Source organism: Lathyrus oleraceus, chromosome 3 (assembly GCF_024323335.1).
Source record: "Lathyrus oleraceus cultivar Zhongwan6 chromosome 3, CAAS_Psat_ZW6_1.0, whole genome shotgun sequence".
Classification (NCBI taxonomy): domain Eukaryota; kingdom Viridiplantae; phylum Streptophyta; class Magnoliopsida; order Fabales; family Fabaceae; genus Lathyrus; species Lathyrus oleraceus.
In genome coordinates, this window is record NC_066581.1 from 162,980,420 (window position 1) to 163,052,508 (window position 72,089).

A 72,089-nucleotide genomic window follows, 5' to 3' on the forward strand; every position below is an offset into this window, starting at 1 on the left:
GTGTACTGGATATCATACTCTGTTAAAATCATCTGCCATCTTGCTATTCTTCCGGAGAGGGCAGGTTTCTCAAATATGTATTTGATGGGATCCATCTTAGAAATCAACAAAGTGGTATGATTCAACATATACTGTCTTAGTCGGCGAGCAGCCCAGGCCAGAGCACAGCAAGTTCTCTCGAGCAGTGAGTATCTTGTTTCACAGTCGGTAAACTTTTTGCTAAGGTAGTATATGGCATGCTCTTTTCGACCAGACTCGTCATGTTGCCCCAACACACACCCCATTGAATTTTCTAACACGGTCAAATACATAATTAGAGGTCTTCCCTCAACTGGTGGCATCAGAATTCGAGGTTCTTGGAGGTACTTCTTGATTTTGTCAAAAGCTTCTTGACATTCATCATTCCATATCATCTCTTGATTTTTCCTCAGTAACTTGAAGATGGGTTTGCAGGTAACGGTCAAATGGGAGATAAACCGGGCAATGTAATTCAAACGTCCCAAGAAACCTCTGACTTCTTTATCTGTACCGGGAACTGGCATTTCTTGAATAGCTCTCACCTTGGCCGGGTCAACCTCAATTCCTCTGCCACTGACAATAAATCCCAAGAGTTTACCGGATCTTACTCCAAAGGTGCATGTGTTCGGGTTCAATCTCAGCTTGTATTTCTTCAACCTCTCAAACAGTTTGTATAAATGATCGAGATGTTCTTCTTCAGTATGAGATCTGGCTATCATGTCATCCACATATACTTCTATTTCATGATGAATCATATCATGGAACAAAACCACCATAGCACGCTGGTATGTTGCCCCGGCGTTCTTTAAACCGAATGGCATTACTTTGTAACAGAAAGTGCCCCATTGCGTCACAAACGTAGTTTTCTCCATGTCTTCAGGTGCCATCTTAATCTGGTTATAACCCGAGAATCCATCCATGAAGGAGAATACTTTGTGTTGAGTGGTGTTATCTACCAGAACATCGATGTGCAGAAGTGGAAAGTCATCTTTGGGACTCGCTTTATTCAAATCTCTGTAATCGACACACATTCGCACCTTACCATCCTTTTTCGGCACCGGTACCACATTAGCAACCCATTGAGGATAAGAAGTAACGACTAGAAAACCGACATTAAACTGTTTCATCACCTCGGCTTTGATTTTTTCAGACATTTCAGGACGCATGCGACGAACCTTTTGTTTAATAGGACGGCAATCTTCCTTCATCGGCAAACGATGCACTACTATATCGGTATCCAGTCCTGGCATATCTTCGTACGACCAAGCAAAAATCTCAATATAATCATGTAACATCTGAATCAATCTTTCCTTGACACTGCTTCCCAAGCCTGCTCCTATTTTGACTTCTTTCTTGTCCACTTCAGTACCCAGATTTACAATTTCGATTGACTCTTCATGCGGCTGTATAGTCTTTTCTTCTTGCAGTACCAGTCTGGCAAGCTCTTCAGGTACTTCACAATCTTCCTCACTTCCATCCTCGGTTTGGTAGATCGGATTTTCGAAGTCATAATTAACAGTAGCAGAACTATTATCAACAGGATCCAGAGTGGGTGTGGATCTGCAATTCGTTACGTGAGTGTGTGTAAGAAAACATAGCTTGTTCGAAAGATGACAGGAAAGATAAAGAGCGCAATATTTGAATGCAAAAAGGTCCATTGATTTATTGAATATGAATATGCGTATGAAGATGACAAAACCCTTAACAAATTAGCTATTGTGCCCCGGGCACAGACACAATGCTTTCAAGAAGTTCAATTGTAAAAATTAAAAATTTACAAAAATAGGAAATAACAATTACTCCTGACTAAAGGAAATCGGGATAGTGTCTTCAGCCTTCCAATTATTGAGTCCGTCACTAATTGTTGTGAAAATCCAGCTATCCGAGTCACAATCGCTATCAGCATCTTCTACAGCATTAATTTGATCTTGGACCATCTTTTCAGAGTTAAACCCCAGACCATACTTGTCGGATTTATACGGTACGTTGATCAGTTGACCCCAACCAGTACGACCACCGTTTTCAACCACGGCTTGAGCATCTTTCAGAGAAATCATAGCAGGAGGGGCATGAATAACCTCGGGCACAAGGGAAGTTGGCTTAAGGACAGGACTGGTCGGGTGAACCATTTCAAATGACTGAGAGGGAGTCTCAAAGGATTCGCCATCCATCTCGACGTATCTGAAGGCCTGCACACTACTGACAATATACTCTTCTTCTCCACACACAGTGACAATCTTACCCTCTATTGGATACTTCAGCTTTTGATGGAGAGATGAAGCTACGGCACTTGCCCCATGAATCCAACGGCGTCCCAGCAAGCAGGAATAGGCAGGACGGATGTTCATCACGTGAAAGGTAGTGTTGAAGACTTGAGGTCCTATCTTGATAGGGAGAACCACTTCACCATGGACAACACTTTTCGCACCGTCGTACGCACGCACCACAGTATCACTAGGTTTCAATTCGATGCTCTTACAATCAAGTTTATCAAGCACAGCTGTCGGCAGCACATTCAAAGAAGAGCCATTGTCGATTAATACGTGAGATAAGGTGATCCCCTCACACTCAATGGAGATATGCAGAGCTCTATTGTGATTCTTTCCTGCTGGTGTCAGATCAGCATCGGAAAAGCCTAGGCCATTGTCAACAGCAAGGTTAGCAACATAGTTTTCGAACTGATCAACGGAGGTCTCCTGGGGTACATGAGCAGTCTTCAAGAATTTAATCAACACCTTGGCATGAGATTCAGAAGATAATAACAAGGATAACATCGAGATCTTAGACGGAGTATGCCCCAGCTGTTCTACCACATCGAAATCACTCTTACGGATGATTTTCAGCATTTCCTCCACTTCCTGCTTTGCGACATCTTCAGTAGTAACTTCGACCGGTGTCTTTGACCGAGAAGGTTTGATCGCTGGTTCCTTTCCTCGAGTTTCAGGGGCGGGAGGTGAGATTTCTGGAGAGAAGATCCTTCCACTTCGAGTAACTTTACTAGTCCCAACAATGTCATTAGGATTAGCAGAATTACCAACTTGCTTTATGCCATGGATGTAAACATCACCTCCATAATTCCAAGGAATGGCTTTGCTTGAGGAATACGGTACTGGGCCAGGTGCAGTAATGATTAGGGGAGCTACCTTGGGCTCAACAGTAATCTTCACAGGTACTCTAGTAGCGGTATTCTTCACTGGAACTTTGGACCTAGCAATCACAGATATTTCTTCAACAGGGTTCTCCACCTTAGGAATCTTTTCAAATAGAATTGTACGATCGTCCATCAGCCATTGAATACCATTCCTCAATTTCAGGCAATCATTGGGTCGGAGTACACAGAGATCGCAATTTTCAGCACAACCTGGAAATAAACCAGCTTGCAATAAATTCTTCTTGATGATCAGGAGAGGAGATGTTAAGTCCGCTACAGTAGTAATGTGAGAATTGTCATCCACAACATTAACAACCTTGTCATGATTAGGCATAGGTGCAGTGATGACATTGGGAGTCTCTGGAGGATCAAATTCAATTTCTCCAGCGTCGATCATATCCTGAATCTTATTCTTCAACAACCAGCAATCGTTTGTATCATGCCCGAGACTATCGGAGTGATATGCACACCTGGCGTTGGGATTATAACGAGGAGAAGTAGTGTTGAGATTTGCAGGAGGGCCTCTGAGAGTAATTAAATTTGCCTTTAGCATACCCTGCAGTGCTTGTGCTAAAGTCATATTGATCTTGGTAAACTGCCTTCTTGGCCTGTCTTGTCTGTGCTGGAAGTTTTGAGCTGGCGGTGCTGCAATTGTAACTGCTCCAATGGTATGGTCACGATTTTTCTTGTTATGACCCCTTTCACCGTACACAACATTTGATTCATTCTTTCCCTGATGGGTCTTTCTGGTGCTTGCGGAGGTAGCTGCCTGTATCTTTCCACTTCGAATACCGCTTTCAACACGTTCACCTGTCAATATCAGGTCAGTGAAACCCAATGAAGAACTTCCCAGTAGATGGCTGTAGAATGGACCAATCAGTGTACCCATGAACATGTCCACTAATTCTCGATCAGTCATAGGGGGTTTGACTCTGCCATCCAAATCTCTCCATTTTTGAGCATATTCTTTGAAGCTTTCTTTAGAGCCCATAGTCATATTCTGCAACTGTAGCTGAGTAGGCGCTAATTCAGAATTATACTGGTAATGCTTGTAGAAAGCTGTCGCTAAATCAATCCAGGTGTGGATGTTAGAGCTCTCGAGCTGATAATACCACTCCAACTGTGTGCCAGACAGACTCTCTTGGAAGAAATGGATCCATAGTTTCCTATCAGTGGTATACGGCTGAATCTTTCTCACGTAAGCTCTCAGATGCATCTGAGGACAAGATGCCCCATCGTATTTAGTGAACGTGGGGATCTTAAATTTGCGAGGAATGACCACATCAGAGACTAGACCCAAGCTTTCGAAATCCAGACCGGGCGTCTTCTGACCTTCCATAGCTAGCATACGTTCTTCTAGCAACTTGTACTTATCATCTTTTGGAGAGTACTGTTCATTCTCATAATTCTCATCTTCGTCCTCCTGGCTGAAAGGATCAGCATTCTCATCTTCTGAATCTGTCCCCTCTTCTTGATCCTTCGGCATTCTAATCTTGACTCCTGCAACCTGTCCTTTACGCCTTCTTCCCGGGTTAATGTAACTCACAGGTTTCTGGTCTTTCTTCTTCTCGAGCAAGAGAGCCTTCAGTTCCTCCTGTCCCTTGGATAAGCTCAGCATCATCTCCTAGAATTGAGCATTCTGAGCCTGGAGATCTTTGACAGTTTGTTCGAGAGCCATTTTTCTGTTTGCAACAGGAAGACCGTGAGAACATAGATCCTTTAGAATACCTGTTATGCAATGTTATGTCATGCTATGCAATGTATGAAATATTTTCAAGGACTTTTGGGATTTAACTTTGCGTAAACCACCAAGAAAGGAACTTTTATTAATAATTTGTTAATCAACGTTTATTACAAAAAATAATAAAATACAATAAAAGCTCAAGTCTCCCAGGGACGGCTTCTTTTCGGGCGAAGATATGCATTGAGTCTTCGTTCCTCATTAAGCTGGCTGGTGAGCTCTAACACTTTCTTCCTTTCAGCACAAAACTGAGCTTCAAAAGTATCCCTTTCCTCTCTCAACTGGATCCAGGATCTCTTCAACTCTTCAACATCGGTAGGCATATCTGGATAAGGAATGATCTGAGAAGTACCTCCTTCAACTTCTGGTTCAACAATCAGCGGTCCGACTGCAAGATATGGCATGCCAAGTTCACGAGCTCTTGCGCGTACCCATCTGAGATAAGGTTCCATAGGAATAGAGTTCTTCTGTCCTAAAACGCTTCTTTTCACCATGCCCCAAGCTCGTACAAATCTTTGATGGAGACCTTGGGAATCGTTGTCATAGTCGAACACAGTGCCTTGGATAATTATTTCATGTGGACCATCTCTTCGAGCACAACCAAACTGACGTAGGGCTAAAGCAGGATTATAAGTAATACCTCCCCTCATCCCCAGGAGTGGTACGTTAGAGAATTCTCCACAATGGTCAATGAGGATAACATTTTCTTCGAGATGAGGACACCAACGGATGTCTGAATGGGAGAGTGACATTATCCTTTGAGACCATTTCAAATTCTGCTCATTCTTCAAGACTGATTGAGGAAGGTGCGAAATAAACCACCTAGATAATAAAGGTATGCAACACATGAGAGTCCCTTGCCTTTTCATAGTACGGGTGTGAAGGGAATGCAAAATGTCTCCAAGCAAGGTAGGCACAGGGTTATGAGTGAGAAATATCTTAATAGCATTCATGTCTATGAATTGATTCGGGTTAGGAAATAGCACCAAACCATAGATTAGTAATGCTAGGACATCTTCGAAAGCATGGACGTTCATATCTTTTAGGAATTCTCGGGCCTTATTTACCAGAAATTTGGCAAGTAAACCCTTAATTCCACTTCTTGTTACCCAATTGGTTTCAATGTCGAACTTTGTCATGTGTAAAGCCGCGGCAACTTCTTCAGACTTCGGAATCTTTTCTAAACCACTGAAAGGTGTTTGATCAAGAATAGGTATCCCAAGCAGCCTGGAAAACTCTTCTAATGTGGGTACCAACTGATAATCTGGGAAAGTGAAGCAATGATGTTTAGGATCGAAGAACTGGAATAGAACTCTCATCATATCTTCTTTGAAACCAGTGGTAACCAAATTGAGGAGAGAACCATGTTTCTTGATGAATTGAGCCTGATCGGGCAGTTCTGACACTAAATCTTTGAGTTGAGGAGAGGTCGCTACAAAATTGATCCGGATGGTCTTCCTGGGAGCCATAGCCTTACAAAAGAGAGCAACGTTAAATCCCTAAGTCCTTGAAATGGTTAGTACAATGCCATGATGTTATGATGTTATGATGTTATGATGTTATGATGTTAAATAAGTAACAAGCACAAACAAGTCACACAACAATCATTCTTAGGTTTTAAGGCCTGCATGAGTTCCATAGGTAAGTACCCTCCCCACTAAAGTTTGGTTGGTTCCACCTGTCCTAGAATAGTAGCCAGGTTCTAGAAGGATCTCAAATCATTGACCTTCCTTTAAGTCCACTTCAGTGCAACACCAAGTGGTTGACCGAAGCTTCCCTAAAGTCCAATCTCAAAGAGTGTAGTATCGAGTCTCAACCAACCCCAGTCGGAACCGAAGTCAATTATCTCACTACTTTCTAATGGCTAGGATGAGTCAATTAGGGTTCTAAAGGTCTGGTTAATGCTTTGATGACACCACGCGGAAGCCAAATTTTTCCTCAAGTAAACATGAGGAACATCAGAACATCCAAAGTGTCACATTAACCGTAGCCATCATTTTGACCATTCCAGTATACGCCGGATAGTCGCGATGATCTTTTGCTACTTACCTAAGGTACACTAGATCCGAGTGTAGGATCTTTCACTCAAGCATAAAATACCCAAGCAGTCCCTTAAAAGTAAATAAGACAATTTAAATAAGTGATCTTGTTTTTAAGGTAACCTCTCTTTAAGTATCCCTAGCAGAGTCGCCAGTTCTGTCATACGGTGAACTGACTTTGGTGTGTTTTTGCTTTGGAAAGCAAATGTCGCGGATAGCAAGAGTCGCCACCGACTTTTCTTTTATCCAATAAGGAAAGGTGGAAAAGAACAGGAAAGACCTTAATTAGATTTTGGGTTCGGGGGGTACATTATACAAAGGGAAGGTGTTAGCATCCTTTGTATCCATGGTTATCCATGGGCTCTTAATTGCTTGATCACTTATGTTTGTCTGAAAAAAGTGTTTGTGAATTGCTTAAAAAAATGTTTTGAAAAGAGAGTTTAACTTTGTAATGATTCTTGTACGAATGTATACAAAGTATTTATCTCGTTTAATTTTGAAAGCGGTTTAGAAAAATATAACTTGGCAATGATTCTAGTACGAATGTATACCAAGTGATGATTTTCTAGTATTTGCAAAGTGTGAGGTATGAAAAATGTTTTAGGTTGTGAGCCAGCAATTAAGAGTTATACCTACCCAAGGTCTATATGGACATTTCCTATCCTTATGAGGGTAAAACTGTCCTTACTATTGAGAAGTAAGTAGTTTTATCCTTTGGATGTAAAAGGGTCATCGTAGGGTCATCGATTGGTCATGGAAGGCAACATTTGTAAGGATACCTTAGCATTCGAAGGGACGATCATCATTAACCGTAGGCTACAACGACGGGTCATCGAGGGACAAAATCATATATTTGCAAGCAACATCCGAGGGACAATGATTTATTTTATAGGGACATGATGATTTAATCGAAGGGTCTTTGCTAAGTGTATCCCCACATTCGTGGGACATGACTGTAATACCGTAATACCGTAAGGCAACAAAGAGAGGTCCAAGATCACATATTCAAAGGCAACATTTTACAATCAATTAGGTAGTTGTAATCAATTAGGTAATTAGGTCCACATTATAATCAATTAGGTAATTAGGGTGAATCTCCGGGAGTATGTGAACCCTTACAAAATTCAGCAAACAGGTCAGAATACCAAATCAGGGTGTAATCGAGAATTACACCACAAAAGAAACACAGCGGTAGGAATGTCAGGCAAAATAACGCATGGTTAGAATAAAACAGATCAGATAAGCATAGAACAGAACAGAAAAATCAGCGACTGTCACGTTCGCCCCTGCCTCGCCTAGCGAAGGCTTAGCGAATACTCGCTACATGCTCGCTTAGCGATGTGCTAGCGAGCGGCTACGGGTTCTGGTTTTGGTGACAGTACAATTCCAGAAAGCTCCAAACCCTATGGCATCCATTACAGAAATTACATGGTTAAACGTTCAAGATATTCATACATACTTAAATTCACATGCAAAAACTTAAGATATTTTTGTAGATTCAATCATAATGCCACATGCAAGTTAAGAACATAAAGCGGTAATAGTAATGCAAACCTGTTTGCAACTGAATTGCAACCTTGAATTGGCAAGTCACTCTTAGGGTTGGCGCCGGATTGAGTTGGGCGGAGGTAACCTTGGTGCAGATGAGTTTCCTTCAGGGTTTCCTTTAGGGTTGCTCTGAATTCTCTGGGTTAGCCTCCAGGGTTTGCCGTGTTGCTTCTGTTAGGGTTTCCTTGCTAGGGTTTCTGTCCGTCTGCCTCTGTCCCCTTTTTCTGAATGAAGTTCTGCTATTTATAATAATTTTTGTGACCTGATGGGCTCAGAATGAAGCCCAGAATTTTCTGGTATTCGCAAGCTTCGCTAGGCGAGTGGCGTAGCGAAGGGATCGCTAGGCGAAGGAGTTGCTCGCCTAGCGAGCATGCCAGTTTGGGCCATTTTCTGGATTTTGGCCACCTATGGGCTAGGTCTTTGTTCTTTTAAGATCAATGCCTTGAACAATGAGTTGGAGTGTCTTGAAAGATTAACGGGCAAATTTTGGGGTATGACAGCCTCATACCAATTATTGAGAGTATGCTAGAGGGACTCGTCTACCCATTATACATAATACTCTACAATTGATGTTCTCGATCTTATTGTATTGTAAAATCAATACTGGGTTATTTTATTTAACATTATAAGAAAGAAATGTAACAAGTTGAACCTATGATAAAAATTTGGTGTAAAAGGTTACAAGTTGAAACCATGATAAAAAAAACTTCGGGTAAAGGTTGCAAATACATCATGTGATAAAAGCTTGGTTGTTAGTAAAGAATCTCAAAATGCTTGATGACTTTTCGACAAGTATATTGATAATGTCGCAATAATAAATAGATCTAATCCACATGGACTGCCTCTAAGCAAGACAAAATGTGTGTAATGTATAAAAACAAGTAAAAGGGGGGGGGGGGGGAGGGTCGAGTTTTAGTGCAAAAAGTAAGTAAATGAGTAAACAAAATCACGAAAGCGATCATGTTTAGTTTTAGAATCCCTTAATCCTATATTATTGATGTTTGATATCTTGTATGAATGGTCTTATCACTATAACCCCATGCCAAATTAACAAAACTTTTATAGTCGATCCCTCACAAAATAACTCATTAACCATTACTCGAATCTTTTTATCCCTAATCTGTCACCGTAAGCATTGTTAGGCAATGTATAAAACATTAATTCTCTATGCTACTACTCGGGATCTTCTATTCCTATTCAACCAGCGTAAGTACAACAATTACCCTAGATCCAACACATAGACTAATGATCAGTATTCCCTACCTAAAATCAGATTAAAAGAGTATGTCACATAAAAACATTAAGAATCATAAACAATTGAATGACATTATAGATCAAAAGGTTCATACAAAGTCAAATCAACATAGAATCAAACAATATAGAAATAGGTTCATTATAACACAACCTAACCTGTAGTAGCTTATAATGTAATTAACAACACGACAATTGATAGATAAATATAAAATATGAAATCCTATGAAGTTATGGTCTCCAATGACTTCAAATGCTCTAAAAATCACCACTTGTGCTCTCAAAATCGTCTTTTACTCTCTCCAAATTGTAACCCTTATGAAAGTGAAAAAAATCCCTTTTATTGGCGTTAGAATGAACCAGGACGCGTCAGAAAAACCCATAAAAAGTGGCTATCATGTGCCTAATGACTTGTATCACGCATACGATGTAGCTATAAATACCATATCGTGTGCACGATGGTGCATGTGATTATTTATGAAGCTACATCCTTTTTGATCCTTTTCCCTCAAATTTTCACGAAGTCCGCAATTTTCACGCTTAGTTATTTTTTCCTTATTCTTTGGTCATTCTTATTCATTTTGGCTCAACTTTCACTTGTTTTGCTCCAATTCTTTGACTAAATATATGCAATAACGGACTGTCATCACAACCCCAAACTTGAATCGTTACTTGTCCTCAAGTAACTCACTTGCAACTACACATTTCAATAGAAAACAAGTCACACGATAAAAATCAAACTTCACCAAATTAAATATTTCCTTTACCTAACCATTGTATAACTTCCAACTTCTATCCGGCGAATTCGGAAAACTTCATCAACATCAACGAGTACTCAACCTGTCTCTCATATCACTTTAACTCACTTAATGGATACGGTGGTCTCTCAATCAACATGCAAAATCAATTATGCTTAGCTTGATCATGTTCTAAGAGAGTTCATCACATAAATCATAACATACACATTAGAGATCTTTTCAGGTTGTAACTTGACTTATGTTTGGGTAGTATATTTTGAGGAAAATAGGTTTAAACCTTTTGAGTTAGGTGCCTAGTTCTCCTTCTATCATCATACTTCTTTGTTCCTTATTGACGATACTAGAGATTTTTGGTCCTTCTTATAATATCTTTTTTTTTGAAGAAGTTTCTTTTTCCACTTCTTTTTTTCTCAATTTTTTTGAATTTTTGGACAATATTCTCTAGTACCCCAACCCCAAACTTAAAACTTTACTCACTTCCAAGAGAAACCCCAAAATTAATCTTTTTCATACACTTTAGGAACTATACTTCTATCTAACTCCAAAGAGAGTGTGGAAATAAAATATATTTCAAGTCATATGGCTAAGGAATTTAGGCTACATCACCGAAAGAAAGTCTAAGGCTCAAAGTGGTTAGCAATGGATATACATATTACTACATGATGGTTTAAAAAAGCTCAAAATTATAAATAAAAAACTGCCTTAGTGTATGTCAGTCAAACCAGATAACTTAATCGGAAATATATCAAACCAGATAAAAGAACAATGCATGGATACATTCATAAAGAAAGAAAAGTGAATAGTGGAAATTATTTGGCTATAACCTTACTATATGAGGTATCTACAGGTTGAATACAAGTTTGTTGATTCTTTTCCCGTCCCTCGCCTTCAAGTTGCTAGTTGCTATTGTGATTATCAAGTGTCTTTTGGATAATTTGTTCAATACTAAAGTGCTAAACTTAAAAAGATGAAAAAATAAACAACTACAAACTTGCTTATTAAAGACAACATAGATCTTCATGGAAGGGTTATGCTTGAGTAGCTAATTCCTTTTTTGGATGGTCATGAATAAAAACAAAGTAAATTCTGCAAAACAAAAATTGATTAAAAATGATGGGTTGCTTCCCATCCAACATTTCGTTTTTGTCATTAGACTGACGTCTCATGCTTAAAACACGTCAGGTGCAAGAGATACCCTCACATCAATGGAAACTCCTTTTTTCATTATTTTGTGTATTTCACTACCTTTTTCTTCGGATTGGTATCATGTCTCTAGATCCTCCATATATGGTGTCCACTCATATGCATTAAACACCACCTTTTCCTTATTGAACTTCAAAATCAATTCACTTGTCTCCACATCAATTTTTGCCTTCTCAGTTGCCAAGAATGGGCGCCCGAGAATCACTGACCCTTCTGAATCATTTTTCATGTCGATCACCACAAAGTCTGCAAGGAAGGTCAAATCATCAACATGAACTAACACATATCGTACAATACTAAACAGATTTGTCATAGATGAATCGGCTAATGTGAGTGTCATGTTGCTCAGTATGATCTCTTTTATCTTCAATTCCTTAAATTTGCTCAGCGGTATGTCATTGGTGATCGATCCTAAATCATATAAAGCATGTGGTATTTTCAACCCTACAAATGATGTTGAACTCCTCTGGATCCTTCATCTTTGGTGGCACTTCTGACGGTTATACCATTTCCTCTTTCTTTTTCATGTTGACCTATTTTTGAGTTAACTTATGCTTTTCACCTTTTAGCAACGCATGCATAAAGTTAGCAAACTTTGGAATTAATTCTAAAATTTCATGAAAAAATATACTTACTTGAAATTTTGTCAACACTTCTTTAAATTTTTCAAACATTCCAACCTCATTCCCAGGTACTAGTTTCTTCTTAATAATGGAATATGGTGTTTTTATGTAATCTGGTAAAGGTGGTTTGGTTCATTTAGGATTTGCTTCTATGTTCTCTTCCAAGGATAGTTTTTGTCTATAAGTTGATCAATGGTGACTTCTCTTTCCTCTTTATCATCTTGATTTCCACTCTCCTCCTTTTCAATTCCACCTAACTTTTTCTCAATGTCATCCTCTTTAACTCTTTCAGCTTCACCCTTTTTAGTAACTAACCCAATATCCATTTCCACAACCTTGCATGTTTCATTCTTAGGATTATCAATGGTGTTTACTTGTGAATCCTCTACTTGAGCTCGGCAAAACAATTATTTGTCTGGATAATTGACTAATATGTGTCTCTAAATTCTTGATTGACGCATCATGGTTTCTACTCATAATTTCAGGGTTCTTATTTACCTGATTAAATATACTTTTAATGACTTTAATGAAATTTTGTAAGGTCTCTTCCAACTATAACGACTTCCTTTTAAATAGAGCTTGATGGCTTTGTTGCATCCCTTGGTTAGCATTTGAACTTTGATTATTATTTCAATGGAAATTTGGGTGATCTTTCTAACCCGAATTGTATGTGTTTGAATACGGGTGTTCTTTTGAAAATTAGCAAATTGAGCCTCCTCGCTTGTCCCTTCCACGAGCAACTTCCATTCGCATGTTCTTCTCCATAGAAATCGCACCTAAGTGCTTGTACCTGACTCATGTTAGCCTTAACTAAGCTGCTTTTAGATATCTTTTTATTTAACAATTCAATCTGAGCTAAAAGATCAATATGGGTATCAATAGCTAACATACCTTTAGGCGTGCCTACCGTTTTAGTATTAACCGACCTTTCACTTTTTAAGCGGTACTCATTCATACACATATTCTCAGTGATATCTTTTAATTATGGTTCGATCATTTGGAGGATAATACCTCTCACAGAAGCATCCAATAACATGCGAGTTTTGTTAGATGATAGTTCGGAAAGCTCGGATATGCGCAGAGGTGTCAATCCAATAATAATAATCCATAAGTTAATCATCACCAATTAATCACAACTAGTTGAATACAACAACACCAATTAAGTCAATGTTTTGAACATTTAGTGTGCGATCAATAATGTTTGGAATTTTACATGGTGTTTGTTATTCTAGAAATCCAATCACAACCAAATGGTTTATGATCTACACAACAACATAGATTTCAAAATGCATTCAAAATTATGATCCAAACAATATTGATCAAATTATCAATGCAATCGACAATTTTCAAACCGAAAAACAAAAGAGAGGTAGAGAGAAAGAGTACACAATGATTTGTTTAGGCAATTCCCTAATCGACCTTGTTATGGGTACGTATGCCTTCAATTCAAATTCGAATTGAGATATTATATTATATCTTACTTGTAAAATGTGTGTGTATATAAGAGATGAAGAAATCGAACCCTACAAACCCTAGGTTTGATGTTGACTCTACCACCTCCAAAACCCTTGATCAAAGATCGATCTAGTAACCAACAATGTCGCTTCAATTCACCATCACAAGTTACTTCTTTGAACGAAACCCCTTGTTCTTCAAAGCTTTCACTAGGCCAAATTAATCCCAAGTGCACACTTTGTGAAACCCAAGATTTGTCAATACGATCCACCACCACATGCTACTACCTTGCAAGGCACCCCTAATCCCAAGGCTTTCACTCGATCGGATCCGAATTTCATAATCTTATCCAAAACCTTCAAACCCTAAGAGATCTTGAAGGAAAAACCCAACTCAATTTTCTGATTTGAATCCCTCAAAGTTCTAAACCCAATATACGGTATAACAAACCTAATTGGATGTTATCAACCCTACTCTAGATGGCACCCAATCAAAAAATTATCATGTGTAATTTGATTGTGTGTATGCATAAATGGAGTTGAAGATGATGAGAATGCTTTGAAATACTGGATTCGTGTAGGTTTTACTCACTCTATAAACCTTACTAGTAATGATGCATGTATCAAGTATATATATGGCTGCAAGTATGAAGCAAAAGGAATGCAAAAGGAATTGATAAGAATGAAAAAATTCAACATTTTAGGTCTATAGGTCGACCAGTCAAAGATAGGTGTCGACCTATAGAGGTCTTAGGTCGACCTATAAGAGGCGACACATGGATAAAGGCTACATGCTTTAATATCGAAGCATGTGTGCCGACCTATGCATTCTATGTGTCGACCTATGCTAAATAAAATCTTTTATAGGTTGACCTAAAGTCGTATGTTCCAACCTATAGAGTGTTTTTCACACAAACACTCAATTTTATATGCATAAAAATATTTTCTTGATGCATGGATCCTTTCTAGACCATTCCCAAACATGTTGACATGCTTCCTAATGCTGAAATGCATAATGCACACCTAAAATAAGCTGATACCATCCACTGTACAAAAATGCTAAAGTTTCTCCTATTTTTGACATCACGCAAAACATATCTAAATGGAAAGTTGCACTCACATACTCCCCCCTTTTGGTGATGGCAAAACCGGAGACAATGCATTTCTTGTCCATGAAAAGCTCCTCTTGAATGTGTGCATCATAATTTCATATCTCTCTCCCCCCTTTGACACCATCAAAAAGAGACAAAGTACATTATTAACAGTATTACCTATTCACTATACAATACAAAAGCAATTGAAAAGATAAGAAGTGCACTCACATATATTCATCATATATGAAAATACATGAGATTAATAAACACAACAATATTAAACCATAACCATAATCATTCAACACAACAACCATAGTACAACCATTGTCTTAAATTCAAACATAAAGATAATATTGGCAATACATATACCAAAAGCAACAACAAACAGAAATAAACTAAATATGTGTACTCACTCAAAGCATGATTCAACAAAATTCATGAAACATGAAACTAAAATACATAAACCAAGACAATATCATAACACTTCATGCAATTATCACTTCATCTCCTTCCACTTCCTCTTAGCATTGGTCTTTCTCCCATACACCAACCTTGCCCTTCATTGCAATAATGAGAATCCAAGAAATCACATATCTCTCAGTAGAACCTTTCATAAACACATGAATCTACTTCTTGGGTTGAGATCAAGTGATTAATCCTGGCCAAAACAACGATATGATTTTTGTTCATATTATTCCATAAGGACACCAGACTCTCAGTCATAAATGAAGAAAAAGCCTTAATGTTGGAACCCCGAGTTTACATGTGATGTTGTAATAGATGAAACTGTTTCATTTGTTCCGCCTCAAAAGCATCTCGCCATTTATAATCCTTTGCATTTTTCCCGTCTTGTCTCATCTGCATATTCTGCAGCATTGTCATGATAGAGGAAGCATCAGAAAAACCAATACCAAAACTGGTACCATGGTCATCTCCTTGAGGAATATCTTGCATTGTAGCATCTCCATCAAGAATATCATGATGAACTCCCATAGGATGCTCATCATCCATATGAGCCTCAGCTGCATCATCACCATATTCAACAAGATCATCAAAATTATAAACCTTTCTTCCATGCTTACCTAAGTGTATATAGTACGCTCAACGGTTGATATCCTAAAAGTAATTCATGTTGGTAAATGTTCGTTGAGAAAACTCTTGAGAATGGCCTGGAGATTTATATGTAATTGATGCGGTCAATAACTTGATGCGGTGTTCGCAAGTATACGAACGCGTCAGAGTAATATAAAAGATTGTCGAATCCACAGAGACCAAGTGTCAATCTATCGTTATCTATTGTTATGGTATTTATCAAAGGCAATCGAAATAGGTGTTTTTGTAGTGTGCAATAAAAAGTAAAGTTTCTGATATAATTAATAAAGACAGGGTCGAATGTAATTCACGTAATCAATCAATAATCCAAGTACATGGTAATAGAATTACTTATGGGCAATGTTTCCTACTTTGAAAAGAACTAATTTAACAAGAACTGTCGCTTTCGCGTATTCAGAACCGAGTTGTACTCCCTAATCAAACCCTCTTATTGTCACTTATAAAAAGGCGCGTATTGCGTTAGACTAGTAAACCTATTTTTAAGAAATATAGTATCTTGACTAAGTTGAAAAGTATTATAACCTGGATTTCTTAACCAAAAGAGGTTCTTACGAACCAGACTCTAAACTTATAACCGCGTCCGAAAATAGTTTTAAAATCTCTTTTCTTCTTAATGTTAAAATCTCCTAATGAACTAGACAAAGCACTTTCGCTGTTTTTGAAATAGTTAAAAACAATTAAGTTTAAAAAGACGTTGGACGGCTTTCGATCTTACCCAACGGAGTTGAAGTGCGGGAAAACTTAAGTTGAAAGTTAAAATAGCCCTTAAGCGTTTCTACGAACAATTGTACGGATTACTGGTTCAATTACGATCCTTACATTCTAACCTTATAAATTTAGCTAGACATGGTAAAGTAAAAGTGCATTAAAATAAATAAAATTAGTGCGAGTGCGGAAAATAAATAAAGTAAAGGCGAGTGCGGGAAATAAATAATTTAAAGCGAGTGCGGGAAATAAATAAAGTAAAGGCGAGTGCGGGAAATAAATAAAGTAAAGCGAGTGCGGGAAATAAATAATTTAAAGCGAGTGCGGGAAATAAATAAAGTAAAGCGAGTGCGGGAAATAAATAAAGTAAAGCGAGTGCGGAAAATAAATAATTTAAAGCGAGTGCGGGAAATAAATAAATTAAAGCGAGTGCGGGAAATAAATAAAGTAAAGCGAGTGCGGGAAATAAATAAGATAAAGACAAGTAATAAAAACCTGCTCCAATCGGAGGGCTGAGTAAATTGCAATGCGGAAAAGAAAATGGCGGCAGGATTAACTTCCTTCCAAAGTGCTCCAAACTCGATTACAGACTCTATCACAGACTCGATTACACAATTGTGGTAACACTCCAATGCGAAGCGATTACCACTTTATAAAACTGAATATATGTCTAAGTGAAACAAAGTTGCTTCTGAGTTTGCCTCTGCTCTAAGTTTGGATCTTCGTCTGCTCTAAGTTTGGATGATTGTAAAAGTGAGTTCGCGTTTCTATTTATAAGCAAGTAAAAAGATGGAAATGACTTGGATGCCCTTCAACCTGAAAATAGGAGGGAACCGTTTTTCCTCTTGTGGCGCCCGCCACAAGCACAATATGGGGCGCCTTAGTGGAAGTAGTGGGAAAATATGGGAGTTGATGGAAGTTGAATTTGACACGTCAGGGCAGGGTCTATGGCGCCAGCCATGGGGTAGGCCACAAGAACAAAATGCTGAATTTTAGGGTTTTTGGCTCTTTTTCGCTCCTTTTCTCGATCGGGGCTCCGATTAAAGTAAAAACCTGAAAACAAAGGAAAACATAGCAATAACACAACAAAATGATAATAAAACAACTAGAATGCATGTGAAATCGGAGTCGAAAATAAGGTAAATTCCAGTGTTATCAAACTCTCCCACAATTAAACCTTTGCTTGTTCTCAAGCAAAACATTAAGAAGCTCATAAAAGAAAAACTGGTGTAAACGAGTGCTTCAGGTAAAAATTCTAAGTTCAAGTCGGGATGCAGTGATAGGTACTAACTGAGTGAATAAGGGTATCGTGATGACACTAATCCGCAAATACGGGCATAAACTTCATTCCTATATTAACCAACCCATATTATCCCACAATACCTAGGCCTACCTCTTCATCTCTTTTTATATCCTTTTCATTCAGGCGCAGTCACATTAAGCCCGTTATCCGTACATGCTTCATAGTAGAGTAGCCTGTTAGTGATTATGATCAGAGCTTGGGGTTTCTGGCACATAAACATGTGTAAACCCTTTTATTGGACCCAACTGTAGTTGTGGGGGATCGGATCGTAATCCGCCCTACCGAGTTCAGTGCCAGATACCTCTGAACCCACTAGCAGTGGGTATTGCTTTTCTTTTTCTTTTTCTTTTTCTTTTTGTAGCAATTTTTTACAATTCTTTGGTTTAAATGACTTTGTGAGGGTCACTTATTTGCTTCTTCTTTTTTCTTTTTTCTGGATCATTCACTTATTTGCATCGGTCCCCTACGTAGAGGATGCGCAGGCCGGAGCTGACTGCTAAGATAAACTACTGAGGACTTATATGGAAATGATGATTAAGGCCATGGTATATGGGGTTTCGGGAATGATTCCTATATTTACGAAGCTTATGGTGCTAAAACAGATAATGATGTTTCGCAAAGTTCTCCCAAGTCACCGCATCCTTACTCAAAACATGTCCTTAAAACCTGAAAACTTTCGAAATAACACTATTTTCTTTTGCAAAGATTTTTGGTGGGGCTAAAGGTATGGGGAGGTAGGATTGTACTAAAGATCTACTATATTTGGTGACTCGTCAGACTCATGCATTATACTAAAAAGCAAAATAAACAACTAAAAGGAAATAACAATAAATAAATGATCTAAAAACAGCAAAGAAAAAGCGATAAACGAGAAAAGCAATAAAGAAAAGATGATAGAGTCTCCTCCCACACTTAAATCGAACATTGTCCCCAATGTTTCGAAGTAAGATAAGGGAAGAGTTACCTGGCAACCTATTGCTGACCACTAGTGCCCTCGCCATCCTGAGGTGGACGACGTGATCGGGTATGACGACGGTCTCTCTGATCCATCCTCGCCTGCAGGGCATCCTGAGCGGTCCTCACCTCTCGAAGGTTACCTAAAATGGTACCCTGAGTGTTTTCTATGAGAGCAATATGTTGACGGTGGTGGTGTTGCTGACGGGCTTGTGTATCTGTGATCACTTGCAGAGACTGTAGAACAGTGTCGTAGGACCTGTCTGTCCTCCGCTGTGATTCTTGCATGAAGTTCATATTATCCGTCATTTGTTGCTGGAGGGTAGAGAGTAGGTCGTCACGCCTTTGCTCTCTAGCCATGTGGTCACGCCACATCTCCTCTGTAATATAGAAGCCAGGAGTGGTACCTGCAGAAGAAGAAGATGGTGCGGTGTGTGATGGTGAAGGATGATGGGGGGCACATGGGGTACGGGAGATCGCTCTCTCCGATCATATTCATCATCGGTGTCATGTCCCGCCTCATCAGGAATGTTAGGAGGAAGAGGACCCAAAACAGGTGGAGCATCTAAATCGTAGGTCCAATTCCTCTCATCACGTATATCTGTACGTCTAGTGCAAGGTAGAATAATAGATGGGATGGCTACACCATGAACCATAAGTGTATAACCTCCTTCTCTCCTTGAGCGGCACAATTTCATGTCTCTCAGAAATTTTAAGTTAATTGTGCGAGGAGGTAAGGGGTCTAGGGTAGCCATCTTATTGTTCAGGTTAAGTGCCCGAGCAATAGACGTAATCAATCCACCAAAAGAAATCGGTCCCGCCTTATTCAGAGTTAAAATCATATGGGCGAGCATGAACGGAACTGAATTAATTCGCCTATTTGTGAGGCTTCCTTGCAAATATAGAAGCTCTCTAGCGTTAACCTTATTTGGATTCTCTTGGCCAAAAATAGTGCATGCCAACAGATATCTAAAAACTCTGATGACCGGGTTATGGATAGTGGAGGCAAGAACTCCTTCAAAAGAGTTTATGGAAGTGTTTGATAAACGCTCCCAGAAGGAAAATACCTCAACAGACCATTCGGAATCCAAAGGGGACTCACAAATAGCACCTTCCCCATGAGGGATCCCTAACAAGCTGGCTAGTTCATCGGTACTGAATTGGTATTCAACAGCAAACATTCTAAATTTGACAGTACCGACTGTGCTAGCAGTGTTAGGGTTAACAATATAAATTAAGGAACTCAAAAATTCGATTATCAACTGCTCATAGGTGGGTTCTTTGTTGGTAAAGAAATTATGTAAACCTAAGTTATCTAATAAATGGAAAATGCTATGATAGATACCTAAAGTGTAGAGACAGTTTTCGTCAACATACCTTGTCGGGAGGATTTCCCGATTTTGCAACCGTTCAATGATTTTTCTTTGCTGATCCCCCGGTTTTCCTCCTCGAAGAATGAATCCGTTAAACTCCATTTGAATGCTCTTGAAAAGTGAATGAAGAAGATGAAGTGGTTGGTGAAAAGGTTGGATTTTTACAAAATCCGACGGATGAAATTGAAAATGGAAAGTGGAATAATGATTTGTGTGGTGTGGTGGTTAGGAAAGTATGAGCTTTTTGTGGGTTCAAGGATGTTTTTCCAAGGTGAAAAAATGGGTTTGGGAGGTTGTAAGTTGCAAAAATGGTGAAGAAAAGGGGTCTGCCCCGACCATTTACAGACGCTGTGGCGGGCGCCACAAGGCAAAATCTGGCTGGGCCAGATTTTGGTCCTTTGGTTTGGGCTTCTCTTGTCTTTTGGCTTTGAGAGGTCTGGATAGCATTTGTCTTGTGATTCTCCTAGTTTCTTTGACTTGCATAATTTTATAAAAGTAAAAACGACAATAAAAAGTGAAACTGAAACAAAAACAAAAACAGAAATTAAATATAAATAAATAAATCACTGAAAAATTAAAATGCAAATAAAATAAATATAAAACATATATAGATAAAAATAGAAATACTAATGTATAGTAGTAGTTTATATAATATTCCAAATGTGATAAAAATGAGTAATGCAAATACGAGAAATATATAAAAGAGAAATAAAATGAAATGAAATGGTGAGATCAGGTAGTAGGGGTGTCGTCTGCCTGAGTGGATCCACGGAACACGGCTATCTCCTGCCTGAGCTCTGCGATCTCCTGATACAGACAATCGACTTCAGTAGCATGGGTGAGATCAAACACTCCCATCTGTAAAGTTAGGTCCGCCACTTCCTGTCTAAGCTCTGCAATCTCTCTACAGCACTCAGCAATCTGGGTGCGTATGTCGGGTGCCTCGACGGTCTCTCCCTGGACCTCTAGAGCATAACTCCAATTCACTGGATCATACACACTAGTCATCATAGGGTCTGGTAGTGTGAAATAATGGATAGCCTCACTGTCGACTAGCAATCGGAACTGACATGGGTGGAAAGAGTCTCTCCTCATCAATCCTCTGGTCAAACAGAAATCGATGTCCATCGTAGTGTATCCACAGTAGATCCGAAGATGTGACAGCTTGGGAGACAGACCTAAAGCGACAGCAATCTGTGTGATGATTCCACCAACATGGATGACTCCTTCGGTGGATCTGGAGATACCGCTGAGATTGTCTAATAAAAAGTTCCCACATGCTACTGGGCGAGACTGGGATGCACAAAATAATAGGAAGATCTCCTCTTCACTCAGTAGTGTCTCTGCATCCGGTCTTCCCAGGAAGGAATGTGCTAATATCATATGAAAATATCTGAAGGTTGGGTTATGTATGACATAAGATAGCTGCGTAGATGGATCCTGGCTTCCGCCACCTGATATATCACTCCAAAACTTCTCCACTTCCTTACCCAGTAAATATCCCATAGGTGTCTCCGGGATAGCATCAGGAGTGGTCTGGAAACCCAACAGGTCGCCGAACTCTTTCTGGCTGAAGGAGTACTCAACTCCAAAAAGCCTGAAAGCAGCATATCCATCTGGTCCAGAATATGGTTCATAGTCGAATGAACTCAGGAACTCCAAAGTCAGGTTCCTATATGTGTTACTCAAATCATCAGCAAACTCGTCCCAGTGAAGCTGGTGGCTAAGGAATCGGATACTAGGCTCGATACCCAGTGCCTCCATACAATGCTGATCAGGGTAACGTGTGGGTGCCATAGGGCGCTGATACAGGGCAATGTAGCGCTCCCTCTGAGCATTATCTCTATAGGCAACATGCATGTCATCGAAACCCTGCATCTTGTAAAAATTAAGAAAGTGATCCTGAAAATGCAAACCATTCAAACTTTTAGTCTCTATGCAAAATATGATAAAATAAAATTAAAATTAAATAAATGTGAAAAAGTAAAATGAAAGAAAAACCATGGGTTGCCTCCCATGCAGCGCTTGTTTAACGTCATTAGCTTGACGATTAGAATTTATACACCTGTAGTAGTAGGAATTGATGGATCAATCAGGGTGTGGCTTGAGTAGTATGCAGGAATGTCTCCTCCTTCGTAGAGCTTCAGTCTTTGTCCATTTACAATGAATGGAATACAAGTTTGGTTCTTGATTTCTACGGCTCCTGATCTCAGAATCTTGGATACTTCGAAAGGACCAGTCCATCTTGAACGTAGGTTTCCAGGGAAGAGTCGCAACCTAGTGTTGAAAAGGAGAACAGAATCGCCTATATTGAAGTTTTTCTTTACTATTCTTTTGTCGTGATAGGCTTTTGTCCTCTCTTTATATATTTTTGCATTCTCGTAGGCAGATTGCCTAAGTTCTTCTGATTTATGAATGTCTAGGGTACGCTTTTCTCCAGCGGCTAGGTAGTCTAAATTCAAAGTTTTAATGGCCTAATAGGCCTTATGCTCTAACTCGAACGGTAAGTGACAAGATTTTCCATAGACTAGTTGGTAAGGAGTAGTTCCTATAGGGGTTTTGAAAGCGGTTCTATAGGCCCATAATGCTTCTTGAAGCTTCTGAGACCAGTCTCTCCTAGAAATAGAAACAGTTTTCTCTAGGATTTGTTTTATCTCCCTATTAGATACTTCTACTTGGCCACTAGTCTGTGGGTGGTACGGTGTTGCTACTCTATGCCTAACTCCATATTTTCTTAAAAGTTTGTCAAATATTCTCGATATAAAGTGTGATCCTCCATCGCTTATGACTAAACATGGTGTTCCAAATCTAGGGAATATATAGTTTTTAAATAGTTTGATTACTACCCTAGTGTCGTTTGTGGGTGCAGCTATAGCTTCAATCCACTTAGACACATAGTCTACGGCTACTAAGATATACCTGTTTCCTAAGGATGGTGGAAAAGGTCCCATGAAATCTATACCCCATACGTCAAAGAGTTCTACTTCCTGAATGTTTCTTAAGGGCATTTCATCTCGTCTTGAAATGTTTCCAGTGCGTTGGCATCTATCACACTTGACAATGTAAGCATAGACATCACGCCACATGGTAGGCCAGAATAAGCCAGCTTGAAGAATCTTGGCGTATGTCTTAGAGGTGCTCACATGTCCACCATAAGGTGCAGAATGACAATGCTCGATAATACTATTTACCTTTTCTTCTGGAACGCAACGACGAAAAATGCCATCTTTACCCCTCTTGAAAAGGAGTGGTTCGTCCCAATAGAAGTTTCTCACATCGTGGAAGAATTTCTTCTTGTGGTGGTAGTCAAGATCAGGGGGTACTATATCAGCAGCTAGGTAATTAACGAAATCTGCATACCAGGGTACGTTACTTATTGCTAAGGAATTTTGGGGGTGCTCATAAGGATCTGGGTTATCATCTTCAATGGTTTCTACTCTAGCTATCAGTCTATCATAGGCGAAATCATCATTTATGGGTATTAGTTCAGGTTTTAGATGTTCTAGCCTAGAAAGGTGATCGGCTACTACATTTTCAGTGCCTTTTTTATCTCTTATGTCTAAATCAAACTCTTGTAGTAATAGAATCCATCGGAGTAACCTGGGCTTGGCATCTTTTTTACTTAATAGGTAACGAATGGCAGCATGATCGGTGTAAACAATAATTTTTGCTCCTACTAGATAAGATCTAAATTTGTCTATAGCGAAAACTACAGCGAGTAATTCTTTTTCAGTTGTTGCGTAGTTAAGTTGGGCAGCATCTAGGGTTCTACTGGCATAATAAATGGCATGTAATTTTTTATCTTTCCTTTTTCCTAGAACGACTTCAACTGCATAATCACTAGCATCGCACATTATCTCAAAAGGTTCCAACCAATCGGGAGGTTTCATAATGGGTGCAGATACTAATGCTTGCTTTAAAAGATTAAATGTGTCATTATATTTTTCGTCGAAAATGAATTCAGCATCTTTCATTAAAAGTCCGGTTAACGGTTTGGTTATTTTGGAGAAGTCCTTAATAAAATGCCGGTAGAATCCAGCGTGTCCAAGAAAGCTTCGGACTTCTCTGATGGTTTTTGGTGGTTTTAGGTTTTCTATAACTTCTATTTTAGCTTTATCTACCTCTATACCTTTTTCGGAAACTATATGTCCTAAAACTATTCCTCCGGTTACCATGAAATGACATTTTTCCCAGTTTAGCACGAGGTTCACCTCCACGCATCTCTCCAGGATTTTCTCAAGGTTAGCAAGGCAATCGTGGAAATCAAATCCGCAAACCGAGAAATCGTCCATAAACACTTCCATGATACCATCTAGGTAATCTGTAAAGATTGACATCATGCAGCGTTGGAAAGTAGCTGGAGCATTACAGAGGCCGAAAGGCATTCGTCTGTAGGCAAAAGTTCCATAGGGGCATGTAAAGGTAGTTTTTTCTAGATCTGCGGGGTGGATAGGTATTTGGAAGAATCCAGAGTATCCATCTAGATAGCAGAAGTAAGAGTGTCTGGCTAGATGTTCCAACATCTGGTCTATAAATGGTAAAGGGAAATGGTCCTTCCTAGTTGCTTTATTTAATTTTCTATAATCTATACACATCCGCCATCCTCCTTCTAAACGTTTTGCTACATGTTTGCCTTTATCGTTTTGCACGACTGTGATGCCTCCCTTTTTAGGTACTACATGCACAGGGCTCACCCACTTACTATCTGAGATCTGGTAGATAATACCTGCCTCAAGTAACTTAAGAACTTCCTTTTTAACAACATCACTCATTATAGGGTTTATTCCTTTCTGATGTTCCCTTGAGGGTTTTGAATCTTCTTCGAGCGAAATCCGATGCATGCATACGGATGGGCTTATACCTTTCAGGTCAGAGATATTATATCCTAAGGCTGAGGGATATCTTCGTAAAACATCCAACTAAAGTTGGTTCGTTTCCTCTTGGCTCAAGGTAGCACTAACATATAACTGGACGGTTCATCTTTTCATCGAAGAACTCATATCTCAGGTTCTTAGGCAGTTCCTTAAGTTCTAAGGTTGGTTTCTTAGGGCATGGCATAGGATCTGGGGTAAGGGATAAACATTCGTAAAGGTTATCATCGATGTAAGGTTCTTTAAAGTCATCATCTTCCTTTATGGGGGTTGATGGTAACTTAATTGTTTTTATAATTTCTTTTTGTTCTAATTCTCTAACACATTCATCAATGATATATAAGGCATAACACGAGTCTCCCATCACAGGTTCCATAAGAAATTTCGAAAGTATAAATTCTATTTTCTCGTCACCTACCTCAAATGTCAACTTTCCTTTCTTGACATCTATTATGGCTCCTGCAGTCGATAAGAATGGTCTACCTAGAAGGATTGGTATATCACTGTCCTCTTTGATGTCCATGACAACAAAATCAGTAGGGATAAATAACTGACATATCCTAACAGGAACATCTTCTAAAATGCCTATCGGATATTTAACAGATCTATCGGCTAACTGAAGTGACATCTTAGTGGGTTATAATTCTCCTAAGTTTAATCTCTCACAAACTGCTAGAGGCATTAAACTCACACTAGCTCCTAAGTCTAGAAAAGCTTTTTCGATGACATGATTACCCAAAAGGCAAGGAATGGAGAAATTTCCAGGATCTTTATCTTTCTTTGCTAATTTGTCCTCGGAAATAGCATTACATTCCAAAGGCTTCGGATCGTCAAGTCTACGTTTGTTGGTAAGGATGTCTTTCAGAAACTTTGCATAAGAAGGTATTTGGGTGATGGCTTCTGTGAAAGGGATTTCTACATGAAGTTTTTCTATAACTTTAATAAATTTTTGATACTGTTTATTGATCTAGGTTTGTTTGAGTCTTTGCGGATATGGTATAGGTGGTTTATATGGCTGGGGTGGTACGTAAATTTTATCTTTAGGTTCTTCTCCTTTTTCTCGACCTTCCTGGTTTTCAGATTCCTCTGGTTCCTTTACTTCGTCTGTGGGTTTGGTACATTCCTTAGAAGTTTCGGGTTCACTCAATCTAGGGTTTGGTGGCTCATCGTAAGCGTTCCTACTTCGTAGGATAATGGCATTGGCTTGTCCTCTCGGATTTTGTTGAGGTTGTCCAGGGAATTGTTCTCCAGGTGTAGTCTGAGCGGCTTGGTTTAAAGCTACCTGAGAAATCTGGGTTTCAAGCATCTTGGTATGAGTAACTATTTGGTCAACCTTGGTTCCTAACTGAGTAATCAATTCGTTAACATGAATGTTTTAGTTCATGAACTCCTTGTTTTGTTGGGTTTGAGCGGTGATAAAATTTTCCATAATTTTCTCAAGGCTCGGCTTTGGTGGTACAGGTTGCATAGGTTGATTTGATCTAGGGGCTTGATAACTAGGTTTCAGAGGTGCATTATTTTGGATAGGGTTATTGTTTTTATAGGAGAAGTTCGGGTGATTCCTCCATCCAGGGTTATAGGTATTCGAGTATGGGTTTCCTTGGGTGTAGTTCACTTGCTCGGAGTGGGTTTCGTTTAATAGACTGCATTCTGCAAATTGGTGTCCTTGGGTTCCACATATCTCACAATCCGACGAAACTGCGGCTACAGTATTCGGGTTTATGCACATATGCTCGACCTTAAGGGCTAATACGTCCATCTTAGCTTGCATCATGTCTATAGAGCTTAGTTCATGCACTCCTCCTTGGGCTTCCTTCTTCTCAACTTTCGCTCGTTCGACTCCCCATGATTGATGGTTTTGAGCCATATCTTCGATGAGGGCACTAGCTTCAGGATAAGGTTTGTTCATCAGAGCACCGCCTGCGGCAGCGTCGATGGTCATCTTTGTGTTGTAATGAAGTCCATTATAGAAGGTTTGAATGATTAACCAATTTTCTAAGCCATGATGTGGGCATGCTCGTAACAACTCTTTATATCTCTCCCAAGCTTCGAACAACGATTCTCCTTGGTTTTGGGTAAATCTAGTTATATGGTTTCGAAGAACGGCGGTCTTACTCGGGGGAAAATATCTAGCAAGAAAAACTCTTCTAAGGTTATCCCAATTCGTAATGGAATTGGGTGGAAGGGAATCTAACCACGATAGGGCTTTATCTCTGAGGGAAAAAGGGAATAATCTTAAACGTATTGCCTCAGGAGAAGCTCCATTGGTTTTAAAAGTATCTGCTAATTGAAGAAATATTTTTAAATGTTGGTTTGGGTTCTCGGTAGCGAGACCCGCGAATTGTCTTTGTTGCACTAGTTGCAACAGGGATGGTTTAAGTTCAAAATTATTAGCTGGTATGGTTGGGTTTACTATACTAGAACTAGGTTCTTCGTTAGATGGTTGAGCGAAGTCCTTAAGAGGTCTTTGGTTTTGATCTTCGGTCATAGCTCTCTTAATTCTATGAAAGAATAAACGTGCGTGAGCGTAACGTTCAGGTTCCGCCAGAGGGTATACTAAGCTTAAACTTCCGGTACTGCGAGTTCTTCGCATTGACCGACGGGAAATAGCAAAAGTCTAAACGATATAACAACAGGAAAATGAAATTTGACGAAATTGGTCCCCGGCAACGGCGCCAAAAACTTGATGCGGTCAATAACTTGATGTGGTGTTCCCAAGTATACGAACGCGTCAGAGTAATATAAAAGATTGTCGAATCCACAGAGACCAAGTGTCAATCTATCGTTATCTATTGTTATGGTGTTTATCAAAGGCAATCGAAATAGGTGTTTTTGTAGTGTGCAATGAAAAGTAAAGTTTCGGATATAATTAATAAAGACAGGGTCGAATGTAATTCACGTAATCAATCAATAATCCAAGTACTTGCTAATAGAATTACTTATGGGCAATGTTTCCTACTTTGAAAAGAACTAATTTAACAGGAACTGTCGCTTTCGTGTATTCAGAACCGAGTTGTACTCCCTAATCAAACCCTCTTATTGTCACTTATAAAAAGGCGCGTATTGCGTTAGAGTAGTAAACCTATTTTTAAGAAATATAGTATCTTGACTAAGTTGAAAAGTATTATAACCTGGATTTCTTAACCAAAAGAGGTTCTTACGAACCAGACTCTAAACTTATAAACGCGTCCGAAAATAGTTTTAAAATCCCTTTTCTTCTTAATGTTAAAATCTCCTAATGAACTAGACAAAGCGCTTTCGCTGTTTTTGAAATAGATAAAAACAATTAAGTTTAAAAAGACGTTGGAAGGCTTTCGATCTTACCCAACGGAGTTGACGTGCGGGAAAACTTAAGTTGAAAGTTAAAATAGCCCTTAAGCGTTTCTACGAACAATTGTACGGATTACTGGTTCAATTACGATCCTTACATTCTAACCTTATAAATATAGCTAGACATGGTAAAGTAAAAGTGCATCAAAATAAATAAAATTAGTGTGAGTGCGGAAAATAAATAAAGTAAAGGCGAGTGCGGGAAATAAATAATTTAAAGCGAGTGCGGGAAATAAATAAAGTAAAGGCGAGTGCGAGAAATAAATAAAGTAAAGCGAGTGCGGGAAATAAATAAAGTAAAGCGAGTGCGGGAAATAAATAATTTAAAGCGAGTACGGGAAATAAATAAAGTAAAGCGAGTGCGGGAAATAAATAAAGTAAAGCGAGTGCGGAAAATAAATAATTTAAAGCGAGTGCGGGAAATAAATAAATTAAAGCGAGTGCGGGAAATAAATAAAGTAAAGCGAGTGCGGGAAATAAATAAGATAAAGACAAGTAATAAAAACCTTCTCCAATCGGAGGGCTGAGTAAATTGCAATGCGGAAAAGAAAATGGCGGCAGGATTAACTTCCTTCCAAAGTGCTCCAAACTCGATTACAGACTCTATCACAGACTCGATTACACAATTGTGGTAACACTCCAATGCGAAGCGATTACCACTTTATAAAACTGAATATATGTCTAAGTGAAACAAAGTTGCTTCTGAGTTTGCCTCTGCTCTAAGTTTGGATCTTCGTCTGCTCTAAGTTTGGATGATTGTAAAAGTGAATTCGCCTTTCTATTTATAAGCAAGTAAAAAGATGGAAATGACTTGGATGCCCTTCAACTTGAAAATAGGAGGGAACCGTTTTTCCTCTTGTGGCACCCTCTTAGTGGAAGTAGTGGGAAAACGTGGGAGTTGATGGAAGTTGAAGTTGACACGTCATGGCAGGGTCTATGGCGCCAACCATGGGGTAAGCCACAAGAACAAAATGTTGAGTTTTAGGGGTTTTGGCTCTTTTTCGCTCCTTTTCTCGATCGGGGCTCCGATTAAAGTAAAAACCTGAAAACAAAGGAAAATATAGCAATAACACAACAAAATGATAATAAAACAACTAGAATGCATGTGAAATCGGAGTCGAAATACGGTAAATTTCAGTGTTATCAGTAATATTCGTCATACCAATGTTGAAGTAGTTCGAAATCTTAACAATCATATAGACATAACACTGAAGGTTGAGAAAAATAAGAAATGGGGGTTTGAATTGTTTTTAACTGATAATAAAAACTTTTGAAAGTAAAACACACGCGAAAATAAAAGATATCAACACAGAATTTTTATCCTGGTTCGCTTGTGTCGCAGCCTAAAAAATATGTGCGAAAAAACAACCGGCGAGAAAGAAATGACAGAAGAGTCGCCACCGTGCGTTATTTATCCCAAAAGAGGGAGAGGAAACGCTCGAAGTAAACCTGGAGAAAGGAAAGGAAAAGACAAGGTATCGCAACCAAATCTTGGATTCGGGAGTCGATTATGCGAAGGGAGAGTATTAGCACCCCTACGCATCCGTAGTACTCTACGGGATCCACTCTTGTTGTTCTTGCTTAAAGGGTGTGTTTATCTAATGTACTATTTACTAAAAGAAAAGGGTCAAAATAAAATAACTCGCACGGATGTCGCATCCGCTGCATACGTATCTCATCTGAATATGAGAATTAGAGTCTTCGTAGCTCGGCTACCTATGGGTTAAAGAGATGTGTGCTCGCTAAGACATCGCGTCTTATGCCTATGTATCTCATCTGGAATGAGAGTCAGAGCAAAACGTAGTTCAGCTAACTACGGGAACAAGGGTCTCGATTGCAACTAGGGCAAGAGAAAGGGAAGGTCTCGATCACAACGAGGGCGAGAGAAAAGAATCGCAACAAAGGTGAAAGTAAGGATTAGTTGTTAGTTGAAAAGGAAGAACTTGGCAAGACATCGCATCTTGTGCCTACGTATCTCATCTGGAATGAGAATCAGAGTTGTCGTAGTTCGACTAACTACGGGTTGCCATCTGAACATGGACTTATAAAGGAGGACACCAGTTGTGTCAAAGGAGAGTGGGCAATGTGTTCACGTCCTAGCAGCAGGTGTCGCAGCTCGCTGAATCGAGTCTTAGGCAGTTACCTCTTTGCAATAGGACGGAGTAACATGCCACAGGATTGGAGATGCACGGAAGGTCTAAAAAATGGGGAAGCTCTACCCTAGAGTTGTCATGCAATATGGACCTATGAGTTAGGATTTACAAATGGGAACATCTACCTAATGCTAGCATGCAAAGAGTAAGGGAATTCTACCTATGTTATCATACAAAAGAATGAGGGAATTCTACCTATGTTATCATATAAAAGAATGAGGGAATTCTACCTATGTTATCATACAAAAGAATGAGGGAATTCTACCTATGTTATCATACAAAAGGGTTCTACCTAATGGGTGCTACCTAAACGGAACAAGAATCGACAGATGGGGCAAGGAGAGGAACCAGGGATAAAGGTAGATGGTGATGCCTGAGGCAATCGACTTACAAGGTTGATGGCGACGCATAAAGCAATCGACTTACAAGGTTGATGGCGATGCATGAAGCAATCGACTTACAAGATAGATGGATGAATACGTGCTAGTTCTGTTAAGTTTTGAAAAATGATTACTGGACGTTGAATCGAGGTTTTGATCTTATTTTGAAATGGTTATCGAATGTTCATTTTAATTCTTGTATTAACAAATGAATAAAGAATGAAAGAATAAATATTATACATTAAGGAAAGTAAAAAATATTTTTTGGTATATTTATGAACAAATAAATTATTTTATTAATTTAAAATGAAAACAGAAAAAATAAAAATGAATTAAAAAAAATAGAAAGAAAAGGAATTGGGCTTTGAATATGGGGGGGCGAATAGCATCCAGTGCTAAGCCCAGGCCCATGCAGATCACTTAAATGTGACATAATAAAATAAAATTAGAAAAAATAAAAAGGAAAATAAAAAATACATGGCCAGGATTCGAAGTGAGGGCAACATCTAGTGGCCACGAGAGTGCCACGCATGTACTCTCCATGCAACGTGAAAGAAAAAAAAAAGAAAACAGCAACATGCAGCAAGGTAGTTTCGCGAAAATACAACACATCACATCCGTTTTCCAGCCAACATAACTCGAGCTACAGTGCTCCAATCGAGATGATATAAAAAGCAAACTTCGAGTACAAGATAAGAGGAACATCATGGTATTTTATTTCATGAAAAATAATGACTTTATCATGGAGAAATATGGACAGCAAGGTAGGCTCATGCACCAAAACGTGAGAAATGCAGCATATTTTCCCAAACTTCAAATCCCCATATCTCACAACTCAAAGCTCCAAATGGGATGATATAAAAATCAAAATTCAAGTTTGAAACATGTAGAATACAGTGGTGTCTTATTTCATTAAAAAAATGCCTCTAGCATAGAGAAAAATGAACAGCAAGGGAGGCTCATGCAAGGATTTTTGGCAAAAATTCAATGTTTCAAAATTAAAGTTTAATGAACATGCTTCAATGAAGGGTCCATAAGGCAATCATAGCATAATATTAACATGTAAAATAAGCACGAAAAAAAAAGCATGGCAATAAATGAACAATACATGAAGTATGGATGGATAGCATGAAATGAACATGGAAGATATGATGAACAAGCAAAGCATTCATGGCCATGGAAGGTTGGAATAAAAAAACTACCTAGTGGAGAAAGTCCACTGCTTCTTGTTGGGATGAGAGGAATGGAGGGAAATGGGATGCTCTTCAATGGTGCTTCAATGTTGGTGAAGAGGAATGCAACATGAAATAAACAACCAAACTTGCCTTGCCCTAAAGTTCTGCATCCACCACCCTTTTAGCTAGGGTTTAGAAGCTCTTAAATATGTAGGGTTTGAAGTGTGTAAATGGGCTGAAATGTGACTTGGATTCATGAGCAAAAAGTGCAAAAAAGTGGGGTGGTATTAGGAAATCCAATTGTGGCAAAGCTTAAGTGAGTTGACAACAAAAGCACATAAAGCAAATGGCCAAATGAGGAAATGCAAGGGCTGGTTGGTTTATGCAGCAAAACATGAAAATAAGTCCAACATGGTGACTTTAAGGCATTGTAACTTGATGAATAAATGTCCAAATGGCAAGACAATGCAAACAGTAGAAAGAGGGCATGGAACTTAACATTTTTCATGTTGAACACATCTTGAAATTGTGAGTGGAAATGGGTGGGAAATGGCCATAAAGTTCAGGTTTCATGGCTGCAAAATGGTTGGGCCAGTTTGGCCTAAATGCTGTCAAAAAAATTCAGCCTATGATACCAACTTTAGATGAGTGTATCTTCCAAACCAATGATCCAAATGGCAAGGCAATGCAAACAGTAGAAAGAGGGCATGGAACTTAACAGTTTTCATGTTGAACACATCTTTAAATGGTGAGTGGAAAGGGGTGGAAAATGGCCATAAAGTTCAGGTTTCATGGCTGCAAAATGGTTGGGTCAGTTTGGCCTAAATGCTGTTAAAAAAATTCAGCCTATGATACCAACTTTTGATGAGTGTATCTTCCAAACCAATGATTCAAATGGGGTGGTTCTAAAAAGGTGTGAAAAAGGACATATCAAGGTACAACTGTCATGAAGAAAGTGTTTTCAAAAGATGCCTTGAAGTGCAAGAAATCTGGCCCATAAGTCTTGACAAATTTTGCAAATTTTGGACTTGGAAAAATTTCTAAGTGTTCTAAAATAATATCTTACTTTGACCAAGCCTAACTTTCTCACTTTTAATCCAAATGAAACAAACTTTATATCTCTAGAAAGCTTGAAACAAGAGGAACAACTTTCATGTTGAAGAAATTTCCAAATGGGGCTTGCATCTTGATGGAATATAGGCTTAAAGTGGGTGCAAAAACCATAAAAACTTGCCTTAAATGGAAAGTCAACTATTTCCAAATTTGGTAACTTTTCCAACTCCTAATTAAATGATGAATCCATGATCCAACCTTGATCAAATTTCACATGTGGACTTCCTTAGGCATGAATTTTGAGATTCCACCTTCAAAATGTCAGGAGTTGACTTTTCTGGCCCCACAGTTGACTTTTCCCAAACCGTCTGATTCCCGATTCCATTGATCAATTGAGGCACCTATGGCTCAAATAAAGAGCTGATTTTTTGCATGTAGATCCTTGTAGACACGTGGAGGGCCATGGAAATGAGTTTCACTCAGGGAATCAGAAATAAACCGATTTTATACCAAACCCTAGTTTTAGGGCAAAAATGACTAGGAACTGATTGCACTGATTGCCAATGGATCTTTCTGTGATAATTGTGGATCTTCTTAGGCAAAGATGCCTCTCTAATCATGACATGAATGAGCCCCCTTTCTTCCCATCAAACATTTCCTGTTGCAGATAGCCATGAAACCCTGAGTTTTGATCAAATGCAGATGCACACTCTGAGAGCTCTGACTCTTCCACTGACGAACTGCAGACCATCATGAGATACCTGGACCACTTTGAGACCCTTGAGGCTTGCATATTTGGAAAATGAAGTCTAATTCTCAGACTTGCTTTGTGTGGGCTCCTTCTGGTAAGGAGTGATCAATCAAAACCCTGATTTCCCAAGTCACTGATGCAGTATGCAATGAGTATGACCTAGTATGATGCTAATGCAATGTGAAACACAATCCCATGCTTCCAAAAAAAATGAAGGGTAAATTTTGGGGTGTTACAGCTGCCCCTATTCAATCAACTGGAGACCCGAAAGGAAGATAGCAACGGCTTTCGCACTCTCGAGGTATCAAGGGATTGAATACAATAAAACCCGGAAATTTACACTGAAGTGAAGTGAAGTAACAATGCCTGTCAGAATCGGCAAAGAGGTGGTCTCGAACAAAAATTCGTCTGGTATGGTGAGAATCGGTCTGAGCACCGAAAGAGAATGTAAGTCTGAATACCAAAATACATGGTCACAGAGAAATAACCCATGGCCTGAATGCCGCACATCAGTTTGAATACTGGAAATGACTTCGATCTGAGCATCGAAAGATATGAGATTATTAACATCGGTCTGAACATCGGTAAATTGGCATGAATCCCACTTCGGTCTGAATACCGGGAGATTGGCCTGAATGCCACAAGTCGCATCGACCTGAATGTCGGAAACTTCTTCGATCTGAACATCGGGAGGTTGGCCTGAATGCCACTTCGGTCTGGATACCGGAAAATTGGTCTGAATGCCACAAGTTGCACCGACCTGAACGTCGGAAACTTCTTCGATCTGAATATAGGAAAATTAGCCTGAATGCCACTTCGGTCTGAATACCGGAAAATTTTCATGCCTGTCAGCATCGGCAGAAATAAGGAAAATGATAATTGAGGCGGCACGTGGGCCAACAACCTATGATGGGGATAATAAGTCATGAACAACCTTCAGTCTGAATACTGGAAGCAACTTCTGGCTTATCACTGGGGATACCGAGAATGTCTTATGCTTTTCATGCATATGTTTGAATTTTTCGATGGCGTAATGCCCCATGAAAATGGAAATGCTACGCGATTGGGAGGATGCAATACAATATGATTCTACAGCAAGGATGTGAAATGCTAAGTTATAGAGAATGCCAAGCCAAGGCAAGGAAATCTGTTGGGGAAATGATCACAATCTTCTGGACCTTGGCAATGTTGTTGGTGATACACAACACAATGAACTCTGTGGGGAAATGACCGGCCACGCGGTGTTCTGACAGTAACAAAATACCGAGACTCTGACAGGGGAGAGACCGGCACTGAAAGCTTGTTGCTGAGGAAAATGACAGCGGTTTTGGCAACCAAAATATGCGAGAGAAATGGCTCAGCAGGGGAAGCAAACACCGATACGGTACCGAGATTCTGCTTCAAGGAAAGAGACCACTGATCTGGCGTCGGGATCATCGATCTGGCATCGAGCTCTAAGGAGCAGCTACTTCTGCTGGGAAGATACGGTCTGGCACTGTCAACTCCGCTGGGGATATACAGTCTGGCACTGTCAACTCTACTGGGGATATACAGTCTGGCACTGTCAACTCTATTGGGGAGTGTAGTAATGAGAACATGCTGGGGATTGAAGAATCCAATGTTCGGACCAGCTCTGCCGGGATAAGATACCAAACTCCAACTGTTGAAGCAAAACATCCGCAATCGTCTGCTGGGAACCTTAAAGGAATGTCCCGAGTGTGTCTGTTCTGAATAGACAATCCATAGCACTTAAAATTTACAGCAATTTTAAATGTTTATTAAGCATGTACCTGTAAAGCTCTTATGTTTCATGATGCAATGTTTATCAAAAACTCGGATGTCATTTTTGCAAACAAAATAGTAAAATGAAAATGAATACAGAGGTATACTGAATAACATGATTTCATTGATTGAATGGCCTCTGAATAGGCATTTACATCAAGAAGCAATCCCTAGAAAGAGGTAATCGCACAAAAGATAAAAACAGAAATTAATCTAATGGCAATGTGAAATGGATTTCTATCGGGTTCCAATTCTGCTATGACTCGCTCGTCTTCAAGATTCTCCAGATGATCGACTTTCTGAAAAGGGTGATTGGAATGTTTCCTACCTTTCGAAAGTTTCCAGTTATCGACATGAGATGAGATTCAGAACTACTCAGAACGCAGTCATTCGCTTAATCCCTAACTTTTGCCTGGATCGCCCTTTCGGGTTTTCAATCCACCGGGATACCCATTTTTGCCTAAGTTGCCCTTTCAGGTTTTCAACTTAACGGGTGTACAATCTTTTCATTTTTAATCCCTAATTTTTTCCCGAACCTTTTTCCTTTTCTTGGTTCGTCGGGATACCCACTTTTGCCTGGACTATTCTTTTTATTGTCCAGCGGGTCTGTTTTATGCGAAGTATTTTTTAACTGCGTCTGAGTTCACAGGGGAAGTGAAGTCTTCACCATCCATAGTTGCAAGCATTAAGGCCCCACCATCAAAAATCTTGGTGACAATATACGGTCCCTCATAGTTAGGAGTTCACTTGCCCCTGTGATCTGTCTGAGGAGGAAGGATCCTTTTCAACACCAAATCTCCAACTTGGAAACACCGAGGACGCACTTTCCGATCAAAGGCTTTCTTCATCCGACTCTGATACAACTGCCCATGACAAACGGCCGACATCCTCTTCTCTTCGATAAGACTCAACTCATTGAACCTTGTTCGAATCCATTCAGCCTCGTCTAGCTTGACATCCAACATGACCCTTAGAGAAGGAATCTCCACCTCAACAGGTAGGACTGCCTCCATACCGTACACAAGGGAGTAAGGGGTTGCCCCGGTCGACGTACGTATTGAAGTACGGTACCCATACAAGGCGAAGGGTAGCATCTCATGCCAATCTTTGTACGTAACGACCATCTTCTGCACAATCTTCTTTATGTTCTTATTTGCTGCCTCAACAGCACCGTTCATCTTAGGACGATAAGGGGAAGAATTGTGATGCTGAATGTTAAAGTTCTGACACAACTCCTTCATCATTTTGTTGTTGAGATTAGAACCATTATCAGTAATGATTCTTTCGGGAATCCCATAATGACAAATGATTTCTCTCTTAATGAATCAGGCAACCACATGTCTAGTGACCTTCGCAAATGATGCTGCTTCGACCCACTTGGTGAAATAGTCGATGGCAACAAGGATGAAGCGATGCCCATTGGAAGCAGTCGGCTCAATCTTTCCAATCATATCAATGCCCCACATAGCAAACGGTCACGGCGAAGACATCACATTCAAGGGATTTGGCGGCACATGCACCTTATCAGCATAAATCTGGCATTTATGACACTTTCGAGCGTATTTGAAACAATCAGATTCCATGGTCATTCAGTAATAACCCGCTCTCAACAATTTCTTAGCCATTGCATGTCTGCCGGCATGAGTACCGAAGGAGCCTTCATGAACTTCCTGCATTAACATGTCCGCTTCATGTCTATCCACGCATCTGAGCAAGACCATGTCGAAGTTCCTCTATACAGCACATCGTCTTTGTTCAAGAAGAAACTGCCTGCCAATCTTCTCAAAGTCTTTATGTCATTGTTGGATGCCCCTGCAGGGTACTCTTGATTCTTCAGAAAGCATTTGATGTCGTGATACCAGGGCTTGTCATCGACTACCAGTTCAGCAGCAAACACATACGCGGCCCTGTCAAGGCGCATCATATCAATTCTGGGAGCATGGTTCCAACGAATCACCTTGATCATGGAGGATAGAGTAGCAAGAGCGTCTGCCATCTGGTTCTCATTACGAGGTATATGATACAACTTTACTGTTGTGAAGAAAGTCAACAGTCTTCTCGTGTAATCTCTGTAGGGGACCATAGTAGGCTGGAGAGTGTTCCAATCACCATTCACTTGATTGATCACTAGAGCTGAATCTCCGAAGATGTCCAAAGTCTTGATTCTCAAATCAATGGCTTGCTCAATACCCAAGATGCAGGCCTCATACTCAGCTTCATTATTGGTGCACTCGAAAGTCAGACGAGTGGTGAAAGGCATGTGGGCACCTTTCAGAGTGGTAATGACAGCACCAATTCCATTTCCTTTGGCATTGACGGCCCCATCAAACATTAAAGTCCACTTTTCATCTGGATCAGGTCCCTCCTCAACAATTGGCTCTTCGCAGTCTTTCATTCTGAGGAACATGATGTCTTCATCTGGAAAATCAAACTTCATCGGCTCATAGTCTTCAATCGGTTGTTGAGCAAGATAGTCTGACAGAATACTCCCCTTGATGGCTTTCTAGGATGTATACTGGATGTCGTACTCTGTCAGTACCATTTGCCAACGAGCAACCCTTCCGGTGAGAGTTGGCTTCTCAAATATGTACTTGACTGGATCCATCTTGGAGATCAGTAAGGTTGTGTGAGTCAGCATGTATTGTCTCAATCGCTTAGCGGCCCATGCAAGTGCACAACATGTCTTCTCAAGCATTGAGTATCTCGACTCGCAGTCTGTGAATTTCTTACTCAAGTAGTAGATGGCATGCTCTTTCCTACCTGTCTCGTCGTGTTGACCGAAAACACAACCCATGAAATTGTCGAGTACTGTCAAGTACATAATCAGTGGTCTCCCTGGGACTGGAGGCATAAAGATAGGAGGATTCTTCAAATACTCTTTTATATTTTCAAAAGCCCTTTGACAATCGTCATTCCACCTGATAGCCTGATCTTTTCTCAACAACTTGAATATTGGCCCACACGTGGCTGTTAGGTGAGAGATGAACCGTGCAATGTAGTTCAACCTTCCTAAGAAACCACGGACTTGTTTCTCTATTCTTGGCTCAGGCATTTCTTGTATTGCTTTCACTTTTTCAGGATCCACCTCAATCCCTTTTTCACTGACGATAAAAACCAGCAGCTTTCCAGATCTCACCCCGAAAGTGCACTTGTTCGGATTAAGCCTCAGCTTGAATTTCCTCAACCGCTCGAACAGTTTCTGCAGATTCACCAAATGTTCCTCTTCTGTCTGAGATTTGGCAATCATATTATCAACATAAACCTCGATTTCATGATGAATCATATCATGGAAAAGAGTTACCATAGCTCGTTGATATGTTGCCCCAGCATTCTTCAGGCCAAACGACATCAACTTGTAGCAGAAAGTGCCCCATGGGGTTATGAAAGTTGTCTTCTCCATGTCTTCTGGTGCCATCTTGATTTGATTATAGCCAGAAAAGCCATCCATGAAGGAGAATACCGAGAACTGAGTTGTGTTATCCACCAAAACATCGATGTGAGGTAATGGGAAATCATCTTTAGGGCTAGCTCTGTTTAGATCCCGGTAGTCAACACACATCCGTACCTTTCCATCCTTCTTAGGTACTGGAACGATATTTGCAACCCATGGCGGATAATTGGTAACCGCTAGAAACCCTGCATCCAACTGTTTTTGCACTTCTTCCTTTATCTTGACAACCATCTCTAGTCTTGTTCTTCTGAGCTTCTGCTTGACCGGAGGACAATCCTCTTTGAGAGGCAAACGGTGTACCACAATGTCTGTGTCAAGCCCTGGCATGTCCTGATAAGACCAAGCGAAGACGTCAACATACTCTTGCAGCAATTCAATCAACCCCTTCTTCACATCATCTTCCAAAGCAGCCCCTATCTTGATTTCTCTCTTGGCGTCCTCGGTGCCGAGATTAATCACTTCAGTAGACTCTTGATACGGTTGAATGACCCTTTCCTCCTGTTTTAAGAACCTTGCAAGTTCTTCAGGGAGCTCACAGTCTTCATCACCCTCTTCTTTAGCTTGAAAGATTGGATTTTCAAAGTCGAAGCGAGCCATAGCAGAACCGTTATCAATAGGATCCAGTGATGTGCATCTCATTGATTGATGGTATGTGCTTATGAGTGTGAACAGTGAGTGAAAACTAAACAAAACATTGCCAAATATTTTTATTCTTTTGAAATTTTGAAAACTGCAAAAATAGAAAGACAGTGAACAAAATATTTGAATGCAAAAGACGTCCTTCATTTATGATAAACAATGCAGATATTCACATAGATGAGCCCTACAATGAGTCATTACGCCCTGGGCGGAACGTAAGACTTGGACATGCATGAATAAACAAAGAAAAATTACTACTCTAGAAGAGTGACTTGGACAATTTCCTCGGAAGACCAATTGTTGATGACTTCACCCGGGATCCTCGGACGCACCCAGTTGTCGATGTCGCAATCACTATCCCCATCTTCATCGTTGATCACAGAGATCTGGCCATATTGGATGACGCCAGCGCTGGAGAAAGTAATCGGCCCCTGACGAGTCTAAAGTGTTGAAGTTGTAGAAGTCAGAGCTGGCTGATACCCAATCCCAAACCTGTCGTCTTTCATTGGTAACTCCAACAGACATCCCCAACCGGGAGCAACACCTGAATCCACCAAGGCCTGTGCCTGCTTGAAGGATGAGATAGAGGCACCCGCTTTCACCTCTTCCACCGGAGATGCATCCTTGATCTGAACCGCCTCAAAGTCCTGGCATAGGGTCTCATGAAATTCACCCTCTACCTCTACATACTTGAATGTAGACAGGTTACTGACCAGAATGTCCTCCTCACCACAGACAGTGATAATTCTTCCATTGACTGGGAATTTGATCTTCTGATGTAGAGTTGAGGAGACTGCCCCAGCATTGTGGATCCAGGGATGACCCAACAAGCAACTATACGAGGGGTTGATATCCATCACATAGAAGACAGTGTTGAAGGTTTGTGATCCAATCAGAATTGGCAATTCTACCTCTCCAAACACCAACCTCTTAGAACCATCGAAGGCTCTCACTACGAGATTAGAAGGCTTCAAGACCAAACCTTCTACTTCTAACCTTGACAGGGCTCTCTTGGGTAGCACATTGAGAGAGGAACCTGTATCCACCAGAACATGTGATAACACGGTATCTCTGCATTCCATCGAGATGTGCAGAGCCTTGTTATGATTGCGTCCAGCTGGTGTTAAGTCAGAATCAGTAAAACCCAACCCATTGCTTGCATGAACATTGGCAACGATCCCTTCTAGTTGGTTTACCGAGATTTTCTGAGGCACATATGCAGCATTAAGAACCTTCAGCAGTGCCTCCCTGTGTGCCTCCGAACACAGCAGGAGTGAGAGAATGGATATCTTGGACGGAGTCTGAATCAACTGGTCAACCACCTTGTAGTCGCTCTTTTTTATGATCCTCAGAAGTTCGTCCACATCCTTCGCAAAAGTAGGCTCAGAACCAGCCTGGAGTGCAGAGGTACCTTCATTCACAACTTGTTTGCCTTTGGTCCTCGTCGCGGCGTCAGCATCATCAGTTTGGGTGACGGATGGTGAGAACAGTCTACCACTCCTGGTGAATCGCTCGATTCCACCAACATTGTCCATCGCGGGATCTACTATTTCCACTTCAGATTCAGACTTCTCCTCTATTTTCAGTGGCTGCTCCACTCCATGATCGTGCGTGTACACACTCCCCCCATAATGCCAAGGAATGGCCCTTTCACTGGTGAAAGGTAAAGGACCAGGGGTTGTGATGGTTATAGTGGATGGTCGCACTGGTTGCACTGGTTGCGCTTCTGGCACACTGATCTGAGCAGTTGGATAGAAAATGGTGATAGTAGCAACATCACAGTCGTACTCAGAAATCTCATTCATTGAAACATAAACATCCGAAACATCGGAATCAAGTTCAATTACATCAGCATCAACCACATAGTTTGGGATATTAGCAACAACATTGGAAAAATTAAATACATCCTTACGAACTACGGAATCATCAGGAACAACATCTGTGAATTCTTCAACAGCATCTTCAAACACCTCTTCAGCAACCCCTTCAGCAAACTCTTTGACAGACAAGTCTTCAACTTGGAGGATACCATTGTCAAGCAAGACCTGGATACCCTGCTGCAGCTTCAAACAACCCTTGCCCTGTGTAGCACAATCCAAACAACCCTTCCCACAACCGGGGAAAACACCGGCCTTCAGCAAGCATTCTTTAATCTCCAACAGCGGAGTCTTCAACTTCAACACGTCCTTAATGGACTTGGCTTCTCCTTCCAGCATATTAACGTTTGCACCACCATGTTGCGGCATGGGATTGTTGACGACATTAGGAGCCGGCGCAAAGTTAATGGCCTTTGAATCAATGAGGTCCTGAACTACGTGCTTAAAAGCTTTGCAGTTCTCTATATTATGGCCAGGTGCCCCATAGTGGAAATTACACCTAGCATTGGCATCATATCCTACTGGGAGCCTGCCAACAAGAGAAGCCAGGGTACGTAACTGCACAAGTTGTAGTTGCTGAAGGCTAGGAAGCAACTGAGCATACGACATTGGAAGAGTGTCGAAACGCCTGTCCATCGCCTTTTGCCTATGTTGATAGGCGGGTTTGTTACCCTGTTGTTGTTGTTGGTACTGAGCTGGTTGACGTTGTGGTTGTTGTTGTTGTAGTGGTGCTGCAGCTGGAATGGTCACAGCCGCAACATACAGTTGTTGATGGTAAGTCTGAAAACTGTTCCTCCGGACACCTCTGCTCTGATATGAAGTCAAAGAATTCACTCCCCTCTCTCTCTACTTATGCCCTCCAATGAACGGCTTCTTTACCCCTGATGAAGATCCACCTCCATTTTGGATCTTGCAGATCTTCAGGTAATTCTCCACCCTCTCTCCGGTAGAGACCACATCAGCAAAGTTGGAGGCATTGCACCCCACCAGACGCTCCAGGTAAGGTCCAGGCAGCGTATTCATGAACATGTTGGCCATTTCCTTTTCCAACATAGGAGGCTGAACACGGGAAGCTGTCTCTCTCCAGCGTTGGGCGTATTCCCTGAAGTACTCATTGCTTTTAAGAGACAGATTCTGAAGTTGAGTTCTGTCCGGAGCCATGTCTGCATTATACTGATACTGCTTCACGAAAGCCTCAGCCAAATCCCTCTAGCAACGGATGTGGGCTCTATCCAGCCTCATGTACCATTCCAAGGATGCCCCAGCTAGGTTGTCTTGGAAGAAGTACATAAGTAGCTTCTCGTCATCGGAGTATGCAACCATTTTACGGAAATAGGCTTGCACGTGAGTTTTGGGGCAAGAGCTGCCATTGTATTTGTCAAAGACTGGGACTTTGAATTTCGGTGGCACCCTCACGCCTGGGACCAACCCCAAGTCAGAAACATCTACCCCTAGAGGGTTTTGTCCTTCCACCGGCTTCAGCCTCTCCTCTAATCTCCTGAACATGGGGTTCATGCCATGGCCCATGCCAAAGTCTTCCTGCATCTGGGTGAACTGGTCGTCCTGATCATCATGGACGAGCTGTTGACCGGAGTTGACATGCGGGATCGGGGTAGGCCCCGGTCCACTGGGTCCGTTAACCTCTCCAGCTGGAGGATCAGTCAACGTCTCTGGTTGAGTAGTGGTGGGATTCCTCTGCATCATCTGCCTGAGCTCTTGCTGTCCCTGAGCCACCCCTTGAACCACATCCATGAATTGGGTCATGCGGATCCTCATCTCGGCGAGCTCTACTTGTAGGCTTTCCATCGCTCTCTGCTGGTTCTGCGGGTACCGTACCGGTGAATTCCTGAATCAACTATCCTGCTAGTGGAACACCAAATAATATGAGAACACCGCAGCGGTACCTGTTATGCAAGATATGCAAATGAATATGTTAATGCAATGACATGTTTATCGATTCCAAAGGGTATTCTAACCCCTTGATTCCGGTCTCACATCAGGTGAAAGCGCAATAAGACCGAGTCATGGATAAGCTTCTAAGATCAAGATGCAAATAAAGGGAAACCATCATACAAATGAGTTCAAGGAAAAGGGCCTTAGCCAACAGTACATCAAAAGAGGATCTCCACAACAAGTCTGTGGATCATCACTACATAGCAACAAGACAATAAGTAAAGAGAGGAACAAAAATCAGGAATCAGCCTCCTGTATACAACCCATAAGGACTGCTCCTCACTTCATCCAGTAATGCCACTGTGTCGGGATGATTTGGAGATTCTGTCAAACACCGGATAAGCAGATTCCTCTTGTGAATGATCCCATCCAGTTCGTTGATGTGATTTATGTAGTAATTCCCATCACCCTCTCCGAATACCTCTTCAAGTCTAGATTTCTTCAAACCTGCCAGCACCTTGAGTTCTTCAATCTGTTCTTGAGCCTCATGGAGTTGATATGTGATGTAACCATTAGTCGAACGGGCGCACAGAAGCTCATTGTTCTTCTCCTTCAGCAAAGTCTTCAATTTCTCCATCTGACCAGTCAGTTCGGCCACCATCTCCTCCTCCTTTGCCTTCCGAGAAGCTGAAAATGCATCCCATTGCTCTTGCCACCCAGCTACTTTACCATGAGCATCCATTAACTGTTGCTTGACTCGCCTCAACTCAGAACTGGATGATCCCAAGGCCTTGTCTGTCTTCCTGAAGAAGTCCACCTCCACAGCTAATTTCCTCTCTGCTTCCTCTTGCAATCTGACGGCTTCCCCCTTCTGATATTCTGCCTCATGGAATTGATGCATACAGTCTTGCAACTTCGCACTTAACTCCGAGTTCTCGGTTTGAAGTCCCTCAATGGCATTCTTCAATTTGTCATACTCCTCTCGGCTCACCATTGTTGACTGCTCAGGAGTAGGCGAATACAAAGGTTCTTCAATAGGAAACGGCAGACCAAACTCTTCAACTCTTCCCTGAAGCCACTCTTCATACTGAGGATAAGTCCTACAATCTCCTTTTCCAAGCACGGTCCTTCCTCTCTTGATCACCTTGAGCCAGGCCTCAGCTGCCTTACGGGGTACAGTCAAATCAGATGAAGAATGGAAAAATAGAGATTCTTCCACATCTTTTCCAAAAGGCGGAGTCCTTAAAGCATATCCAAACTGTCTGACTGCTAGAGAAGGATTATAGTTGATTCCTCCTCTTCTTCCTATCAACGGTACATTCGGGAAGTTCCCACAACTGTGAATAATATCCGCCCGAAGCAAGCTCTGGTCAAACCACCAAGAAATATTCTCAGCTCTCAACCCCATCAATCTCTTCGACCAACTCAACGAGTCCTCGACATCAACGAACGCTCCTGACTTGGGTAAGTGAGAATTGAACCACTTATAAAACAAAGTCGCACAACAATTCACCAACCCTCCTCTTATATTCTCATTCCTGTGATGCACCGAATGAAAGAAATCTCCCAACAAGGTTGGCACTGGATTACCCAACACAAAAAGGCGTATTGCGTCTACGTCCACAAATTTTGCAACATTAGGGAACAGGACAATCCCATACACACAAAGAGCCAACACAGCATTGAAACCCCTCTGTCACCACCTTCAAGCTTTTTCTTTGCTTCTCCCAGTAAGAAACTCAAATGAAAACCATTGACTCCTCCCTTCTGACACATATTAGCCTTCAAGACTGATTTCCCCAAATATATGGCCGAAGCAACCATGCCGAGATCGGGCAAAAACTCAGAACTGTAGAACAACAACTGTGACTTGATAGGAACTCTGAGAAAACTGGCAATCTCTTCCAAAGTAGGGACCAAAATATAGTCTGGGAATGTGAAACACCTCAATGGAGGGTCATAGAACTGCAGTAGTGTAAAGAGAGCATCGTGTTGATCTTTGGAGAGAACCGTGACGAAGCTTAGAATCAAACCGTAATCCTTCCGGAATCCTTCTAGAGAATCGTGATCCATTAACTTCATCAGTTGTTGAATAGGCTCCAAACAAACCACTGGAAACTTGTAGGCGACGTGTCTCTTTCTGCCAATATCCATCTCAGGAGAACCAGAAAACCTCGACCGGAATCAAGAAGAAGATGTAAACCCCTGGATATAGATAAACATGTATCAAATGATATGAGTGCAAATGATGTGATGCAATGCAGTGACATGGAAATCAAGACTGCTGTATTTGCTTGACATCTGTCGGGTTGCACTGTCTGAAGAGAAACCCACTGAGGAATATAATACAAGATCAAAACTCTGCTCCAGAAAACCGGGTTGGTTGGAGGTTAAGGTTTCCTGAATTTAGCCTGCCCCTCACTGGTAGGTTCTAAGAACAGAAGTTTGTCAGTTTCAGCCCTTCAGTCGAGAATAATACGTTTACCACTGAAGGTTTGGCATTATTACGGGATAAAAGACCTCCACTGACTCCCCTCAACAAGACATCCTAAAGCAAGTTCCCAGTCTCGGGGTCCTCGGATTGAGCAGCGAGAATGTGCCCACCAGAGCTAACAAAATCACGTCTCGGAGGAGAGGCCTCGACTGAGTTCTCGGGAAATGGTCACCAGAGTCGATGATTTCTAAAGGAATATTTGTCGTTATGGAACACCCATAGGACAAAATATATCCAACAGAAACCTCGTCTGGAATGTGGGTCTCATGAACGACTTAACGTAGCAACATGCCACGCAAGCCTCATGACTATCCACTCTAAAACCTGTGTGTACGCTTAAGCCTGGGTAGTGGGCTTATCACTCATGGAACATCCCACCCCAACAAACAAACAACCCAACAGAGCCAACAGACACAGCAATGATATGTACACAATGCAATAAGATAAAGCAGATAAATAAATAATTGTACAAAAGAATGAACACCCAATAAACAAACAACCTACAAAAGCTAGGAGGGACTCGCTTAGGGCAACCGGGTCCCCAGCAGAGTCGCCAGCTGTCGCAGCCTAAAAAATATGTGCGAAAAAACAACCGGCGAGAAAGAAATGATAGAAGAGTCGCCACTGTGCGTTATTTATCCCAAAGGAGGGAGAGGAAACGCTCGAAGTAAACCTGGAGAAAGGAAAGGAAAAGATAAGGTCTCGCAACCAAATCTTGGGTTCGGGAGTCGATTATGCGAAGGAAAGGTATTAGCACCTCTACGCATCCGTAGTACTCTACGGGATCCACTCTTGTTGTTCTTGTCTAAAGGGTGTGTGTTTATCTAATGTACTATTTACTAAAAGAAAAGGGTCAAAATAAAATGACTCGCACGGATGTCGCATCCGCTGCATACGTATCTCATCTGAATATGAGAATCAGAGTCTTCGTAGCTCGGCTACCTATGGGTTAAAGAGATGTGTGCTCGCTAAGACATCGCGTATTATGCCTACGTATCTCATCTGGAATGAGAATCAGAGCAAAACGTAGTTCAGCTAACTACGGGAACAAGGGTCTCGATTGCAACTAGGGCAAGAGAAAGGGAAGGTCTCGATCGCACCGAGGGCGAGAGAAAAGAATCGCAACAAAGGCGAAAGCAAGGATTAGTTGTTAGTTGAAAAGGAAGAACTTGGAAAGACATCGCATCTTGTGCCTACGTATCTCATCTGGAATGAGAATCAGAGTTGTCGTAGTTCGACTAACTACGGGTTGCCATCTGAACATGGATTTACAAAGGAGGACACCGGTTGTGTCAAAGGAGAGTGGGCAATGTGTTCACGTCCTAGCAGCAGGTGTCGCAGCTCGCTGAATCGAGTCTTAGGCAGTTACCTCTTTGCAATAGGACGGAGTGACATGCCACAGGATTGGAGATGCACGGAAGGTCTAAAAAATGGGGAAGCTCTGCCCTAGAGTTATCATGCAATATGGACCTATGAGTTAGGATTTCCAAATGGGAACATCTACCTAATGTTAGCATGCAAAGAGTAAGGGAATTCTACCTATGTTATCATACAAAAGAATGAGGGAATTCTACCTATGTTATCATATAAAAGAATGAGGGAATTCTACCTATGTTATCATACAAAAGAATGAGGGAATTCTACCTATGTTATCATACAAAAGGGTTCTACCTAATGGGTGCTACCTAAACGGAACAAGAATCGACGGATGGGGCAAGGAGAGGAACCAGGGATAAAGGTAGATGGCGATGCCTGAGGCAATCGACTTACAAGGTTGATGGCGACGCATAAAGCAATCGACTTACAAGGTTGATAGCGATGCATGAAGCAATCGACTTACAAGGTAGATGGATGAATATGTGCTGGTTCTGTTAAGTTTTGAAAAATGATTACTCAACGTTGAATCGAGGTTTTGATCTTATTTTGAAATGGTTATCGAATGTTCATTTTAATTCTTGTATTAACAAATGAATAAAGAATGAAAGAATAAATATTATACATTTCATGGGAGAGGGATACATTTGTTATGAATGGGGATTGTTCATGGCAATCAAACAAATAAGAATAAATGCCTCATACATCATACAAGTAGGCAACAGTTATTAATCAGTCAGGTAAATAAACATGTATATGGTCAAATCAAAGAATGAAATAATAAGACAGTAAACAATGTATGAGAGTATGAACATGTTAAACAATCAAGCAATATTAAACATGGATGAAAGAAACAAGTATAAAAAATATCAGATGAATCAAACAAGTACAACTATGCACACAAAAGGATCAATGAATAATTTAATCGGGAAATGATGCAAGGATCAAATATAATCAAGATGAATGGCCTCTAATACATGGCATATGAGATGAACAAGGGAGGATCAAAAGATCTCTTCAATTGCCCTAAGCAATCCCTATGTCAAACATCAATCATACAAAAGTCAACCGAAAAGTCAAGTTAACTTAAAAAATGTCAAATAAATAGTAAATTAATCAAAAAAAATATGAAAAATTAAACTAAGCTAGATGGGGTCAGGACGTCATCATCCCCCAAAAAGATTTCAAAAATAATGAAAATTAGTGTATAAATTAATTGAAATAAAACAGAAGTCAAATGAAAAGTCGACCATGCAAACTAGGTCAAAAATAAATCCAAAATAAATTGAAAATGGGAAATAAAATTCCAATAAAAGGTCAGGTTGACCATGAGAAATTAGTCAACCCTCATCCCAAAAATCAGAATCTAAAAATAATTTTAAGTCATGAAAATAAAATAAATGAAAAAATGTATGTTTAAAAGAACCACTTGAAATAAATAATTAAAATAAAATATTAACATTAAAGAAAATATGAAAATAAAAATTAAATAAAACATTAAGGAAAGTAAAAAATATTTTTTCGTATTTTTATGAACAAATAAAATATTTTATTAATTTAAAATGAAAACACAAAAAATAAAAATGAATTAAAAAAAATAGAAAGAAAAGGAATTGGGCTTTGAATATGGGGGGGCGAATAGCATCCAGTGCTAAGCCCAGGCCCATGCGGATCACTTAAATGTGACATAATAAAATAAAAATAGAAAAAATAAAAAGGAAAATAAAAAATGCATGGCCAGGATTCGAAGTGAGGGCAGCATCTAGTGGCCACGAGAGTGCCACGCATGTACTCTCCATGCAACGTGAAAGAAAAAAAAACAGCAACATGCAGCAAGGTAGTTTCGCGAAAATACAACACATCACATCCGTTTTCCAGCCAGCATAACTCGAGCTACAGTGCTCCAATCGAGATGATATAAAAAGCAAACTTCGAGTACAAGATGAGAGGAACATCATGGTATTTTATTTCATGAAAAATAATAACTTTATCATGGAGAAATATGGACAGCAAGGTAGGCTCATGCACCAAAACGTGAGAAATGCAGCATATTTTCCCAAACTTCAAATCCCCATATCTCACAACTCAAGGCTCCAAATGGGATGATATAAAAATCAAAATTCAAGTTTGAAACATGTAGAATGCAATGGTGTCTTATTTCATTAAAAATAATGCCTCTAGCATAGAGAAAAATGAACAGCAAGGGAGGCTCATGCAAGGATTTTTGGCAAAAATTCAATGTTTCAAAATTAAAGTTTAATGAACATGCTTCAATGAAGGGTTCATAAGGCAATCATAGCATTATATTAACATGTAAAATAAGCACGAAAAAAAAAGCATGACAATAAATGAACAATACATGAAGTATGGATGGATAGCATGAAATGAACATGGAAGATATGATGAACAAGCAAAGCATTCATGGCCATGGAAGGTTGGAATAAAAAAACGACCTAGTGGAGAAAGTCCACTGCTTCTTGTTGGGATGAGAGGAATGGAGGGAAATGGGATGCTCTTCAATGGTGATTCAATGTTGGTGAAGAGGAATGCAACATGAAATAGACAACCAAACTTGCCTTGCCCTAAAGTTCTGCATCCACCACCCTTTTAGCTAGGGTTTAGAAGCTCTTAAATATGTAGGGTTTGAAGTGTGTAAATGGGCTGAAATGTGGCTTGGATTCATGAGCAAAAAGTGCAAAAAAGTGGGGTGGTATTAGGAAATCCAATTGTGGCAAAGCTTAAGTGAGTTGACAACAAAAGCACATAAAGCAAATGGCCAAATGAGGAAATGCAAGGGCTGGTTGGTTTATGCAGCAAAACATGAAAATAAGTCCAACATGGTGACTTTAAGGCATTGTAACTTGATGAATAAATGTCCAAATGGCAAGACAATGCAAACAGTAGAAATAGGGCATGGAACTTAACATTTTTCATGTTGAACACATCTTGAAATTGTGAGTGGAAATGGGTGGAAAATGGCCATAAAGTTCAGGTTTCATGGCTGCAAAATGGTTGGGCCAGTTTGGCCTAAATGCTGTCAAAAAAATTCAGCCTATGATACCAACTTTAGATGAGTGTATCTTCCAAACCAATGATCCAAATGGCAAGGCAATGCAAACAGTAGAAAGAGGGCATGGACCTTAACATTTTTCATGTTTAACACATCTTGAAATGGTGAGTGGAAAGGGGTGGAAAATGGCCATAAAGTTCAGGTTTCATGGCTGCAAAATGGTTGGGCCAGTTTGGCCTAAATGTTGTCAAAAAAATTCAGCCTATGATACCAACTTTAGATGAGTGTATCTTCCAAACCAATGATCCAAATGGGGTGGTTCCAAAAAGGTATGAAAGAGGACATATCAAGGTACAACTATCATGAAGAAAGTGTTTTCAAAATATGCCTTGAAGTGCAAGAAATCTGGCTCATAAGTCTTGACAAATTTTGCAAATTTTGGACTTGGAAAAATTTCTAAGTGTTCTAAAATAATGTCTTACTTTGACCAAGCCTAACTTTCTCACTTTTAATCCAAATGAAACAAACTTTATATCTCTAGAAAGCTTGAAACAAGAGGAATAACTTTCATGTTGAAGAAATCTCCAAATGGGGCATGTATCTTGATGGAATATAGGCTTAAAGTGGGTGCAAAAACCATAAAAACTTGCCTTAAATGGAAAGTCAACTATTTCCAAATTTGGTAACTTTTCCAACTCCTGATTAAATGATGAATCCATGATCCAACCTTGATCAAATTTCACATGTGGACTTCCTTAGGCATGAATTTTGAGATTCCACCTTCAAAATGTCAGGAGTTGACTTTTTTGACCCCACCGTTGACTTTTCCCAAACCGTTTGATTCCCGATTCCATTGATCAATTGAGGCACCTATGGCTCAAATAAAGAGCTGATTTTTTGCATGTAGATCCTTGTGGACATGTGGAGGGCCATGGAAATGAGTTTCACTCAGGGAATCAGAAATAAACCGATTTTATACCAAACCCTAGTTTTAGGGCAAAAATGACTAGGAACTGATTACACTGATTGCCAATGGATCTTTCTGTGATAATTGTGGATCTTCTTAGGCAAAGATGACTCTCTAATCATGACATGAATGAGCCCCATTTTCTTCCCATCAAACATTTCCTGTTGCAGATAGCCATGAAACCCTAATTTCTGATCAAATGCAGATGCACACTCTGAGAGCTCTGACTCTTCCACTGACGAACTGCAGACCACCATGAGATACCTGGACCACCTTGAGACCCTTGAGGCTTGCATATTTGGAAAATGAAGTCCAATTCTCAGACTTGCTTTGTGTGGGCTCCTTCTGGTAAGGAGTGATCAATCAAAACCCTGATTTCCCAAGTCACTGATGCAGTATGCAATGAGTATGACCTAGTATGATGCTAATGCAATGTGAAACACAATCCCATGCTTCCAAAAAAAATGAAGGGTAAATTTTGGGGTGTTACAGCTTGAAATTCAAAGCTACTCCAGTCCATCCGGCCAAGGTGAGCCTTCAATAAGGACTTAATCCACTAATCTTGAATTATTACACCAATTGATCATCTAAGAGGATAAAGATCTCTTAGCCCTCTCAAGTATACATACTTAACAAGTCACTTGAGGAATATTCAACAATAAAAATTATAGTAGTGCTTAGTGCTTCTAGGTAAGCAGAAATTACAAAAAATAAGAACAAAAGAAATGTTCACACTTTAGAGTAGCAAGTCGTGTGAAAGGAGAATGCGTAAGAGATATGAGATTAGTTTCAATATTCTCGTGTGTTTCTTTGCATTCTTTGTGAAGAGATCCATCCTATATATAGGGGTTGATGAAGAGACCGTTGGATGAAAGGATCTTTAACAATGATGGATGATTAATGTCATTAATCTCTGTGTTCTTTCCATAGAAATTAGGGGTGCTTTAACTTTCTTCCAAAATTAGATTCTTGCCATAAGTGGAAGACTTCATAGCTAAGTCTTTAGTGATCGTTTCTGAATCAGAGTGTTCAATAAATCAGAGTTTTTGTTCAACATGTACATCTTCAGATAGTTGCTTACAGCTAACTGACTTTAGAGGTTCTTGATGTCTTCCTGATTAATTACGTTAGAGTGTAAAAGCTTCAGATCCTAGAGTGCGCTCTTTTGCTTCAGAGTGTCTGATATCTCTTTCTTCGTTGAGCTTTGTACGCTTCCTTTGTTCAGAGTCAGATCTTCTGCTTGCGTACCTTCTAAGTGGTCATTCTAAACTTGTGTCTGTATCTGATATATGTCTATCTGACTTCTTCTTTTTATTAGAGTCCTGCACACTTAGATAATTTTGTTAGGGTACCATTTTGTTCCATCCTTTGTTATCATCCAAATCTTAGAGATGAATTGTAAATACTGAATTTTGTTCTTACAATCTCCCCCTTTTTTATGATGACAAAAACTTTAGAGCGATGATGAAACAATGATACTATCAGCAAGGATAGAAAATAATATCTCAGATTCAGATGAGAGATTACTCCCCCTGAGATAGATCATAAGGATTTTTCAGAAGTTCTTACCAGATTTTCCTTGTGTGTGATAACACTGAAATTTACCGTATTTTCGACTCCGATTTCACATGCATTCTAGTTGTTTTATTGTTATTTTGTTGTGTTATTACTATGTTTTTCTTTGTTTTCAGGTTTTTATTTTAGTCGGAGCCCCGATCGAGAAAAGGAGCGAAAAAGAGCTAAAAACCCTAAAATTCAGCATTTTGTACTTGTGGTTTCCACCATGGTTGGCGCCATAGACCCTGCCATGACGTGTCCAAGCTCAACCTCCCTCAACTGCCACGTTCCCCACTACTTCCACTAAGGCGCCTCAGATTGGCCTTATGGCAGGCGCCATGGCCTTGTGGCGGGCGCCACAAGAGGAAAAGTTTTCCCTCCCATTTTCAAGTTGAAGGGCATCCTTGTCATTTCCATCTTTTTACTTGCTTATAAATAGAAACTCGAAATCACTTTTTCAATCATCCAAACTTAGAGCAGAGGCAAACTTAGAAGCAAACTTTGTTTCACTTAGGCATATATTCAGTATTTTAAAGTGGTAATCGCTTCACATTGGAGTGTTACCACAATTGTGTAATCAATTCTGTGATCGAGTATGTAATCGAGTTTGGAGCACTTTGGAAGGAAGTTAATCCTGCTGCCATTTTCATTTCCACTTTGCAATTTATTCAACCCTCCGATTGGAGCAGGTTTTTATTACTTGTCTTTATCTTATTTATTTCCCGCACTCGCTTTACTTTTATTTATTTTCCCGCACTCGCTTTACAATTATTTATTTTCCCGCACTCGCTTTACTTTTATTTATTTCCTCGCACTCGCTTTAAATTATTTATTTCCTCACACTCGCGTTACTTTTATTTATTTCCTCGCACTCGCTTTACTTTATTTATATTCCCGCACTCGCACTACTTTTATTTACTTTCCGCACTCGCACTACTTTTAAGATTATGTTTAAGATTATTCCCTTTTTCCCTCAGAGATAAAGCCCTATCATGGTTAGATTCCCTTCCACCCAATTCCATTACGACTTGGGATAACCTTAGAAGAGTTTTTCTTGCTAGATACTTTCCCCCGAGTAAGACCGCCGTTCTTCGAACCCATATAACTAGATTTACCCAAAACCAAGGAGAATCGTTGTTCGAAGCTTGGGAGAGATATAAAGAGTTGTTACGAGCATGCCCACATCATGGTTTAGAAAATTGGTTAATCATTCAAACCTTATATAATGGACTTCACTATAACACGAAGATGACCATCGACGCTGCCGCAGGCGGTGCTCTGATGAACAAACCTTATCCTGAAGCTAGTGCCCTCAACGAAGATATGGCTCAAAACTATCAATCATGGGGAGTCGAACGAGCGACAGTTGAGAAGAAGGAAGCCCAAGGAGGAGTGCATCAACTAAGCTCTATAGACATGATGCAAGCGAAAATGGATGCATTAGCCCTTAAGGTCGAGCATATGTGCATAAACCTGAATACTATAGCCGCAGTTTCGTTGGATTGTGAGATATGTGGAACCAAAGGACACCAATCTATAGAATGCAGTCTATTAAACGAAACCCACTCTGAGCAAGTGAACTACACCCAAGGGAACCCATACTCGAATACCTATAACCCTGGATGGAGGAATCACCTGAACTTCTCCTATAAAAACAATAACCCAATCCAAAATAATGCACCTCCGATACCTAGTTATCAAGCCCCAAGATCAAATCAACCTATGCAACCTGTACCACCAAAGCCGAGCCTTGAGAAAATTATGGAAAATTTTATCACCGTTCAAACCCAACAAATCAAGGAGTTCATGAACCAAAACATTCATGTTAACGAATTGATTACTCAGTTAGGAACCAAGGTTGACCAAATATTTACTCATACCAAGATGCTTGAAACCCAGATCTCTCAGGTAGCTTTGAACCAAGCCCCTCAGACTACACCTGGAGGACAATTCCCTGGACAACCTCAACAAAATCCGAGAGGACAAGCCAATGCCATTACCCTACAAAGTGGGAACACTTATGATGAGCCACCAAACCCTATATTGAGTGAAACCGAAACTTCTAAGGAATGTACAGAACCCACGGACAAAGTAAAGGAACCAGAGGAATCTGAAAACCAGGAAGGTCGAGAAAAAGGAGAAGAACCTAAAGATAAAACTTACGTACCACCCCCGCCATATAAACCACCTATACCATATCCGCAAAGACTCAAACGAACCCAGATAAATAAACAGTATCAAAAATTTATTAAAGTTATAGAAAAACTTCATGTAGAAATCCCTTTCATAGAAGCCATCACCCAAATACCTTCTTATGCAAAGTTTCTCAAAGACATCCTTACCAACAAACGTAGACTTGACGATCCGAAGCCTTTGGAATGTAATTCTATTTCCGAGGACAAATTAGCAACGAAAGATAAAGATCGTGGAAATTTCTCCATTCCTTGCCTTTTGGGTAATCATGTCATCGAAAAAGCTTTTCTAGACCTATGAGCTAGTGTGAGCTTAATTCCTTTAGCAGTTTGTGAGAGGTTAAACTTAGGAGAATTACAACCTACTAAGATGTCACTTCAGTTAGCTGATAGATCTATTAAATATCCGATAGGCATTTTAGAAGATGTCCCTGTTAGGATAGGTCAATTATTTATCCCTACTGATTTTGTTGTCATGGACATCAAAGAGGACAATGATATACCAATCCTACTAGGTAGACCATTTTTATCGACTGCAGGAGCCATAATAGATGTCAAGAAAGGAAAGTTGACATTTGAGGTAGGTGACGAGAAAATAGAATTTATACTTTCGAAATTTCTTGTGGCACCTGTGATGGGAGACACGTGTTATGCCTTAGATATCATTGATGAATGTGTTAGAGAATTAGAACAAGAAGAAATTATAAAAACAATTAAGTTACCATCAACTCTCATAAAGGAAGATGATGACTTTAAAAAACCCTACATCGATGATAACCTTTACGAATGTTTATCCCTTACCCCAGATCCTATGCCATGCCCTAAGAAACCAACCTTATAACTTAAGGAACTGCCTAAAAACCTGAGATATGAGTTCCTCGATGAAAAGATGAATCGTTCAGTTATAGTCAGTGCTACCTTGAGCCAAGAGGAAACGAACCAACTTTTAGACGTTTTACGAAGATATCTTTCAGCCTTAGGATATAATATCTCTGACCTGAAAGGTATAAGCCCATCCGTATGCATGCATCGGATTTCGCTCGAAGAAGATTCAAAACCCTCCAGGGAACATCAGAGAAGAATAAACCCTATAATGAGTTATGTTGTTAAAAAGGAAGTTCTTAAGTTACTTGAGGCAGGTATAATTTATCAGATCTCGGATAGTAAGTGGGTAAGCCCTGTGCATGTAGTACCTAAAAAGGGAGGCATCACGGTCGTGCAAAATGACAAAGGCGAACATGTAGCAAAATGTTTAGAAGGAGGATGGCGATGTGTATAGATTATAGAAAATTAAATAAAGCAACCAGGAAGGATCATTTCCCTTTACCATTTATAGACCAGATGTTGGAGCGTCTAGCCAGACACTCTTACTTCTGCTATCTAGATGGATACTCTGGATTCTTCCAAATACCTATCCACCCCGAAGATCAAGAAAAAACTACCTTTACATGCCCTTATGGAACTTTTGCCTACAGACGAATGTCATTCGGCCTCTGTAATGCCCCAGCTACTTTCCAACGCTGCATGATGTCAATCTTTGCAGATTACCTAGATGGTATCATGGAAGTGTTTATGGATGATTTCTCGGTTTGCGGATTTGATTTCTACAATTTCCTTGCTAACCTTGAGAAAATCCTGGAGAGATGCGTGGAGGTGAACCTCGTGCTAAACTGGGAAAAGTGTCATTTCATGGTGACCGAAGGAATAGTTTTAGGACATATAGTTTCCGAAAAAGGTATAGAGGTAGATAGAGCTAAAATAGAAGTTATAGAAAACCTAAAACCACCAAAAACCATCAGAGAAGTCCGAAGCTTTCTTGGACACACTGGATTCTACCGGCGTTTTATTAAGGACTTCTCCAAAATAACTAAACCTTTAACTGGACTTTTAATGAAAGATGCTGAATTCATTTTTGATGAAAAATGTAATGACGCATTTAATCTTTTAAGGAACTATTGAGGAACTATTTGACTTTAATGGAATATCTCATGATTTCTCCTGCCCTAGAACTCCACAACAAAATGGAGTTGTAGAGAGGAAGAATAGGACACTCCAAGAGATGGCCAGAACCATGATCAATGAAACAAATATGGCTAAGCACTTTTGGGCTGAAGCAGTAAATACAACGTGTTATATTTAGAATAGAATCTCTATAAGACCTATTCAGGAGAAGACTCCCTATGAACTGTGTAAGGGAAGAAAACCCAACATTTCTTATTTTCATCCTTTTGGATGCTCTTGTTTTATTCTCAATACTAAAGAACATCTGAACAAGTTTGATTCTAAAGCACAAAAAGGTACTATGTTAGGATACTCAGAACGCTCTAAAGGCTATAGAGTATACAACACATAAACCAAAATTGTGGAAGAATCAATTCATGTTAGATTTGATGATAAGCTTGACCCTAAAAAGTCAAAGCTAGTTGAGAAACATGCAGATTTGGAGATTACTCTTGCAGGTTCTGACGAGAAGACTAAATCACCAAAAGTATCTGAAAGACAAAAGCCAGATGAATCTGAAACCATAATCATCCAGAAGAAATCAAGGAGTCATCCCAACATCTCTGAAGATTTAATTCTGGGAAACAAGGATGAACCTGTCAGAACTAGGTCAACATTCAAAGTATCTGAAGAAACTCCTCTATGATTAGTATCTCTAATCAAACCTACTTCCTGTGAAAAGGCACTCCAAGACAATGACTGGGTTCTGACTATGAAAGAAGAGCTAGATCAATTCTCCAAGAATGATGTCTGGGATCTTGTTCCAAAACCTAAAGGAACTCACATTATTGGAACCAAATGGGTGTTCAGAAACAAATTGAACGAAAAAGGAGAAGTTGTCAGAAACAAAGCTCGACTGGTGGCACAAGGGTATAGTCAACAAGAGGGCATTGACTATAATGAAACCTTTTCCCCAGTCGCCAGGTTAGAATCTATTTGTTTACTTGTTTCATTTGTTGTAAATCACTCAATCAAACTATATCAAATGGATGTAAAGAGTGCATTTCTTAATGGTTATATATCAGAAGAAATGTATGTCAAACAACCTTCAGGTTTTGAAAACTCCAATTGTCCAGAACATGTTTTTAAACTTAAGAAATCATTATACGATTTAAAACAAGCTCCTAGAGCTTGGTATGAAAGACTAAGCAATTTTCTTCTGGAACATGACTTTATTAGAGGAAAAGTTCACTCTACACTCTTCTGTAAAAATATTAGTAATTACCTCATGATATGCCAAATATATGTTGATGACATTATTTTTGGTTCATCTAATCCTTCTGTATGTCAATAATTCTCTGAGCTAATGCAGGCAGATGCAAGAACTAAAGTTCTTTATAGGAATTCAAATCAATCAAGCTTCAGAAGCCACCTGCGTTTATCAAAGTAAATACATAAAAGACATTCTAAAGAAATTCGAAATGGCAGAATATAAACCTGCTAAGACACCTATGCATCCAACTTGCATTCTGGAAAAAGAAGAAGTTAGCAAGAAGGTTTGTCAGAAGCTCTATCATGGTATGATAGGCTCTCTTCTCTATTTGACTGTTACACGTCCTGATATTTTGTTTAGTGTATGTCTTTGTGCCAGATTCCAATCAGATCCTAGAGAATCTCATTTAACAACTGTTAAAAGAATACTCAAATATCTAAAAGGAACCCCTAACATGGGTCTGATGTATGAGAAAACATCAGAGTATAGACTTTCTGGTTATTGTTATGCAGATTACGCAGGGGACAGAATGGAACGTAAAAGTACATTTGGGAAATGTCAGCTCTTAGGAAAGAATCTAATATCCTGGGCCAGTAAAACGCAATCAACCATAGCTTTGTCAACTACAAAGGCAAAATATATATCTGCATCACTATGCACTACTCAAATGCTCTGGATGAAGAATCAACTAGAAGATCTTCAGATATTTGAGAGTAACGTTCATATCTTCTATGACAATACTGTCGCCATCTGTTTGAGTAACAATCCTATTTTGCATTCCAGAGCTAAGCACATAGAAATAAAACATCATTTCATTAGAGACTATGTTCAGAAAGGGGTAATAATATTAAAGTTTATTGATACAGACCATCAATGGGTTGATATTTTTACCAAACCCCTTGCTGAAGATAGATTCTCTTTTATCTTGAAAAATCTAAACATTCAAAATTATCCAGAATGAAATGTGCCTCTGAAATAGCAAAATAAGACTCTGAAGTAAACACCTGGAATCAGCATCTGACTCTGATGCTACTACCAGTTAAGAAGTCATCTGAGTCAGAAATCTTCAGGATCCAACCCTTTGGTAATCCTGAAGATCAGATATAGTAACACGTGGTACATCTTGCGTCTGACCTTGGAACTTCTAGACAACTTTCTAGCAGAAATCAAGAGACAAACTCTTGATATCTCCTCGAGCAGTATGTTGACTTGGGGATTAGACCTTCATCATGGGTTGTAATCATTCTCCTCTAAATGTGCTTACTTGGTTAGCGTACTTCATTAATTTTATTAACTGTTAAACTCACTTTCTATTGTCGTTTTGCATGCACCCTAATCGTGTATATATTCATTTCACAATTTACACTTGCACACTTTACACCCATAACTTCACAAAACCCTCTCTCTCTCTTTGTTCTTCATCTTCAGTCAAAGATTTTTGCAGTCTTCATCAAGCTCTTCAAACATTCATCATCATCTTCAACTAATCTTCATGGATTCCCAGCAACAATCAGTTTACAACTTCTCCTAACAAATGAACTCAATAGAGGAAGCACCCAGTTCTAGCCAACAAACTACTGCAACCACCGGCGTCGTCTCAACTCCAGTCCATAGGGAACCCCACATTCTCGATCGTGAGCCCCACATTCATCTAGCAACTCCCTTTGAGAATCTTGAAGTTCTATGTGAATATTTGGTTGATTTTGAAAACATTAAGCGAAATGGCGTCGACCTCACTGAAGAACTGAAAATGCAAGGGTGGGAAACCTACTTTCAACACCTCTATGGCCTTGTGTACACGAATCTGGTGAAGGAATTCTGACATTTCGTAGACTCAAATGATCACTACATTGTCTCCTACGTTCTGGGAGTCAATATAGTCATCACTGAGAAATCAATTGTCTCTCTTTTGAACATGGAGAAGACAAGAGGAAGACACGTCTACAACATAAACCCTAGGGCAAAATACTTGTCCCAGGAAATCAACCCTACCATCTTCCAACAGAGAACTGAAGGCAAGCATTCCAAAAACAAGGAGCTACATCAGAACCTCTGAGTCTGGCTGAAGATCATCTTAGGCACCATCCATCATCGTCCTACTTCAAACTCTTCTGACTACATCAACGCAGATCAAAAATGTATCTTGTACTGCATTCACAAGGGTCTGAAATTATGTCTACCTGCACGCCTCTTCAAGTACCTCAGAGATTCAGTTAAAGATACTAGAAACAACATGAAGACAAGGAACTACATCCCTCTGGGGAGGCTGATATCTGATGTATTGATCGAGAGTGGCCTCGTGGATCACCTAATTCAGCTCAGACTCATGGAAGACGTCACCATTGACATTGGCAAACCACTGAATGCTCGAAATCTGAAGAGCATGAGGATCATTGACCAAGTCAGAGTCAAACCAACTCTTGATACCTCTTGGGAAGCACTCAAGAATCAGAGAGAGATAACAAATGAACTCTACCTGTTCTCCAAGATTGACCCTCCAGAGGTAGTTGCCTATTATCTACAAGATCTAGCAAACCAAGGAGTTGACATATCTAAATTCTCAGTAGACTGGCTACCTGAGAAACCCCCTAACTTCATGAAGAGGACTCGAGAACCCTCTGAGAAGTCCAAAAAGGCGAAGAAAGCTAAGCTGGGAGAATCCTCTGGATCAAGACCCCCAATTCCTCTGGTTGGTTCTCCAGGTAAGTCTGTATCTCTCCCCCACTCTGTCAAAATTAAACCAATTTCTTATTCTCTTCCCCAAACAACTCCCATATACACCTCTGCTGAAACTCCTCCCTCAACCACCAGATCTTCTAACCCATCCTCTCTGAAATTCAACCTCGCCACAACAACATTACCAGTGTCAAAAGCAGAAATGCTGAATGAAACCACGTCACCATCATCATCACCATCTCCTCAATCCCCACCTTACTACAAACTCTCCTCTGATACCGAACTATTTGACCCCCACTCCCCCACTCTGGCTCAGCTACAAGCCAGTGCTCTGGCCTCTAAATAGCCGTCACACCCTAAACCTGAACCAGAAGTCACTTCCATACCTCCTAAACATCCAACCACATCTGAACCACCTCAAACACCACCTGTACAACAACCAATCCACTCTGAACCATAACCTGCACCTTCCTCACAGTCACCGTCTGACATTCCACCACTTATCACTTTCGTTGACCTCGCAACTCCCACACTGAATCTAAGTGCCCCCAACTCACCCTTTCCACCCTCCCTAGCCTCTGCCACTGAACCAGTTACTACCCTACATATCCTTGAAGAAGCAATCCAGGTTTTTGCAGAGTCTTCAGTCAAGAAGGTCAAGTCTCTTACCATCAATTTTGGTATCAGTGATGCTCCTTCTGCTGTAAGGATCCACTAAAATAGAGTGATAAGTTGGATTACCTCTGAAGCCTTCAAGCTGAAAGGCCTCTCTGAACAAGTCTGCCACGACTTTGTCAGAGACACTGGGATCAGACTTCAAGAGCGCCTAGCCAGAGAAGCTGAGGAACGGGCAAGGAAGGAAGCTGAGGAGAAAGAGTGTCAAGAAGAACTTCAGAGAATCTAAGAAGCTGAGGCAAAGGTTGTTGTTGATGCTGCTGTTGCGGCTACTGCTGAGGTTGAGGCAAAAGCTAAAGCCAACACTGAAGAAGCAACTCATATTGCTGAAGAAGCTGCTACCAAAGCCAACGTTGATGCACTAACTTAGGGGGAGCACTCCAACTCTGGGTTCGTCCCTCTGGTCTTGAAGACCCTAGAGGAACTACAAAAAGAGCAACACGTAGTTCGGGCCAGGCTGGATCAACAAGACTCTATCAATGTTAACATTCAGAACATGTTGTCCTAGCTGCTCCAAAGGACGCCTCTGCCTCCAAACCCTTAGGCACCTAGTCTTTTTGCTTGTTGCTTTCTCTGTTTTGTTGTTTTCTCATTGCTTTCTGCCTTCTAACATATGTGCTTATCTGTAAATGCCTCTTTATCTATATCAACCTTTTTTTTTCTATGTCTTTTTGATTATGACAAAGAGGGGGAGAACTAAAACAACTCTGATGAAAACATAACTAAATCCTCTAAAGCACTGCAAACATTTTCACTAAACTATTACTAAATCAATGACTAAAGATATGCAGGAAAGTAGCTAAAAGCACCAAACCAAGGAAGGTTCGGTAAGAACTTCTGAGTTATCCAAGGATCTAACTCAGTGGGAGCCCACTGTACTATCTGATCTAAGATTTTCTTTAACGTTTCGCCTTTACTCTGTATTGTTTTGTCATCATCAAAAAGGGGATATTGTAAGAACAAAGTTGGTTCTACAATATATCTCTAAGATTTTGATGATAACAAAGGATGAAACAAAAATGGTACTCTAACGAGATTTTTTCTTAGTGTGCAGGACTCTGATCATACATCAGATAGAAAATTTCGTTAGATACAAAATATTCGATTATCAGATGTTACTCAGAAAGAATGTGTCCAGAAGGTTCTGATTCTGATCAACGCAGATACCAACGTAACATTAAGAAGTCACAAACTCCGATAAAAGAATATTGAATCCAGACTCTGAATCTAAAGAAGTCTAGAGCATTGAGAAGATCTGATGTGGTTAGACATAATTATCCTCTGAAGACAAACTCTGATTCATCAAGACTCTGACGCAGACTCACAAGTTCAGAATGTGTAACCGAAAAGAAATCTTAATTTGGAAATAAAGTATTTCGAGAAGGGAATAATGAGGCATGCAAAACTGTTTTAGAAAGAAACAAGGAGAGTAATGACATTAATCAATCTTCAATGACCAAGATCCTGTCATCACTCCAACGGTCCTTCTCAATGACTATATAAAGGAAGGAATACCTAACAAGAAGACACACTTGAGACACAAAAGAAAATGAAAACTCTCAATTTCATTCTTATCTTTCACGAGCTGCTGCTCTTACGTGAAAAGCTATTGTTCTTACAATTCTGTAATTCTTGCTTGTTTATTAGAAGCACTTTACATTACAATTTATACTCTTGTTTGAACTACTTCCTCAAGTGACTCTGTGTAGTTTGAATACTTGAGAGGGCTGAGAGATTATTCTCTTAGACATTTGGTTGTGTAATCTTTTAAGATTAGTGGATTAAGTCCTTTTAAAGGCGAAATCACCTTGGCCGGGTGGACTGAAGTAACTTTGAATTTCAAGCGAACCAGTATAAAATTCTGTGTCATTTCCTTTTTATTCTGTGTGTGTCTGATTTTTGAAAAAGTTTTTATTTCCAAAATAATGCAAACCCCCTTTCTTGTTTTTCTCAACCTTCAGGCTTCTGGTTCAGATTATTGTTGTGTGGAAAGGGCACAAGCTTGAAGTTGCGCCAAGGTGGGAGGTTGAGGGTCAGAAGGTTCTGAGTCGGAGGAGACGGTGTAGTAAGGTGGAGATGAAGGTGTTGAAGAGAGTGGTGAAATGGGTTCATTAAGTATTTCAACTTCAGAGATTAGTAGTGTAGTGGTAGAGAGGTTAAATTTTTGAAAGGGAGGTGATGGTGGGTTAGAGATGGGAGTATCAGAGGGTTTGGTGGTAGAGGATGAAGGTTCGAAGTGTGTGTAGATGGGTGAGGTATGGGAAAGAGAATAAGTAATTTGATTTAAATTTATAAAGCGAGAGTGAGGAGGTAGGGACTTACTTGGAGAATCGATCAGAGGTACCAGAGGTCTTGATACAAAAGGTTCCCCCAGCTTTGCTTTCTTGGCCTTCTTTGACTTCTTAGAGGGCTCTCGTTGTCTCTTCATGAAGTTTGGTGGATGCTCAGGCAACCAATCCACAGAGAAACCTGAGATGTCCACTCATTGGCTGGCCAGATCCTGCAGATAGTGTGCAACAACCTCTGGAGACTCAATTTTGGAGAAGAGGTAAAGGCTTTTGGGAATCTTCCTCTGACCTTTTAGTGCTTCCCAAGAGGTGTCCAACGAGGGTTTCACCCAAATTTGCTCAATCACCCCCATGCTCTTCAGATTGCGAACGTTCAGAGGCCTTCTAGTGTCAACGGTGACATCCTCCATCAGATTATGGTGAATCAGGTGATCCACCAACCCACTCTCTATCAGAACGTCAAAAATCAGCCTTTCCATATGGATGTAGGTTCTGGGCTTTATGTTGTTCCTGGTGTCTCTTACAGAGTCTCTTAGGTACTTGAACAACAACGCTGGCAGATTCAGCTTGAGCCCTTTATGGAGGCAGTAGAGTATGCACTTCTGATCAGTGTTGATGTAGTCAGAAGAGTTGGAGGCTGGACAGTGATGAATGGTTCTCAAAATGATCTTCACCCAGACTCAAAGGTTCTGGTGAAGTTCCTTGTTCTTTAAAGAGTTACCCTTAACATTCTATTTGAAGATGGCTACGACAATTTCCTGGTACATATACTTTTCCCTAGGGTTGATATTGTAGATCCTTCTTCCCCCTGTCTTCTCCATGTTCAGAAGGGAGGCGATGGACATCTCTGTGATGATGATTTTTACCCCCAGAACATATGACATGATATAGTGATCATCTGAGTCTGCAAAATGCCATAATTATTTTACCAGATATGTATAGACGGGACCATAGAGCCTTTGAAAGTAGTTTTCCCACCATTTCTTTATGAGTTCTTCAATAAGGTCTATTCCATTCCTCTTCATGTTCTCAAAATCCACCAGGGATTCACACAACATTTCAAGCTTGTCAAAAGGAGTGGCAAGATGAATATGGGGTTCACGATCCAAGATGTGTGGTTCTTTGTAAATGGCGGTGGAGACAACACCAGTTGCTGCAGTTGTTTAATGAGAGGAACTGAAAGGTTGTTCCATTGATTCAATTTGTTGAGAGTAGTTGTAGACGGATTGTTGTTGGGAATCCATGAAGAAGATGAAGTTGATAAAGTTTAAAGAGCTTTGAGGAACTTTGAGAGGGAGAGAGGTTTATGTAGGATGTGAGTGAAAAGTGTGAAAGTGTGAAGTGTGAGAAATATAAGTACACATAGAAAACATGCAAAACGACAGCATTAGATAGCAATTGAATAGTTAAAAAAATTAATGATGATACAGGAAAAGAGTTGACATGCTCAGGGGAGGCATGATTACAACTAATGATGGAAGTCTAATCCACAAATCAGCATACTGCTCAAAGAGATCTCAAAGGTCTGTCTCTTGATTTCTGCTAGACAGTTGTCTAGAAGATCCAAGGTCAGATGCAAGATAACCCACGTGTTGATCTATCTGATATTCAGGAATACCAAGGGATTGGATCCTGTGGATTTCTGATTCAGATGGCTCCTAACTGTTAGAAGTATTAGAGCCTTATTTTTCTATTTCAGAGAAGCACATTAGATTTATTATGGGCAATTTTCAATTTTTAAGTGTTTTAGAATGAATGAGAATCGGGTTTTGTGAAGATATCAGCCCATTGATGGTCTGTGTCATACGGTGAACTGACCTTATGTGTTTTTGCTTGGTAAAGCAAATGTCGCGGTTAGCAAGAGTCGCCACCGACTTTTCTTTTATCCAATAAGGAAAGGTGGAAAAGAACAGGAAAGACCTTAATTAGATTTTGGGTTCGGGAGGTACATTATACAAAGGAAAGGTATTAGCACCCTTTGTATCCATGGTTATCCATGGGCTCTTAATTGCTTGATCACTTATGTTATTTTTCTTGTCTGAAAAAGTGTTTGTGAATTGTTTAGAAAATGTTTTGAAAAGAGAATTTAACTTTGTAATGATTCTTGTATGAATGTATACAAAGTGGTTATCTCGTTTAGTTTTGAAAATATAACTCGGTAATGATTCTAGTATGAATGTATACCAAGTGGTGATTTTCTAAAGATGTTTTGAAAGGTGTGAAGTGTGAAAAATATTTTAGATTGCGAGCCAGCAATTGAGAGTTATACCTACCCAAGGTCTTTCTGGACATTTCCTATCCTTATGAGGGCAAAACTGTCCTTACTATTGAGAAGTAAGTAATTTTAACCATTTGGATGTTTAAGGGTCATCGTAGGGTCATCGATAGGTCATTGAAGGCAACAGTTATGAGGATACCTTAGCATTCGAAGGGACTATCATCATTTAACCGTAGGCTGCATCGAAGGGTCATCGAGGGACAAAATTGTATATTCGAAGGCAACATCCGAGGGACTATCGTTTATTTTATGATGATTTAATTGAAGGGTTTTTGCTAAGGGTATCCCCACGTTCGCGGGACATGACCGTAGTATCGTAATCGTAAGGCAACAAAGAGAGGTCCAAGATCACATATTCAAAGGCAATGTTTTACAATCAATTAGGTGATTAGGAGGAATCCCCCCCACATTAAAATTAATACATTAAGATCAATTAAGCAATTTGGAGTGGATCTTTGTCCGTAAAATTAATACATTAAAACCAATTTGATAATTCAAGATGAACCTCCGCAAGGGTATCCCACAAATAAAGTGGAATACCTAGCCAATAACCTTTTCCTGGGATACATGAACCTTTACAAAACTCAACAAAACATGTCAGAACACCAAATCAGGGTGCAATCGAAGATTACACCGGACAAATATCACAACAGTAAATAGGATAGGATGAATAATGCATGGCTGTGATAAAACATGAAAGATCAGAATAGAAAAGTCAGCTACTGTCTCGTTCGCCTCTGCCTCGCCTAGCGAAGGCCTGGCGAATACTCGCCCCAGGCTCGCTTAGCGATGTGCTAGCGAGCGGCCACGGATTTTGAATTTGAAGACAGCCCCATGTTAGGAACCTTGAATTTTATGGCATTTAATCATAGGAACAGCATGGTAAAACATTCATTGTATTCAGGCATATTTACACCCATATACGAAAGCACATTACATATCAAAATTTAATCATGATGCATTATATGTGTATAGATTACCAATCGGAAGTATAGAACGAATAGGGATACGCAAACCTGTTTGCCAATGCAAGGTTGACAGGGATTGACCACTGTTGGTATCAGAATGAGTTAGACGACGGGAGTTGGGCGGCGGTAGCTTCGGTGCGGATGAGCTGCCTTCAGGGTTTCTGTGCCAGGGTTTCTATCCTTCCTTCTCTGTCTTCCTCCATTCTCTTTTCGTTTTTTCCTCCCCTCCCTTGGTGACTGAAGTGCTGGTATTTATAGGGATAATGGTGACCTAATGGGCTCAGGATGAAGCCCGAAAATTCTGAAAGTCTGCAGGCTTCGCTAGGCGAGCGTGTAGCGAACGTTCGCTAGGCGAAGGAATTGCTCGCCTAGCGAGCAGGCAACTTCTGACCTAATGGGCTCAGGATGAAGCCCAATAGTTCTGGTGTTCGCAAGCTTCGCTAGGCGACGGATTTGCTCGCCTAGCGAGCAGACTAGTTTGGGCCATTTTTGGATTGGGCCTGTTATGAGCTGGATTTTTGTTCCTTTGAGATCAGTGTCTTGCAAAATAAGTTGGAGTGCCTTTAGAAGTCCTTTGGAATATTAACAGGCAAATTTTGGGGTATGACAGTTGCCCCTGTTCAATATTCTTGAACCGAGAGAGTTAGGATGGCATGTATGCCATTCGTGGTCTGGAGGTGGAAGATTATTGAACACTAGAATGCCCCCAAAAATTTGCACTTGTTAATCGGCAGTTGGTCTTGATGGAGATGGGCTTAAAGATGCCATCCGGGAGGTTTGATGATGAAAGCTTCAGATTGTGCCGTACATTAGGCCAATTTGAAGATACGGGCGCCACATTGGGTCGTACGTTAGACCGAATAATGAGTTATCCATTAGGCTGTCGACTTCGCTGGGGAGTCGGAGTGTGTCATATGCTGCTGGGGATAAAGGATCAGAATGGATCATGCGCTAGCTCGTATCTGAGTTGAAGAGAGAGCCGTACGTTAGGCTGTGTCTGAAGAAAGTAGTCGTACGCTAGACTACACCCCTGAATGTACCGTATGCTAGGCAGCATCTGAGGATTTGAAGGTCCAAATGGGTCGTACGTTAGACCGTATTGGAGTTGTTGGAGTTCAGAATAGATCGTACGTTAGACCGAATCTGAGTTGCAGAACGAGCCGTACGTCAGGCTGTATCTGAAGAAGAAAGTAGTCGTACGTTAGACTACACCCCTGAATGTACCGTACGCTAGGCAGCATCTGAGGATTTGAAGGTCCAAATGGGTCGTACGTTAGACCGCATTGGAGTTGCTGGAGTTCAGAATAGATCGTACGTTAGACCGAATCTGAGTTGCAGAACGAGCCGTACGTTAGGCTGTATCTGAAGAAGAAAGTAGTCGTACGTTAGACTACACCCCTGAATGTACCGTATGCTAGGCAGCATCTGAGGATTTGAAGGTCCAAATGGGTCGTACGTTAGACCGCATTGGAGTTGCTGAAGAAGTCATATGTTGGGCTGAATCAGAATGAACCGTACGTTAGGCTGTATATGATAATATCTGTATATGTCGTATTTGCAATAAATGTCTGGGATGGGCTTAAAGATGCCATCATTAGGAAGATGTCAGAATGCTTGCCAGAAAGCTGTATCTGAATCTTGAATGTGATCGACAAAAGTGTCTGCTTGAATGAACATTTATTTTGACTGTATCCGGAGGATAATTAACCTGAAAAGGAAAGTTAGTCCCATGCCATGTCATGATGCATGAGATATTTCGTGTTATGCTAAAAAATAAATGCGAATGTTGTATGCATGCGTATGCTGTGGAATGATGTAATGAGTGAATTATGCGCCTGAGAAGTTTTGCTTGGGGACTCTACTGGGGAAAATAAATCCCCATCTACTGATTGGAGATATTTGTAATGATGACCCTTTCTCGGCAGGGGGTTGTGGATTTCTGTCTGATGGTGGAAATATTCAACAAAGCCTGGCTGGGGATGGATGAGATGATCAATCCGTCTGATGATGCCGACTTCTTCTGGGAAATAGCTGGCTGTGCCGGGGAATACTGCCAATTTCTTCTGGGGAATAACAGACTTGCTGGGGGAATAGAATTGGCAACAGATTCATTGGAAGGCATGGTTAGACCTTCTCCTCGATCCTGGAGTCGGGTAGTAATTGCTATTGCTATTTTATGCATGTATTTTGGTAAACATTGGTCATATTCAAATGCATATATCAATTCAAATTAAATCAATGGATGTCATACCCCAAAATTTGCCCGTTAATATTCCAAAGGACTTCTAAAGGCATTCCAACGTATTTTGCAAGGCACTGATCTTAAAGAAACGAAAATCCAGCTCAACAGGCCCAATCCAGAAATGGCCCAAACTGGCCTGCTCGCAAGGCGTTCGCTACGCGCTCGCCTAGCGAACGTTCGCTACACGTTCACTACACGCTCGCCTAGCGAAGCTGACAGACAACAAAAAATTCTGGGCTTCATTCTGAGCCCATTAGGTCACCATTATCACTATAAATACCAGCACTTCAGTAATGAAAAGGGGACGAAAAAAAAGAGAACAGAGAAGGACGGATAGAAACTTTGGCATAGGAACCCTGCCTACCCGGAGAATTCAGAGTGAAGAAACCCTGAAGGCAGCTCATCCGCACCGAAGCCATCGCCGCCCAATTCCCGCCGCCTAACTCATTCCGATACCACAAGTGGTCAATCCTTTCAACCTTGCATTGGCAAACAGGTTTGCGTACCCTTATTGTTTTATACTTCCGATTGGCAATCTCTACACGCATAATGCATCATGATTAATTGATATATATATCACTGGCTTTTGTATGTGAATTTAAATATGCCTGGATATCATAAATGTTTGCCCATGTTGTTTCTGTAATTGAAAGCCATAAGGCATAAAATTGGTTGAAATTGTACTGATATCAAATTCAAAATCCGTGGCCGCTCGCTAGCACATCGCTAGGCGAGCCTGGGGCGAGTATTCGCCTGGCCTTCGCTAGGCGAGGCAGAGGCGAACGTGACAGTTTTTTTTTTTTTTTTTTTGTCTTATATTCGTCTAATCCGAACTTATTATAATCATGCATTATCTAACCATGTGATTGCTGTGTTGAATTTGTGGTGCAATTTTCAATTGCACTTTATCTTGGTGCTCTAATCCGTTTGCTGAATTTTGTAAGGGTTCACCTTTCCCAGGAAAAGATTGCTGCCTAGGTCTTCCACTTTATTTGTGGGATACCCTTGTGGAGTTTCACCCTAAATTACTTAATTACTTTTTAATGTATTAATTTTTAATGTATTAATTTTAATGTGTTAATTTTAATGTGGAGATTCATCCTAATTATCTAATTAATTGTAAAACTTTGCCTTTGAATAAGTGATCTTGGACCTCTCTTTGTTGCCTTACGATTACGATATTACGGTCATGTCCCGCGAACGTGGGGATACCATTAGCAAAGACCCTTCGGTTAAATCATCATAAAATAAATTATAGTCCCTCGGATGTTGCCTTTGAGTATACAATTTTGTCCCTCGATGACCCTCCGATGTTGCCTACGGTTAAATGATGATAGTCCCTTCGAATGCTAAGGTATCCTCATAACTGTTGCCTTCAATGACCAATCAATGACCCTACGATGACCCTTTTTACATCCAAAGGATAAAACTACTTATTCCTCAATAATAAGGACAGTTTTACCCTCATAAGGATAGGAAATGTCCAGAAAGACCTTGGTAGGTATAACTCTTAATTGCTGGCTCGCAATCTAAAATCTTTTTTTCACACTTCACACCTTTCAAAATACCCTTTAGAAAATCACCACTTGGTATACATTCATACTAGAATCATTACCGAGTTATATTTTTCTAAACAATTTCCAAAACTAAACGAGATAACCACTTTGTATACATTCATACAAGAATCATTACAAAGTTAAATTCTCTTTTCAAAACAATTTTCTAAATAAATCGCCAAACACTTTTTTTTTTCAGACAAAAATAACGTAAGTGATCGAGCAATTAAGAGCCCATGGACAACCATGGATACAAAGGGTGCTAACACCTTCCCTTTGTATAATGTACCTCCCGAACCCAAAATCTAAATTAAGGTCTTTCCTGTTCTTTTCCACCTTTCCTTATTGGATAAAAGAAAAGTCGGTGGCGACTCTTGCTAACCGCGACATTGCGATTAAAAGCACCAAAAAGTCCAGTTCACCGTATGACAGAACTGGCGACTCTGCTGGGGATCCTTAAAAAGAGAGGTTACCTTAAAAACAAGATCACTTATTCAATTTGTCTGATTTATTGCTTGGGTATGTTATGCTTGAGTGAAAGATCCTACACCCGGATCTAGTGTACCTTAGGTAAGTAGCAAGAGATCATCGCGACTGTCCGGCGTATACTGGAACGGTCAAAATGATGGCTACGGTTAATGTGGCACTTTGGATGTCCTGATGTTCCTCATGTTAGTTGAGGAAATATTTGGCATTCGCGTGGTGTCATTAAAGCATTAACCAGACCTTTAGAACCCTAATTGACTCATCCTGGCCATTAGAAAGTAGTGAGATAACTGGCTTCGGTTCCGACTGGAGTTGGTTGAGACTCGATACTACACTCTTTGAGATTGGACTTTAGGGAAGCTTCGGTCAACCACTTGGTGTTGCACTGAAGTGGACTTAAAGGAAGGTCAATGATTTGAGATCCTTCTA

The 72,089-nt window shown here is 40.2% G+C and overlaps 2 non-coding genes across 2 annotated transcripts; one reads left to right on the plus strand and one right to left on the minus strand.

Annotated features, from left to right (window-relative positions):
* The first annotated feature begins 27,196 nt into the window (after positions 1 to 27,196).
* Positions 27,197 to 27,303, plus strand: LOC127133255 (small nucleolar RNA R71). The gene has a single exon (XR_007807243.1). It is a non-coding gene; the product is annotated as a small nucleolar RNA R71 (small nucleolar RNA).
* A 26,868-nt stretch (positions 27,304 to 54,171) lies between these two features.
* LOC127133620 (small nucleolar RNA R71) lies at positions 54,172 to 54,278 on the minus strand. The gene has a single exon (XR_007807573.1). It is a non-coding gene; the product is annotated as a small nucleolar RNA R71 (small nucleolar RNA).
* Between the last annotated feature and the right edge of the window lie 17,811 nt (positions 54,279 to 72,089).